Raw genomic sequence first — 66,463 nt, 5'->3', positions numbered from 1 at the left:
ATTGCCAAAGTCAGGAAGCACAGAAATACAGTCACACGGTAACATGTCACGTGACCCATGTGACCACATGTCCATCTGCAGTAAAAAAGAAAATACTGATAAAAGGTATAAAATGTTGAGTATGTGAACCACACCAGTCACAGCACTTTTTTGTGTTATTTGACAGTTTTATATAACAAATGTCTTTTTTAATAAGTTTCCTCACCCTATCATTGCTATTGAATAATATGAAATGTGGGCTTGGGGGCGTGAGAACATTTTTCATCTTCTGAATTGCAAAAGAAACTGTTTCAGAAACACTGAGTTAAACTGAATGGTGTGTAATTCATATGCCATTTCATGACAGCAGGCTCCACTGGTACGCATTACTGTAGGTTGCTTTTGCATGAGAGCTGGATGTAGAGTATGTGCAAGACAATAAAGTAGCATGTTGAGGCATGAGGCACTGGCCTCGAGGCAAGTCGGCATAACAGTATGGAGTAAGAAGCGGAATGGAGAAGAAGGAAAAGGACGAGAATGAAGAATCTCTGTCATAAATTAGAGGATTACGTTTACGCCTACGTTGCATCTAACCATTCTTCTTCTTTCTAAGCATGTTTTCCTTATTTGAAAGACTATGCAAAGCACACCTTTAAAACAACCTTTTAAATTCCTTTCATTATAGACTGTTAATTTATTATCCCAGTTAAAGATCTTTGAAGTGACAAGAAGTTAGCAACAAAAAACAATCACGCCGGAATCAAAGGTAAATAATTTCTATCAGTTGCCATGAAAACTCTGTCTGTATTGTGAGTTACTTAATGAAACTCCAGTCTCAGGTAGGTTGAGAGCATTAAGAGCTTCTCTGGCATCCCCAGACTGATCCTGGCATCGGGCTGCTTGTCAAACACAGGTTCTCTTTGTTGTGTCAGCCACACACTGAACCTTGCAGGGGCCTCACGTACACAGAGGAATGTTTGGATGGATCTGTTACACAGCCACACACGGCTTGTTTGCCTGTTTGACTCCACAACAGTAATCTGACATCTAAACTGGGTCGAGGAACTTCTTGTAGCTCCTAAAAGCTGGACAGCGTATAGAGAGAGAGAGCTGGGAGAAGAATTCTAGAGACAGAGACGCCGAGAGAGAGAAATCATTGTCAACAACAGTGAACGTCCCTGCCCTGGTGACACTGGTACAGACACACTGGAATATTGGTGTCTTGCTTAGTTGTCATGCATTTCAAGGGTAAGCAGACCCAGCGTAGATGTTGTTTTTCCTAAAGAAAAAAATATGAATGAATATATACGTCTTTTTCTGTTTGCTTCCACTTGATCGCTTTCCAAGTTGCCTCGAGGACACACGATTCCACACAATTTGCATATGCTGTCAACACACACTCCATTTCAACTCTCACACTGGCCTCCCGTTAACCCTACGTTTTTCTTCCTGCATGTTTGTGTCTGCAAAAGACCACTTTGTTGTGTCTGAGCAGCGAAGCATCGCAGTGAGGAATGACTTCCTGTGAAAAAGTGACTGCTATTTCAACTCGAGAACTGGTCTGTCTGCGGTTTGTCTGTCTGTCGGTCTGTGTGTCTGCCCTCAAGTTTCCCCTCGGCACTCAGAGGAAGAAGACATTTCCGCAGAGACAGAAGAGTGACAGGCAGCATTGCTAAAGCCATAGCTCCCTGTCAGCATTCTCATCTCCACTGGAACTGAAAACAGAGAGGATCTTGGGCTGCTTGACAACATTGTGGGGGGGGGGGGAGACACTTCACAACTCCTTCGGACTGAGTCTGTGGTTGCTCTGAGAAGTTCCATCTTTCTTCTAACCTCGTTCAGGTCCTCCTTTCATCTGGTGTGAGGCTTTTTGGGTGAAGATTACAAGAGTTAGAGAAGAGAAACCATACTCCACACTGAGGCTAGAGCCATTACCTCAGCCTCTACCAGCATGACAATGATATTTTCAGTCTTAGCATAAACCCTTTTATAAACTATAGCTGCAGAGACATGAAAGGCTTTCCATTTGGTTTTATTTTGTTGCGGTACAACACTTTTTTTTTTACTGCATGCTTTCCTTCAGAATTAACAGAAGGTCTCCTTTGTTTAGACCATCTTAGAACGTTTAGGACATCCAAGAGCAAAAGTCATTATGGGGATTCTTTTAGAGGCTGTTGCACTGTAACTGTGGAGTGGTAATATAGTGTTGTGGTGATGTGGACGATATAGGCATGACTCGAAAAATCTTCAGATCACACTGTAATTTGGAATTAGTTATTGAACAAAAGGGATTAAAGGGAGTAGACTGGAGATCACTATTATTATTAGAGCCACATCTACCGCGTCGCATTTTCCGGCCTCCGAATTCAATTGCGACATAATCAAAAGTGACTCTAAGAAAACAGAGACCAAAAAATGTTCTTCCATTCCCCATATGCTGAGTATTCAGAGCATTTTATTTTATCCTTCACAGAATTTATTTGTTTTTGGTCAAATCGGCCACCTCCGTATCTCCCTGAGCCAATATTACACCCCGGAGTGGTTGGTGTATGAGTGGATTAGAACTTTTCCATTGACCAGCGGTTTGCAGAGGTTATAATCTTGCACCCCAAAGACAGATTTCCCGTTAAGCCTAGGAAAGCTGTCTGACACTGCTTACTGGAATCTACCAGAATTTGTAGAAAATGCCTGCTGGCAGAGACACAGATGCACATAAAGCTCAGAGAAAGTGGCAGATAGCACATGTGAACAATGCAATTTCTCCTATTATATCAATGGTGCACGAGAGCAATAACTTTGTCTGTCTTTTATCTACATTTAGCTCGAACAGAATAATGGCTCCCAAGCGTACACAGTGCTGGCGCCTCATGCTGTCGGACAGATAAATCATTCATAACCAAGCGATTAAATATATTTAGGGATATATTGGTGGTTAATGGGTGGTTGGATCCTGGCACTCCTGTATAAAATTCAGATTTGACCGCTGTCATCAGGAACCCATTCGAATGATGATGTGTTTGGGAATCCATGCCCATCTGTGTGTGGTATAATAAATTAGAGCAATATGTCAAGAATCCGTCCAGGACATTATAATCTACATACATATGACGTAGAAAAAAAAAACTTTTGTTAAAATATTGATCTGTGGGGTGTTATCTGCAAGACTCTCTCTCTAACAGTCATGTTGAGTAACACATGACCCTTAAGAACACTGCAAAATAGTTCTCTATCTTCAGATGTTACCGAGATTATCTGTAAAGCTTTAGGCAATGCAAATTTGATTCTCTGCTTTCTACTTGTGGTCGAATATCTATGGTTTAATGATTTTGTGAACATTATAAGCCCCCATTAAAAAGACACGCAAAGCAAAGTGGCAACTGAGCCTTTCCAGTAGGTGGAGACAAAGTATGCAACACAAACTCCTGCCAGATAAGCTGTTATTTGAAAGTCAGTCTACTTTCTACTTTTGTTAATTTCCAGTTAACTATAAAGTACATGGACACAGAGAGAAAACAGGAAATTAAAGAGTTTTTTTCCATTGAGGAAAAGAGCAGCAGTGATGGTGCTGAAGTGATTTTTAAATCAGAACTATGAACACAAGCTGTTAGACAAAACAGAAAAGAGATGACACAGATTCCATAGAAAGAGAGCTGATCACAGAGCTTTACTTTTTATATGCATTAAATCTTTTAGGAGTAAAGTTAAAGAGAGCTTGTCTCAGCGCTAAGGTTTAGTGGACGCCCAGCAGAGGGAGATGTTGCACAAGCTTAGAGCTACAAGTGGGAAGGAGATTCTTAAGCAGTCCCCATAGCAGAGCAACTGGATCCAGCCCACACACTTCTTGCCCTTTCTCCATCTTAACTCCTGCCATCTCTTAAACTATGACTATGATAACAGACCACTGTAGCGCTGCTAATGAAGCTTTGTGACAACATGTAAATGCTATATTTGTATATCTGTTCGTCACTGGTCTGCAATTGTGTTTTTGTTCAAAGTAATCGGTAAAGTTAAATTAAATCTGTAAATAAAAAGGAGTATTGAAAAGTGTCAGCTGTGCAAAAAGCCATCTATGCAACTAAAGTTTATATCGGGACATTTGCTATTAGTCTGTGATCCAATGGCAGAAATGCTCCTGTGCCGATATGACTTTTTGAATTCTCTCTTGTCTTGATCACATTTTTTGTCTGCTTTTTACTTGACAAGGCTCAGAGAAAAGGCCTCTTTTACTCTTTTCTTCCCACTTTATTAATCACCATGAACTAAAGTTGAGACAGATTGACCAGCTGGCTAATGGAGACCCAGTCCCTGCTTGCACGCTATTGCACACATGAATATCATTAATAACTTCATTAGCACTTCCTGACTATGGCCGACACCACTGTGGAGTGGATTGCCAACTTGATTGTATATGTGTGTGTAAGTAACTGTAAGGGGTTGGCGGTGGGGGCTTGAATCTTGATTGCATACCACATTCTAGATTCAGAGGAACACATCTCCTCCAATTCCAGCCTCGCCGTGTGATTGAAACAATGTCTGGCTCGGACACACCACACTCCAAATCCCACCAGACATATCAATGTACAGTAACTGTACCCCTATTAAGACTCAAAAGGAGCTTGGTCAGAGATAAACATTGTGGCCATTGCTCTGAATCAAAGTGCATTTTAGCACCGGGTTCTGTTTTAGCATGGAGCACAAACCACTTAAAGATCAAACATATGTTAATACTCTGTTTAATAGATAAACCTCTGGTAGAGCTTGACTGTAATTAAGAGCTGAACCTGTCTCCTCTCATAGTGTGTGAACTGACATAAAAAGTCTGGAATATACATATATAGTGCTATACACAACTTTCACTAACTAAATAACAACCGCAAGTGCACTCAGTGACCTGGTTATTCCCCTGTGAGGAAATGTCACTCATGTCCATGAGTGCATGAAGTAAAGATTTTAAATATTGCAGAGCAGCATGGTTCTTATCAGCACCATGCATTTTAACTACAGCCTTTCTGTAACCACAATACTACTTAGGAACTTGCTTGCTTGCTTAAGAGCTCCTCAACCATTATAGACAAACTGTCCTCTGTGTATGTGTCTTAATAGAAAAGATTCTATATTAAATTAAATTTTTATCTACACTTATTCTTCACAATCTCATGAAGAAACTAAAATCAAAAAGTATTGGTTGAGTAGCCAAGATCAGACCTAAAGTTTTTCTGAAAGTCTCAAAGCAAAGTTCTAAATCTTAAATCAATTAAGCAACAATTTTACAACGAATGGCATGCTTCTGGGGTTCAATTCACTTCAGTTCATTTCAATTCACTTTTATTTATATAGCACCAAATAACAACAACAGTCGCCTCAAGGCACTTCTGCTTACGTTGGCTCTACTCCAGATACCAGATACTCCTGCTTTGCATACTCAATGGTGCATTGAAAATGGTGTATACTTTTTACCATTAATCATTTTAAAAGTAACATAGATTATAGGCACAAACCGACTTGGGAACCTCATCATTAGTAAAAAGCTGATAAAAGATTAGACCACTGAACCCAACACCCTCTACCCTTTGGCTGTCCCTAGAAATTCTACCCATAAAAATTCTGAACATAGTTGTGCCAAAGGGCAGCCCTGACCAACACCCACCAGGAGTAAATCTTACTTGGTGATATCAATGTGAACCAAGCTCTCACTACAGGCCTTAGAGGCCAGTCTCATGAAGAACCCCTTATGGGACCCCAAGATGGGGTCAAATGTTTTCTCCAATTTCACAAAACATATGTCAACTTGTTGGGCAAACTCTCATATCCTTGAATATCTTTAAGACCAGGGCTTTTTTTACTTCTTAATCCCAGACTCAATCATACCCTAGCATAGCCCTTCCCAGGGAGGGTAAAGAGCGTTATCCTTGTGATATCGTACATACCCTTTTCTGTAACCTTTCTTGACAAGAATGAGCGCCACCCAAGCTTGCCAATCCAGGGATATTGTTCCCAGCTTCTACACATTGTTGCAAAGACCTGTCAACCTTTATAGCCACACCAAAGCCTTGAGGAACTTGGGGCGCACTTTATCTGCCCAAGGAACCTAGCCAACAAATAGTTTTTAACTACTTTGGGGAACTCATCCACAATGATAGGCAAGTCGTTTCCCTTCTACCCAGTTGCTGCTTCCTTTATGTAAGGTGTGTCAGTAGGATTGAAGAAATCCTCAAAGTATTCCTTCCAACACTTGATTATAGCCTCATTTCAGGTCAGCAGGACTCCATCACTAGAACATAGAGTGTGAGCAGGAACCTTCTTTCTTTTCCTGAGTTCCCTGCCAGTTTCCCAGAAAAGCTTTGAGGATGACCGTTTTGTAGTTTGACATAACTTATCCCACTCCCAAATTTTGATTCCAGAACTGTGCCCTGCTTTAGCTGTTGGTACCTTTGTCCAGAATCCCATAAGACAAGGAAACTTGACGGATGTTTGATGTGTACTATTTGGTCTGGGGATTGTCACCACGACAAGACTAACCACTTTAGTTGTCCAAGTGCCTCAGCAATGGAGGTGCAGGATATGGTCCAGTTTTTGGACCATTTACTTTGAGTTTCTGGGTGGGATGCAAGAAGACAGGTCAGCAGGACCTGCAGTCTTCTGCCTGAGGAACTCGCAGAAGACTGGGCACAACAATCAGGACACACTTCCCAGCCCACAAGCACAGGTAAGCAACCCTTATGTTCACTGGGTTGTCCAATGTTCAAGCCACAGGGATATAAGTAAGGGCAACTTTACAATGATTTGAGCCCAGTTTTATCTAATATCTCTTGAACTCATGCACACACTTGGGCTCACAAGGGGCTCTCCTGGGGCTCTTTCAATCACCAAGGCCTGCGTTAACTACCACCAAAGTCAACAAAGTAATGGACACCTACGACTCCTCCAGGAACTACACCATAGCAGCTTGTTTCCCTTTCAAAACAGTAATATCAACTTTCATGGTTCATTCAATAGGTAAGATATTTTTAAATCACTCTTTATAATGACAACAACAAAAACACTTCCGGCTTGTCTTCCCACTGTAGATATTCATCACAGTTTATCAATCCATTTCACTTATTCTGTTTCGTGCATAATTATAATGATATTGAATCGGTAATAAATAAATAAAAATCCCAAAACTACAAAGGATAAACCCAAGCTTGTGAAAAATTGTAACCACCCTTTAACGTAGTAGGCAAATTAGTACATAACTGTCATATTTCCCACTCTTTTTTTAATCAAAAAACTTTCTCCCTATGCTTTTTCTGTATGTGTCAGCAGATATCCTGATGCAAGTGACAGGAAAATATACTGATACTAATTAGATTATGTTTTGTCCAAATGCTTCAAAGATTTCAAGAAGATAAAAATCAAGGTCCACTGACCCAGTAAATTATACTTTCTGAGTGTGCACCAAATTTTCTATCCATATACAATCAATCTTGCTGCGTCTAGACCCATTTGCACCTCTTAACAGAGCAGACCCCGGAGCTATAAACTGCTCGACTATGACACCCGCTGCATGTGTAAACTCCACTGCTCAAGTTCTTTTCTAATCATACGGGTCAGATAAAAGTTCAGTGAGTAATATTCATATGTGTGCCAATTTAAGCTGATCTCCTTCCTTTGCTGTTTAGTCACTGCGCAGGGTTAAAATGTACCCTTTGGCCATACTTTTCACCATGTCAAATGCTGCACTTTATGCAGCTGAAAGTGAATGCAGATGCTTTTTAAAGATTAAATTGAGAACAAGAGCCAAAATGTTACGTAAAGGCTCCATGGGCTACTTTTGATTCATTGTGACTTTTTCTCTTCAATTCTCAGTTAAGCAAAGGTTTTTCTTGTCGATCATTCTTTCACTTGTGCCACCATTCCCATTCCAAAGTCATTTCCGGTTCACCGTACCCCTTCTAGCTCTGTCACTGGGGGAGACAAGTTTCTGCCACTGATACATGGACAAAGTGCAAAGTTGCAAAGTGACACCAGGAGGCCCAGTGTGCTGATTCAGCCAGTGCAGAGGAGGGGTGAAGGGGAATAAAGACAGAGGTAGGGAGGAACAAAACCATCTCCATGCAGCAACTGAAATCTCGAGCTGAGCTCTGCGCCAGAGATGGCGCTCTGTATGAACAAGACTTTGGGCATTTAAATACAAAAATAAAATGGAGGTCCACAAAAAGGAAGCTCAATCTCCTCTGGTGATAAGGTGTTTACAGTAACATACACTGAAAACACTCCTATAAATAGCCTTCTTGTGAATGAGTCCCATTTTCCTTTCCACACATATGTGCATTTTTTTTAGTGCTTTACAGTCCTAAAAGATCCTTGACCTTGCCTGACCTGCGAGCATTCCATCACAAAGGAAGTGATTGTTTCAGCACAAGGACAATGTGTGTTTGTCATCTCTGGAAGGAATCTGTGTGTGTGTGTGTGTGTGTGTGTGTGTGTGTGTGTGTGTGTGTGTGTGTGTGTGTGTGTTTGTTTGGGGGGGGGGGGGTCTTTTTATGGCCCGGGAGGCGAGGGGAGTAAGAGTGCAAGAGATATACAGTATTGTATTGTGCAGTGCGCAGCGTTGATTGCTCCATGCTGTAAGTTCTTTGAGGTCACTTACTGTAAAGGAAAGCATGTTGTCCAGTGATAAATCCACAAGCCTGACTGAGTCTTTCCTGTTTTTTTTAGACCATTGGTATGCAATGAAGGATTTTGTATTTCATTGACTTTTTAAATATAACATCCTCCTACCTTCCTACCTTTGAGTTATGGTGATTCATGCCCACAAAACAGATTTTACAAGTGAGGTGCAGTAACCACTGGATGATACTAGTGTTTTGAAGTGTGAGGCCAACATGATCATTTCATAAACAGAAAGGCAGCATTTGTCAAGGCTCCTTCTGACAGTTCATTATAACATGTGATGAAAAACATATGCCGTGATGAATAACAGCTGCAGCAGGGTTGTGGGGATGGCCCAACAGACAATCTGCAACAGCAAAGAGGGATAAAAACCCCAAATAGAGACCCTCCCAGTGCACTGAAAGGGATTAGATGCGGTAATGCCCTGACAAACACTCAACAATAAATGAACTGTATGCCACATGCAAAAATATCTTCTGAGTGTGTGTGTCCACACAAATGTCATACAATAGAATATAGCATGCTACAAACATGCAACGTAAGAATGGATGCTAAACACACGTACACGTGTTTGAGCCTAAATGTTATTCCTGCTGCACATGATAGCATGAATATAACAAAGAAAACAAAATTTCCTGCTACATTTTGATATTTCAATGTCAAACCAACTGTTTTTCATTTGCACTGGCTGGGGTGAGTGAGTTCATGGAGTCTCATGACCGAAAATAGAAAGCTCAACTGAGTGTGTTATCAAGGCCTGCCCCACATCTTGTTAAGGCACGTCTGCCAGCCCATCTAAGCCTATCACTGCGCAACAAACAGGACCGACATACACACACCCACAAACGCACTTGGTAGCATAGGTGCTCATCCTTTCAGTCTTGTCCTTAAAAGCAGGTCACAGATGAACTGGGAATCCCATTGTCTGTTTGTGTCACGACATTTCTGGTGCTGTGTCTGTGTCAGGTTGACTTCTTGCAGGAAACAGCATATGGTGCAGCTTTTGTCAACAATAACAGGGTGAAGTGCAAGACCATGAAAGCCCATGTGATCACTTTACCTGAGATGACCTTTCCCCCACATACACATGACTCACACTGGACTTTGCTTCCTTTAGGATGTAACATGAACTTCTCCAGATTAAACGAAACTAACTGGTTTGCACCAGGACCATAAATGTCTATCAGTTGTGAGGTACTTTTAATAAGTCTTGACTAAATTTGTGTTCCCTTTTGTAAAACAAATATTTAAAACAAGTTTAGTTTAATGCCCTCTTACCTGCATTGCTATAGGAAATGTGTCTGGTATTTGGTTGTGCATGACAGTCAAATTAATCTTCTCAAGCTCAAGCTGATGAACAAGAGAGAGGAATAAGTGACAAGGTAGAGGTTTCATGATTGGATTAAATAACATTCACGGAGACAACATGGACTTGTGGATCCAGATCTTATTTTTTATGTACTGAAAGACCCCATTTCTAATTTGACAGCTTCTTGGCAGGCTGTTGGAAGTTAACTTCAGCACTGGAGCTATTAGCTTAAGTTATGTTAAAGCACAGAGACGTGGCTCAACAGAATATAGTGTTACTTTCCAAACACTGCTCTTAATTAAACTCAGACTCAGTTGCGCTTTAACATGTACGCCCTCCAAAAACTAGATGTGCTTGATGAAACATACATGATTAAAATGGTTTGTCTCCTGGATGGTTTCTACAGAATATTAAGGGTTTATCATATATCGACTAAGGCTAATAAGGGATAATACTTTAAGCAGGAATTTAAGTTAAGCCTATAATTTGACATTTACATCAGAAACACAATTACAGTTTTTTCCTAGTAAATACAAAGACAGTAGCTCAGATCCGTGCTGTATGCTATTAATAGGTGAGGTTTGTATTTAAACTATTGATGTTTTTGCTCTGCATTTGCACACGGATTTCATTATGTGAACTTTCTAACTGGTATTTAAGTCAAAGTAATTAACAGGTTTCCACTTATGTCATTTGAGAGCTACTGTCAACAATTAGAGCAGACTGCTGATGACTGTAAACCATGCATGCTATAAGGCTTTATCTTACAAACTGTCAGGTAATTATTGCAAAATAACTTGTAACTTGAGCTATATGCATTCAGACTGGTAGGGTTGCTGTGTTTTCCACATGCTATCTCTCTTTGTTAGTTTAGTTAGTTAGTTATAAACAGGTTTCTTTATTATGTCAATTTTTCGTGATTAGATGGGCATTTCTGGATTTCACATGATGACATTAGTGGATTAACTTAAATTTCTAGGTATAGTCATATTATTCTAACCTTTATTTAACCAGGGAGTGAAGCTCTTTTGTAGCTCTTATGCTTTTCATTGGTGCAAACATAGAGAGAACATGCAGTCTACATACAGAAGGGACCTACTCAAGTTTGAACCCAGGAACATCTTGCTGTGAGACAACAGTGCTAACCACTGAGCCACCATAGTGCCTATATAAATTATTATTCACTAGAACAACATACCAGTAAGAAAATAGTAATACCAATCTGAACTAAAGCATTGTTGAAAAGTCTTGAGTCGCCCCTCATGTCTTTACAATTTTACTGGGAAAAGAAGAAATAGGTTAAGTCCTTTTTAAAAATGTTTACCATCATACGTATTTGCCTTATACAAGGCAAATACAATCTTTGTATAATTCTAACAAGCTTGTTAGCTTGAAAGGCTAAAAAGCTTGACAGTTAATATTTGTTATGACCACATTTATTCTTCAACACAGAAGAGTTCTTCAGGCTTCTTGAATGACATCCAAAGCTCTACTTTGGATGTTGGCTGCCTTTTGTTCTGTTGTCTGTCAACAGAACAAAAGGCTTGCTTCAATAATAAATAACACTGCTTCAATAATGTTGAGGTCTGGGCTCTGGGGAGGGCAATCCATGACTGATAGTATTTTTCTATCCAGGTATTGATGGTGAGTTTAGGACCCTTGTCACTCTGAAAAATGAAGCTGTTGCAAATCAGCTACTTCATATTGTTGCGTGATGGGTTCAAATCTGACAATACATTTCTACGATCATAATTCCATCAGCTTTGGCAAGATTCCCAACATGACTGGCTGAAACCAGCAGCCTCAAACCACGACAGAGCCTCCACTCACCGTTTTACCTCTCCTTTGACCTTCTTCATACAAGGACAAGGACTTCAACCAACAAATTTCAAATTTGGATTCATCACTCCTGTTGCCACTGATTTTCAGTCCGGTTCTTGTGTAATTTGACATACCTCTGCCTTTTTCTCTATTTCCCTTCCTTAAGAATGGCTTTTGACAGCAACTCTTCCATTGAGACCATTTCTGATGAGACAGTAGATGGATCAACTTAGGTGCAGAAATACTGTTTTATGCATGTGAAGTTGTGTTAAGTTTGGTGTTTTCATAGCTTTAACTAACAAAATGGGAGCAAATTATGTATTTTTGCAACAGGCTACTAGTAACAAAGTGCCTAATGACAGAATTAAAATTTGTTATCTAGTTCATCCCTTGAGTTAGAGACCTTTATATACTTAAATGATTCATAGGGCAGAAAATGGTCAGGTAGAAGGACTTGACTGAAAATGGGTGAAAAAGCAACCAGTGTCCAAATATGAACTTTGAAAGATCTTTGGAAACCAATGAGAAGTACTGTAATTTTTCAAGTTCCATCTAGAACTCTGAAAATTACAAGAAGGCCTGTCTCCTTGGAAGGAAAATATAACGAAAGGAAAACTTACTCAAGACTTCTAGACAGTACTGTATAGTGTTAAAATTGTAAGTGTTTCAACACTTCTTAAAATCTGCATTTTCCACTTTTTAATTTAAAAAAAAATCCTGTCCATCAGCACTGTTTTGAAAAAAATCTCCATCCTCACGAAAACAAAAAACAATAATGTGATGTCTCCAAAAGTTGATTCTGTTCATCTGGACGTAGCATTTTTGTGGGAGAAACGTTACGTCAATCATCCAAGTGACTTCTTTTGCATTTACATAATGACTGAAACCAGCCCATTGAAGGACCAATGGGCTGGGAGGTCAGTTCCTTAATCTTAATTATGCAAATTCTCATGACCATTGATCAACAACCACTGACCAAAACCCACTGATCAAAGACCACTGATCAATGGCCATGAGTACCATTCACAGAGAGTTGGGGAATGGCTGCAATCACAGCATAATGTGATGTCAAATAATGTGATGTCAACATCTGAAAAAAACAAGTAGTGTCGTATGTTAATAGTCAGAAGCTTGGGGGGGGGATTATTAGGCAAACATAGATGGTGTATAAGGGAAGGAATGAGCATTTGGACAAACTGCAGCAGCAGGGCCTGAGCTGGGAAACTGTCTCTAAGTTGAATGTAGTACCAACATCTGGAGCTCACTCTAACACCTCCATCTTTTAAATGTCGGTACAGTAACTATGAGTATATGTGTAAGCTGGAAAAGTTGCTGATAGAAATATAAACAGTAGTAGCATTTTGTCTCTGCTACTGGACAAAACTGTCTCATGCAGATAATGTAGCACATTGATGTTGCAAGAAAAAAAGAAGGTTTTTTTTTTTAAAAAGCTCCAATTTTGATTATCTAAAATGTATGGATGTAATTATGTATGGACAAAAGACCAAGTAGAAAAAGCTACATTTTCCAAAAAAACACGTGCACGGGAAAGGGTCATAAAGTTGATCTGCTACTCAGCAGAATCCATCACAGCAAAACTCCAAGAAAACCTCCAAGGACATTTGTGCCACCAGCACGACTCTTGCCTTACATAGCTCCATTTCTATCAGCATGAAAGAGGCGGGCCCCTGTAAGCGAATGGAGTTCCATCCAGAACTGAGCTGCGAAAACAAAGGACCAGCATTCTGTAAACTCCCACAGGGTAGTCTGCTAAAGTCAGATGTAGTCCAATTTATTGTTTAGGGAGCAGATATTGGAAAGTAGGATGAATGGGAGAGCTGATCAGATAGGGTTTGTTTTTAGCCTAGCACCTTTTGGCTTAGCCATCTTGTACTTCTGCTTTTGGCAAACCATGCCTGTTACCTTCCTTTCCCCAGCCACTGGCTTATCTCCAGACTGGAAGCTTGGTCCCTACAACAAACTGAAGTTCATCATGCAGGTGGGTTTTGGATGATTTTCATGCTGTAGCACTTTCTGATGATGCTAGACCCAAACAGTAGTATTGATGTAAAATGCCTTTAGAATAGTGCTCTTTCAGTGCCGTTACTCTCATGCTAGACACACAAGAAACAAGATGCAAGCTAGTATTAAAAAAAGATACACGCTGCACTGTTAATTTTAGGTAAGTAAAAAAAAAATCTTATAATTACATTATGTATCAGATTAAAATAGATATTTTCCCATTACATGACATTTAATAGACAAGACTCAGTCCTTTTGGACGTTATTGTTTTTCAGCTGCTCTTTTCTAGGGGCTCTGTTGCTTTAAAATACTCCCAAGGTCTATTAAAGACACACAGTATGCTTAGCCAGGTCACAGTTTTCACTTTTTTCTTCTTTACAAAAGCTTTTGGGAGTCTGCTTTGGATCGGTATGGCACTGGAATATTTATATTCTGCCAAGCTTCGAGAGACTGGGAGTCATCTTTTCCACCAGCACTTTGATATATCCAAAAACATCCATGGTGCCTTCTATAAACACCCCAACACCTTTTGCACTTATGCAGCCAAATATCACACTGTGATACCATGTTGTTGTTGGGACTATACTCACTTTCACTTTGGTAGTCCTGGATAGATTCACACCAAAATATGCTGGATTCCAACTGAACCTTTTCTCGTTGAAAGAATATACTTTCAATGTTCACCTCATTATCCATAGAGGATGGCGTTGATTGATTATACCTTTTCCAAGTTTGAAACACACGTTTTTCAGAGCTAGAATTCATAAGTTAACCATACCCGCCCAAAAATACATACCTCAAAAGAATCCAACAAATATCAAATGAAATCAAATCGTCAGTTAGTTGAGTTATTTATATAAAAGTCAAGGTCATCTCTGACTGCCTGGCAAAGGCATAAAATGAGTTCTAACTTTGAATTTAGTTATAAGAGGTTGTTCAACAGCATGTTTAAAAGTAAGCTGTTTATTTTTAGAATTCTCAAGAGATCAATGAAATTTGTCAGATTTTGATTTTTGCCTAAATAGTCCAATACAGGCAAAGCTCCACAATCAAAGTAGTCGATATTTCAGTCTTATTAAGGTTAAGGTACTATTAGCATGAATACACGTGATTACTAACTGGAAGTAGAGCCTTGAGTTGCAGATTTGGTGAAATAAATAAAAGAAATTGAAGAAATAAAAAGTAAGAGAAAAGTACCTGTTATCCATCTGCCATCTGAGGTGATCATTCTGTGATTCAATATACTGCACGTAATTATCATAGGATATATAAATACTTTTTTTTTTTTAAAAACACATATCATGTAATATACCAGGTCTGAAAACTGTACGTTAAAAAGATGACATGTGATATGTAAAACATGTACCTTTTTTAATACGCTGCTGCTGTTTATGAAAAAGCCGTGGGAAAGGTAGTGTCAGGTCCACCCAACATATGACCGTGAACTGAACTAATTGAAGGTTATGGTGGGGAGTATGCCATGCCTCTGCCAGCAGATAATCCCTCATCAGCTGCTGTCTGGACTCAGAATGAGGAGTGCATTTCATGCAGGGACTCCCCCTGTGGAGCTGCAGAAACTGAGAGGCAGCCTGTTTAATTACTAACCCCACTACAAGCTGGTGTAGTACTGAGACTGGGATGGAACAGCGGACTAAGGTTCTGGGAGTCCTATGGTGTGGGGGGTGGGTAAGGGAATGCCTAACCCCCTGACTGTGGAAAACACGAACAATGAGATTTTGTTTAGACTGAAGGCTCTCCAGCTTTGCCTCAGTTGCCATTGTTCCCAGACTTTTTTGTTAAGCCCTCGCAGGTTACAAATCCAGACGCATATTGAGTCATTCATGAATCTGTCAATGACAGGGTGAAGCCCGTGTACGGAATCCTGCTGGGAATTTAATGAACATGTTTTCCTTCAGGGGTACCTCTAAAAGTTAACAGACTAGCACGAGGGAGAATGGGTGAAAGTTAATGACAGCCAAGAAATGTGAAATCTGACGCCAGTTTTGTTTTACAATCTTTTAGATTTCATGCAGCATTTTAGCGGATGTCTTGTTTGTAAGGTTGGTGGTCTGAGCACTGAAAAAAATGACTGAAGCTACCTTTAAGCCATTCAGAGGCAATTCCAGTTTAAGCATATTTTATATAAAAACATTAGTCCCATTTTCACAATCCTAACCAAATTAACAGCTCTGCTACAAATTTATAAATATATAAAGCAGAAATGGAGTCCAGACACCAGTGAGAGTTGTCTCTTTGTACAAAGCAGCCTTGTTCAACTTGAGCAACACACTCTGTGTACAAATAAGCATTTCTTAGTGAACTCAGAGCCTCCAGAGCCTCCAAGGTCAAGCATCTCAGCAGAACCCCATAGCGGGAATTCACATGCCCCTGGATGACGGTTAACACGGTTAACCCCCAAACAAAATATCTGTATTTGTTTTGTTTTGTATATGTAAGCCAGTTGTTGCTGGGACTCTCGATCAAGCAGCAGAGGATAAAAAAGGGCAATGATGTGCACTGACAAAACAAAGCTGAATTCAAAATATGGTAGTGCTCTCCTGATCCGGCGGCTATAACGTGCGATTTGTCACGTGGTAGAACAGAAGTCTCTCTTAAACAGTTTAACTTCGTTTGATTTGACAAGCAGAATCACAGTTGTGTCTTTGTCATTGCATTTGTTTCTGGAACAGCCTGACGAGCAACTGTTGAAGGCAAAACCAGAGACAGTCTGTGCAGACTCTGTGTAAGTGGTCTGAACATATCTTCTTTGTCAGCAAGTGCTCTGAAGACCAGCAAATGGTTCAGCTACCTTATGTAATTAATATTGTAACTATTTGATGTAATCGATGTTGTCTTGGTGACAACTAAAGACAAAAGTGTGATTTTAACCACATATTTTTTTGTTAGTTTGAAACAAAGCAGATATGAGGTCACACAGAAAACAGGTTTTTCCAAATTTAAAAAGTTAAGACAGATATAAGACCATTCTTAACATTTTTGGGTGCAGCAAAGGAAAAATACACACACTGAAACATAACTAGGGATTAACACAAAGGTGAACCATTTGCACCACTTTCTCTCTGGAAACGGTGAGAAATCCTGGACATTTCACATCATTTCCTTCCCCACATGCACTCACAGTAACTAACTCTTGCCCTGAGCGCACAGCTCTGTGAACCCGATCACCTCACCCAGTAATCCTTACTCCCTTAACTGCAGTTATATTGTCACATGAACTGCAGAGCTTGAAAAGCCGTGCATGCACAATCTGGAGAGGACACGTCACAAACAAAAGCCACACTCATGCAAAGCTAATCTCATTACCCTTGTCTCTATGCAGTATGGGGTCAACAGGGTTGCCTTGCTTGTGCCAGCGCACCGTGCCAGGATCAAGGTGATCATTAAAGCCACCTCAGTGTGAAAGGTGGTGTTTGTTTGCTATCGAGAGACCTAAGCGGCCTGGCTTGGGCGCAAAACATGTTGCTGGGCAAAAGTCATTTATGAGCGCCCCGGATGGAAAAGTGCAGAGCAGCCTGTGTTTACCGTCTGTCAAGTCTGGCATTTCAGAGCTATTCATGCAACAGGTGCAACTTAAGATTCTGTGAAAGCGAGCTATTCTGAGTGATAGCTCAAATCAGCATTCAAACGGCTGCAGAGTGAGTTACTGACTGCTCAAGTGCAAGCTACAAGAAGCATGCTAAGTGCTCCACTAATGACAAACGATAACCTGGTGCTGAAATCTCTAAAATGCAAAACATGACCCCCCCTCCCACCCCCCAGAAAAAACAACTTCCACCCAAAATCTCGGAGCAAACTGCCAAAGGGCACAGAAGCAAGAGTAAAAATGCTCTAACTGGAATCTAAATAAGTAAAATAGTAGTGAATCCCAGTGAAAATGAGCACATATAGAGAGAGAAATAAGCTAAAGTTGCTCAGTCTGAATATAAGAGTCCAAAACTATACTACTTCTGCTTACACAAACTTTACAGGTATTGCAGGTCGCTCACTGCATGCAACAAGGCATGCAAGTGCTCCAGCAGGAAATGCACTGCAGCTACATATACATCACCTAAAATATCAACAGAGCAATTAAAAAACAACAACAAAAATAATAAAAAAGCAAAAAAATATTTTTGACTTCCCATAAAACAACCAGCTGTAATAACTTGCTGAGCAGCACAGTAAACTAATTCAGGATGCATGCAGACTTGTGGGGATATTGGGGACAGCAGCAGCGGATGAAACAGATGAAAAGCTTTCTTTGGGATGTGTATAATCCTGTCCTCACCAAAGCCGTCAGACCACCACGTAGATTATAACCCGGCGGATCATCACTTCTTTCTCTCTCTCTCCCCCCCCTCCCCCGGGCTATCTGTATTTAACGAAGCGCAGCGGTGACATAGATATTTCTTAAGTTTCCCTCAGAAGCAAAAGCAGTACCAAGCAGCTGCAGCAGGCTGGACTAAACACCTTAAAAGAAAGGCTGTTTCTCGGTTCCCCTCCTCTCGCCTGTTGCGCTGTGGACAGTCGCAGCACATGGTGCGTTGTTGTGGTGAGTCGAAACTTTTCTTTGTTCTGCAGCACGATTGGAAATAGACCCAGAAATGATTTCACCTTTTATATCAACAGGAGCTAAAACGGAGGGCGAAAAAAGTGATATTGTAATATTTATAGCGTGGCTTGTATATTAGCGCCATGATTAAGGTGGCTTTTATGGTGTCAGCACTCCTGTGTAGCGCTGATAACTGGTTTGTGTTATATTTAGTGGCGTGTTTTATTTTTGCTGTGGGTTACGTGGGATTTATTTATTTATTTATTCATTAAACTGTTTTCAAGTTTGACACATATTTAAAACCAAGCTTTGAACGCTGCTGTGGTATAAAGTTTACTTCTGTTGTGGTTCTTTAAAAAAAAATTATTTCCTCTATTTGTACACAGGCGCCCATTGTTGCTAGGTGTCATGTGGTTTCAGGTTCACTGCCATGGGGAAGGGAGAAAAAACCACACACACACACACACACACACACACACACACACACACACACACACACACACACACAAGCTTTACTTGAACTCTGATGATGATGATAAGTGAAGTTCATGCAGCACAACAGTTGTCTGGTTTCTGTGTAACAATGATGATATTAATAATAATAATAATTCTCCATATGTAGGGTTATAGTTTTGTGATTTTTGGACAATATGGAGAGGGATACAGTACTGGCAAGGGACAATATTCTAAAATGCATTTCATATAAAAGAGACAGAGATTTATACAGGATAAAACATCATTTGCGGGAGTTTAAGGAGACTACTTGGTCATAAATCAGTAAATAAATTCATGCATATCAGAATACTGTAATAATCCCTAAGGAAATTATGTTCATAACGCAGTCACTCGAAATCTAAGTATGTCACGTATGTTCACAAGGACTCACGAGGTTTAAAAAAAACACGAGTCTTGGCTTCGTCATTGTAGCTTTATCTTCATCTTGGTTTGTTTCACATCAGGTTTAGCTAGATGTTACTTGTGACCTTTGTATGAAGCTAAAAAAAAAAACAAAAGTTGTGTGATTCACCAGCAGTGGAATTAATCTAATGTCTGAATAAGGACTTGCCACTAATGCCTGACTGCTGGATTTTTACAGAAACAGCTGAAAACTAACGAAAACTAACATAGTTTATATCTTAAATGGCAAGTGCTGCTTTCTTCCTTTATTTACATTTGCAGAATGGCAACATCTGGAGCAACAATTCGAAAGACTCTGGGCTGAAATAAATTCCTGCTTTGTGTCACACCCTTGTGTAGAGACCTCATCGCCATTTTTCTGCCACTGTGTCGCTCATAGATTTGTTACTATTTTAAATCTGCCATTCGACTGATCCTGAGTGAATTTGCCTTATTAACAGCCACTTTGTTACATATTTGCCCAAATTTTGCATGAGTCAGCAATAACACAGCCGGCTTATTCTCGTTTTCAACCTTCATACCGCTGTCCAAATATGTCACAGGCGAGATGTTTATGTTTGTCCCTTAATGCTGCTGCACTCTACATTCTGAGTATCAATTTTAAGCCTGACTTGGAAAGCCAAGGTCACAAAAAATGTCATTGCAGACATGATTTAGTCTCAAAGTAAAAAACAGTGTGATAACTTTAAATCATAACAATTAGATATTTCTATTCTGTTCTGTTCATTATTGATTATTGTTTGTTTTTTTAATATCTGCTGCATAACACTAATGATGTACAAAACAGATTCATAAGTATCCTTATGAGCAGCATAATGGATTTTTCATGTAACCCAATGCTTAGATGTTTCCTTACTGCATGGTCTAATTTTGATGCATATACAACAAGTTATCAGCATGCTCCCATCATGTCTTTTTGACTCTCTTTATTGAAAAGTAGCTAATTAGCACAGAAAAGTGTCACGCCTAGTAAGCAAATATTAACGAAAGAGTTTTAGGTTCTAATCCCTGTTGTGCTGCAGCAGACTATTAGCTGCCATCCTGCAGTGGAAAGAAGGAACAGGTGAACACTGCAGCCAGCTGAGCCAGACAGGCCAATAAACCAGCCTCAGGACACTGCTGACTGATACAAAACTTGCCTTTAGTTTTCTCTCATTTCTAAACTCTACTGCTACTACAGTCTAAAAAGTGCTGTTTGTCGTGCAGTCATGGTTCAAGCTGAATAAAATACAACAATATGCAGAAGTCATTTCCTCATTTCTTTGTGTTCTGTACAGCAGTTTATTGAAACATGCAAACATAGATGGAAGCAGAAAACACTGTTTGAACGTATAACCATATTTATTCTTTAACATAGTCTGAATTCTCTTAGGAAGCTTTCTTGGAATTTCTTTAAGTAGTCTAGGAGAATAGTTCTGCAGGCTTCTTGAAGGACACCCAAAGCTCTTCTTTGGATGTTGGCTGCCTTTTTGTTCCATTCTCTGTCAAGATGATCCCACACTACGTCAATATTGTCGAGATCCTGGCTCTGTGGAGTCCAGTCCATGACTGATTGGTGTGGGGGTTTTTTGTTCAGGTATGTGTGTACTGCAATGCCAACATTGTCATAGGGAAAAATTAAGTAATTTACCAACATAATTTAATCACTTTTGGACAGGATGTTTGAAATTCAGCCCCAAACCATGATACAGCCTCCACCATTTTTTACAGATTGCCGTAGGTACTCATTGTTGTACCTCTCTCCTGACCTTCATACCTATATAGGCACAATTTGTATTGAAAATTTCAGATTTGGATTCATTGTTGTAAATGCATGTCTGTGGTTTAGTTATGTTTGCCTTTTCTCTCTGTTTACCTTTTGTGGAGGGATCAGCTGTCAGATTTTTTGTTCTATTTTATTACATGACTTTCACATACTGTTCACCTGCTCTACATAGTTTTTTAGACCTGCCACTTGTTCTTTTGTCCTCCACTTTCCTCACTGTTTTTAAGGACACGCTGCACACCATGCTGAGATGTTCAGCTAATAGCTCTTTGGGATTCACCTTGTTGATGTAGACATGCTATTTTCTGCCCGTTTGCAGACGTAACTAATACATTACACCAAACAAATTAAATATTGTTTAAATCACTGTTTAATTTTTAAAATTAAACATATTATTTCTTTTGACAGGTTGCCAATAACAAAATATCTAAAGATGCAATTTAAAACTGGGTCTTTGGCGTCTGTTATGTGTTCATGCAATACGGGTTCATCCTTTTAGTTGGGTGCGTTTTTATGCTTGAATTTAGGGCTGCACGATTAATCGTTAGAAAATCGCGATCTCGATTCATACTTATGTGCGATCTCGTTTCCAAATGACAACGATTAAAAAAAATAAATAAATAAAAAAAAAGACGACGACGATTGTACCGCATTTTGATCCGGGACGTAATCTGCATGAAAACAAGCGCTCACTCTTCCTGCTCAACAAATGACAAGGGCGGAGCCTTATACCACGTGATACAGAAGCTGTGCCGTGTGATGCTAAAATTAGCAGGGAAAAAACAACTGAGAGCACGTCAGGGATGACGAGAAAGTGACAGGAGAAAATCCGTCCCTGTCAACCACCCAAACATCAATAACGGGAACCTTATACAGCGCTTCCCTATACACGTCGAACTATACACGGCACAAAGAAATTACGGAGGCTATCACTTATCACCTGACCAAAGATATGGCTCCCATCAACACTGTGCAAACGAGGGATTTAGGAAAATGATCAACACCCTAGACAAACGCTACACAGTGCCGTCCCGCAACTATTTTTCTATTGTTGCACTACCTGCTCTATACACGCAGTGTCGAGCAACGGTGGAGACGGAATTTCAAGCAGTACGATATTTTGTGGCAACGACAAAATGTGAGACATTTGTTGTTTTTATGTTTATTTATTGTTTTTATGTTCAGTCTCAACTGTTACGAAGTTGATGTGCAGTTAATAAGTGCAATAAATATTTATACTGGAAAAGAAAATCGTGAGAGAATCGTGATCTCAATTCTAAGCCAAAAAATCGTGATTCTCATTTTATGCAAAATCGTGCAGCCCTTGAATTAATCATAAGTCAGTATTCAGTGGCTCAGCAAACAGACAAAAAATGAAACATTTGTCTGAAAATGCTCTGGTGCAAAGACTGGACTGAAAGTGAGTGAAATAGCAGTCAATGTCCAAAGAAAAACTTTGAAAGACCTGCAGAAAGCCTGGAGAATTATTGTACAAGACAGTTTCTAAAATTGTGAGAAAGTCGAAATATAAAGAAATGAGGATGGACTCGATTTGGTTATGTAAAAAATATGTTTTTAAAGTAGCATATGTTTATATGCGTCTGCGTTTGAGACTTACATGTGTATTACCTAATTCCCCAGTGAGCAAAGAATCTGTAGTCATGGCTGTGCAGTCATATGTGTGTGTGCACACACGTGTGTTTGTGGGACCGAGTGTGAACACATCCGCCTCCCTCCCCCATCTCTTCCTTGTAAAGCCAACGGCAAGCACACTAAGTTCATCTAAGGACAGGGAAATGCTTTTCTTTCCAGTATGAATCATTTAGGGAAAATGAGCCTCTGGACTGAATTGCCCGAGCAATTTGGCATGTTTCTCCATTCTGCTTTATTGTCTATTTTGGCTGAACTTGCAGTCCTTCACTTCACTGCCAAAAAAACTTCATGTCCTATAGAACAGGCAAAGCCAGTTTCTGAGTAAACCACAGCCTGTAAGCAAATAAAATAAATCTCTGCAAATTACTGCCATAGTTTCCTGTTTAGCTTTGAATTCCAAGGAAAAACAGTCTGCTGTGTCCGTACTGTAAATCCAGTGTCCCCCTTACACCTTTGCGTCTTCAAAGTTGTATGGGCTAAATGTCACAAAGTTGTGTTTTATAGTGTTTTTATGTGTTTAGATTAGTACTTTTTCTCTTTTAAAAGACATTTTCTTAGCCAAATGTATCTGCTCTAATTCAGTTTGGCAAAAAGAAAAAAAAAACTGCAGTGCAGTGAAAAAGGAGTGGGAGTGGGACTGGGGTGAGCGGAGTAATTTTGCAGTAATCCAGCTACCCCTTATAATTGTGCTGCCCCCCCCCCCCTCCCCCCCAATGTAGGGAGCAGAGATGGAAGAGGGGAGTGGCTTGATTCGAGGCTTGGGTGAACCAGCGGTAGGCTATGGCAGCTAGGATCTCACTACCTATGTCCTCCAGCTCTAGCCTGAATTATGAAGGCCCGGGAATGGCAGCAAGCCTAATTACAATGACTGATTGCCCGTCTGTTGGCATTTCTCAGATGGTGATTGTTATGTATGTGTGTGTGTGTGTGTGTGTGTACGTGTGTGTGTGTGTGGTGTATGAGGGGAAGGAGGAGGGACATTTCTCATTGGCTTTCCTTTTCCTTTCTTTGCATGAGAACAGCTAGAGATTCAGATCTGATTGGTTGAAGAGAAAAGAGATGTTTCATGATTTGGCGAGTCAGAGCTGGTGGGAAGCCAGAGACAGGTGATGCTGCATTGTAGCCTGTTCAACCTTTGGCGCAAACTCAATAAAAAGCGGTGTGTTACACTATTTAGGACGTATAAAAATTATTGCCTGAAAACCTTTTTTAAAACAAAAAAAACCCCAAATCTTGATGTGAAAAATGTCTTATTTGGTTTCTAATGTAAGAAATGTTTGACCTGATAACTTTTCACATTGTACCTGTGCCATTTTCCTTCATCCATATCCCTGTTTTTAAATAAAACTAAAAAAAAGAGAGACAGAAGTCTTGAATTGGCCATTTGTATGTCAGCAGAGCACTCAGAGGTGTGATGTGTGTGTTAAGTGGGAGCTAGTTTGAGTTGGTCTGCCCTGCTTTGTCCAGTGCTTTGGCTTTTATTCCTCCAGTAATGAATTGTGGAAGCCTTGGCTTCATCTCGAGTGTCTCATAGCAACTGAAAAGAGAGAGGGAAAGCTGAAAAGGCCACAGGAGATCATGTGTTCCTTTCAAAAGGGCAAGACCATCATTTGGGCATTTTTTTTATGAAGAGGCAAAATTCAACTGGACAGTTTGTCTCATCCTCATGTGACATTATGTGTTTTCTTATATTTGCTTTATTTGATCTTTTTCATATGATAATTTTGTAAATATATATTTTTGGTATTTTATGACTTTTATGAGGCTGTACATGAACATAATGGAATAGTGAATTGAACTGTATTAATAAACAGAGATAATTAGACTTGGTGTAGTGACAAAGATCATCTTGTGAAAGATGTAGAGTTGTAATTTTGCATTAATGACAGTTATATTCACCAATTATCAATGTGAAAGTTATTTTCAATTTGCTGATTTATAATTTTGTTGAATAGAAGCATCTGTTTTCTAATGTTCTTGAAGTCCACTGCAAAGTCTTAAAATATTTTCTTCACAGAGGAACTACTTAGAGTTATGAACTTACAGTATATAATTTGTTATGTAATCTAATAATGATATGAGTTTTACTGATTGAAAGTTTGTCATACTTTGATAGCAAAACCCACTTCATACAGCAGACATGTACATTTTTATTAAAGGTGACTTTTTAAATGTCTTAGAACCAAATAAATGAATGTGTAAACGTGTTGCATCAGCCGGGGTTGAAGCCTGGCCATGTTTGCCCTGTGACCCAGACACTACCTGTCTGCTGCTATGGTTACAAGGACAGAGCAGGTTTAGTGGCCTGACTCCAGGGATTACTTTCCCTGGTCTTAACAATCAGGCCTGTGCCCCAGTGACTTTAAAAATGGACCAGACTGAACCCTAAAAGTTAAGGGAACTCTGCAGTGTGCCCTAGTGGCTTTTAAAAGTGTCCTAAGTGCTGTGCAAGGGATTAGACCCATGCAACCTAATTGTTTTGGTGTCAGTGATTGCCCCTTTGTGATCAGCTTTACTCGCAGTGATTGAGTTCACAACGCTCACTAGATATAGCTCATAAGTGCTTGAGTTAAACACACATTATAATGTTTTTTTGTTTTTTTTTTGTCTTTTAGAGCCATTAAGAAAAACCTTCCACGTATGTTGACATACTTTTTAAAACAGTTTACACATCAGAGCTTATCCGGAGATGGTGATGAAAGAAGCAGAAGCTCAGGAACAGTTGTATTTTTTTTTAATATACACAAGGTGAACACAATGACTTGAACATCAATAAAATAAAATAAAATGTTAATCTAAAAACTAGCATGAATTCTGGTTAGTCTGGCTGACCAGATTTGTGTTTCACTGACTGTTCATCGTTGTGTATGTTGCCTTTGATTTAGTGATAGGTAGAAAGCCCCACATGTCCGCAGAACTACCACTGAAGGTCAGCGTACATTCGCCCAGGAATTTTAGTGACTTAGCAAAATCAAAGAGGCTTCTGGGGTTTTTTTAATCTAGTGACTTGCAGTCTTACAGGTGTCCACCAGATGCTGCAGGCAGCCTGCACTGTCCCTCACATGTTATCCAGCGTAGCTGTAATATCCACTTTGGAGCAAAGATTGGAACTGTTTCCATGGTATTAGGAATAAATGTTATTTAGCTGTGCATCATAGAAAATGGGTCCCATTTTAAGCTATTAAGCATCTTTGATGATGCATCTGTTACAGAAAGTACACTGAGGCCAGTGTGATGATGTGTGAGAAGATGTGTCTTTAATTCCAGTAGTTTAATTCAAGTTTCTGGAGAGATGATGAAAGGAAATGTTTGATATAAAACATTATATGGCTATTATTAAGCGCTGTTTTGAAGTTTGATGATTTTTTTTTCTCAGCAGCCTGGCTTTTAAATTATAGCCACGCATGCTTCGAGAGCTTTAAAGGGTTTCTGCACGAGTTTTCAATATTGGTGCAGTTAAAGAATGAAAACTTCATTTTTCTGGCAGTATAGTATGCATCTTATGTAAACCCGCTTGAGTAAGAACGAAACAGGGTCGTATCACATGTTAAGCAGTGCAGCTTCACAGTTAACTTTAGGAACAAAGCCTGCCCTGCTACAAGGCATGCTGGGAAGTTTGGCTCCTGGTGAAAGTACCTGCCAGTGTCCAGAGAGTGGCTCCGAAAATCTTTGCAAGGGCTGAAAATGAAGTTTGAAAGTAGAAGTAAGAGAAGCAACAATGCAGAGTTTTCACAGCTGCAGACTCAGCCTTCTCTTAAAGGGACACGGACATGAAAGTTGGAAATGTTAAATGCACTGTGAAACGGGGCATTTTTGCAGATGGCTCATATGGTGTCGTGCCAGCATTCACAGTAACAGCAAATATCGCTTTAAATTGCTCTCCTGTAATTTGCTATGACCCTTTTTGCACTGAATTAGAAAGTAAAGTATTACAGCTTGGTTTTAGTATTAGGAAACTGAATTAATGAAGCGAAGGTTGTGTGTGTGATTGTATGTTCTTGTTATATTATATATTATACATTTTTGTTTTGCTTTATTTTATTAAAAAATGAGCTGTCAAAGACAAGCTCCAGAGCCTTAGTCAAGGACACTAAAATAAGTATCGCTTATGACTGAGTTAACAGACAAAGAGAGCTCAACCATTTTTAATTTAAAGATCCTTCTTTATGATTTTAAGGTTGTTGCTGTTTGTTAATTTATTTCAATAATGTAAACAATATTCAAAGTTCATTTAGCAAATAAAAGAGGAAAAGAAATCCTATACAAAATAAAGCTAATACATTTCAATATTGCTTCACCTGTTCTGATTCACATATCGAAAAGAAGAGGGAAGAAGTACACACTTATTTAATCCCACCCCTTTGCCATAAGTTGTCAGTCAATATTTAAGCAGTTTCCTTACTGATATAATCTGCAGTAATAGTAACAAACATATTTCTAATATAATTTATGCACCACGTCATATCATTATGTTTTTCATATTTAACTTTGCCTGCACACCAATACCTCCAGTTAATTGTCGAATAAGCACGAATACAATTTCCTAAACAAAGACATCGACTGAATTTCCACATGATCCCTTTCTTTATAACTCATGAAGATCATATCTTTGTAACTCTTTTTGAACTGCTTTATGTATGTTTATGTTTGTCATCTGTAATTCTTGTTTTGGAAATTTTGCATTTTCTTTTATTCTTAAAAGTAGAAGTTCCATCTCATACAATGTGATATTAAAATGTTGGATTTTCATGTACTTTTTTTTACCTATTTACCTCAAACATATGTACTATGAGCATGTAGTTAGGTAGATAGAATAAATTCATGTAGTATAAATATTAGAGGTGAATTGCCTGTCATTAATCGGGCATTCAATTATTAGTTTTAATTAAATTTTGCACTTGTTTGCTTTAAAATTTGCAGTTAAAGAGAAGCAGTAATGTTGATCTTTTTTTTCCCTTTTTCTTTAGTAAGTTTTGAAATTACAAAAATTGTTTGGTCATAAAAGGAGAGAGATTGTATTTGCTTCTTCTTTTTTTTTCATTGCTTCTGTAGTGACTGGAAGACAGTTCAAAAAAACCAAGGCTGGCTCTAGTACAATTTTGTGTTTTATGTACTGTAAGGTTTGTGAACAAGTGGGCACTCCATGTATATTTGCTCACTTTCCAGTAAAAGAGTAAAATACATATTCTTCTCTAAAAAGAGATCCCGTTGTAATCTTTCTTGCTGTTGGTATTCATGCTGGTTGTATTCGCTCACAGTTGTGTTCCGTTTTTTCATGATTGCTTTTTTTTTTTATTTCATTTTAACACAGGCCTACACAATAGCACTGGCTGTCACTGCTGAATGTATTGTCTCAATCCTGGTGAGCAGTGGTGGTCAGCTTTGTTATGACGAAGCACTCAAAGCTAAGCGGTGTGGAGGTTTTTGAGCCCTCATTTCATGCTCCCCATTTTGCTTTTGCGCATTGTGCTGTTCGGGGTCCAGGCCGCGTATCCCTCCTGTCCTGGACGCCCCACTATTGTGAGAGTGAGCTCACTTGAAAATCCTTCAATCCTTTCGAGTGCAAGAAAATCATCGTTATTTGTATTGTCTGTAAGATTTAACAGGTCAGCTGAGACAGCCACGTGTTGAACACGCTACAGTTTTTCTCTTCACCATCATCTTCATCACCCTCGTCTTTGTTTCATAGTCGGGATTTCTGATTATTTTCCCAGATTTCCTGCCTCTTCTTTCACTGAAGTTTAGTAAATTAGTCATTTTAATCTGCCTTTCTGTAAAAAAAAAAAAAAAAACAACCTCCGATCCGATGGATCCAGCAGATCATGTGCTGAGGGCAGTAAATACACTAAGAGGGCACACATTGTATTTTCCTGTTTATGAAACTCTCACATTTCATATTTCAGCTTATAATAACACACTGTTTGTTTAATCTATCATGCCTATATCCCCTTGGTTTTATCTGCTGCTGCCCATTTCCCTTTCAAACAGATAGTTATGCCTTTCTTGTGGGTGTCAGAGATAAAATGGCCAGAATATCACACAGAGGAACCGTTATGGCTGTTACAACTATACACATTTGACATTACATCAAAACAGAGTAAGGTACGGTATAAGTTAGCAACTTGGTATGTTAACACAAGGTACAATGCTTTCACATGATGATGTTAACATATCCCAAATTATCTTTTTGTTCCCACAATGTACCACGTATGTGCTACTGTATAAAATTGTTGGAGAAAGGACAGAAATAAAGGGATGACTTTCCTCGTATTTTAAAAACATAAGTGACATAACGTCAACTCATGAATTTAAGTATGAATAGAGAAGAAAGCTTGATAAACCAACGTAATGTATTGTAGTAGCTCTTGGGAATGCAGTTTTATCTTGAGAAAATGTTTCCTAGTGTTTACCTAAGTCCTTTCTGCTTTTATGTAAAAGAAAAGAAAAAAACAGGCATGCATTCATATCTCTCTACCACTCCATGTTGATTAGGGCCAGAAATACCTTTGTTGGCATCTAGGGTAGCAACAGGGGATCAGATAGAGGAGAGGGGGATAAGTGCCAGGCTTTCATTCCTGGCCTTCTGGCAGCCAGAGTGCAGGCAGACAGGCTGGGCAGTTAGGCCAAAGTTAAGACAGGACTCAGACAAAAACACCTGATCACTTTAATTAGCCTGAGCCAGTGGTTCTCACACTTTTTCTGGCATGCTCCTCTTATAAACCAGAAAAGTGTACACTGCACATCCAGTTTTTGTCATCATTACCAGTAAAAAGGGTACAGTTTGTAATTTAATGGCATAATGATCAGCACAACAGCATCAGCAACGTCTTGTTTGCTTTGTTTCCCCATTAATCATAATAATTCAGCTTCTTTTCACTCCAGATTTTTTCCCTGGTCCACTGATTTCAGTATGGCAGGTTGTCAAAGTCTTTCCTGGGGAGAAGCATAGACTGTATATAAAAATGGACTGTGATGCCACCCATTGGTTCAGTGAACAGCATTTTGCCTGTTGCTGTGTTAGTATTTTGAAACCAGACATGGGAAGTAAGAGAACTTTGACTCAGAATGATGTGTAAATCACAAGGAAGGCCTACCTGAAAGCATACCTTGTTCTACTGGGTCTGATTGGCTCTAATTTGGACCCCAAAACTATTTTAGTAAGAAAATAAGGTTTATTTATACAGCGCTGTTTAGGAAAAAAATGTAAAAATGGCTTTAAATATGAAATACAGAATAATACTCGTTTGTATCTTATACTCATTTTTACTCAGCAAGAATTTCAGTGTTTGGGAAACTTAACAAGCATACTATCATGGGATAATGAACCCAATAGGTAGCTAATATTAACTCATTAGCTATCAAGCATGTTAGTTAATAAATCCCTTGACAGAAATCTTTCTTTAGGAAATTGTGCATTTCCATCTTGCTCTTCTTTTATATTCAAACAGTAGCAGCTCTCAGCACATCCATCAGCAGCTTCAGCCCAATGTGAAGAGTTTTAAGGGTCTGCCGTTGTGTGGTATCTATCTGTCCACTGGAGAAAAGAGCCGTGGGCCTCCAGGAGGATAGGAAGCTGTCTGACTTGAGTGTTGTGATGTGCTGGTCAAGGGAAGGAGGTTACTTAAAGGATATGATGTCTTCTCAGCAGACTAGATGTCAGTAGGAGTCACCTCGACTCCCAGGGGAGAGCTGCCACCAGGATACACATTTAATGCTCTTATCCAGACACTGATAGATAACAGTCAGGATGGGTTCAAAGCAGCAACATTGAGATAATAGAGATTGAGACAGATGAAGAGGCATTTATTTGAGATAGAACTAGAACTTGAACTTGGCAGTCAGTTTCATTTGGGGCTCGATGGTTCACGTGAATGATTGACCCCTCGTTATTGGGTCAAAAGTGCAACTGTAGATATGTTTGAACATTTTACCTGTTAGGAACATGTGATAGTTGGCATTAAAAAAAACTAGGTTAAGCTTTTCTAAGCCTGTAATCCGTAGTTGGTATCAGATAAGTTTTGCATGCTGTACTGTACTTGTATTAGCTCTCTGGCACTATATGTGACAAACCGTGTTTTCCATAGCCAGCAAATAGAAGCAAAAATCAGAGATTATTTGTATGTAATACTTGACCCTGGGCCACTTGTTACTCACTTGATGGACTCTCTTCGATTCCACTATTGAGTTACAAGTCTCTGTATCCTCTTAGCGAGGCTCGTGGCCCCTCCTCGCTGTGTATGAACCTGGCAGGACCGGGACCGCTCGGTCCTTCTTTTCTGTGCCCCATCCCCCACCAGACATAGTGATGGCACTCAGTGCCAGAGACACCCCTCCCTCCCCTCTCTTCCCTTCACCACCACTCCTCTCTCCTCTCCGCCCTCCCTTCCCTCTCTGCCGCAGGCAGACCCAGGCATGGGATCTCCATCTGTGCACAAAGGAGCCTCCTCTATCTGCATACGCTGCACATAAAAGGGCCTTTTGTCATGAGCTCTGCACACATGACCGTCCGCCTTTCACCCCGCTGGAAAAAAAGATCACTCTCTCCAGCAATCCAACCCCACCCCCAACACCAGACTCAACCCTGTCCCCGACCCCCACCCAGTCAGGTTTTCATCTGCGGAGAGAGAGAGAGAAAGAGTGAGACAGATCTACTCCAAACTTTGTCGAATAGAGACAACCATTAGATGGAGCTGCCTCCATCACTTCTACAAAATCCCTTTTCCTCTTTTTCATTTCCCTTTTATCATGCCTGCCTTCTCTGTTTTGTTTATTTGGTTTTTTTTTTTTTTCAAACTTCTGGGGTCTTTGTTTGTCCTCATTGTGAGGCATGAACGTATTATAGCATCTGCCATGCTGAAATATGAATGTGCTCCCAGTTTTGCTGTCTCCCTTCCTTTCTGCAGTCTCTGACATTTAAGTGGCATTAGTGGTTGGTTGTGTGCCAGGTTATCAACCCCCCCCCCCCATTAGAGAAGCACAGGCTCAATTGACGACAGTCCGAGAGCTGAGGCTTTTCAGTGCCTCTCATCTCCGTGCCTCCTGCCTTTTAACCTCTCAGTCCCACGCTGCTCTGGAGAGCCCGAGGTATTTGTAATGTGTAGCGATAATGGCAAAAAATTGTCTGCACACGTGAGATCCAAATCAAGAGATACAAGGTAGTGTTCTCTACCTTTGGGAGACAAGTGGGCTGTACGCCATTTTGGCTACTAAAGATGACACATATTGGTGCTGAGGGATATTGAGTCAGGGTGGGGACGGAGCAAAGACATAGAGGCAGGCAAATACACAGTGTCAAGTGCACGAGTGCTGCCACAAAAAAGCGCTTTCCTCAGCGTTTCCTTTGAAACACACACGGCCCCGATGCCTTACTCCCGGCCAAACATGTGTGGATTTTGGAAAGCCCTCGAGCTCATCTTGCTGTCGCTGCACACAGGCCTGTGGCGGAACGGAAGGATAAGATTGACTTCTCCCTCCATAGCCATGTCCTCCACATGACCCTCTGCCTTACTAAGTTGGTGTGAGAGGTCAGAGGCTGTCACACCATCGAATACGTGGTGTCAACACCTTTAGCTTGATGATGATTATGCTGATGGGTGGACCAGAACATGTTACACCCCATCAGTGTCAGCACAGTTTACCATAAAGAGAGCACAGATTTTACACAGAGGGTCCCTGAATCACAGACTAGCATTGAAATAATTTTGCGCAAGTGTTTACCCTCCTAAGTGTCTGCGGTCATAATCACGAGGAACAGAGTTGCTTGTTCCCACAAAAGTATTATATAACGAGGCATAATGATTATAATGATGATAACGAGAGTAATAAAAATAAACATTGTTTTTATCACACGCTTGACATGAAATTGAAAAAACACACAATGCGTGACACTTGTAGTCAAAATAGACAAAATAAATGTAGTGTATACTTTAAATGCTCTCTGTGCTTTTGATACAAGCCTCTGCATGAAACTAATAAACCAACTAGTTGTCAGCACACAGGATTACAAGAAAAATCTATTTAAGGGAAAGTTATGAAGACAAACGTTTTACACACATGTGTACATGCAATCAAATGAGCAGACTGAAATGACTTTTCACAGTAGTAAGTGGACATTTACTTTTATTGCTGGCATGTGGTCTGGTTTGCCGGAACAGTGATTTATGTCTTTGCTCTATGTAAAAAATAAATATTAATAATATTTTGCACCAATCACTGAATTTGCATAAATAGCCCACAGAGTATAACATCTGTTTATGCAACTGTCCTATAAATCACTGCTTTTCTCCCACATAGATAAAAGCCATTCAATGCAGTTTTACTCATCAGTAACCCAAGTGTGATTTCTCTAATCAGTGATTTTTTTTTGTCCTTCTTTTTTTAATCCATGACATCAATATCAGCTGTTTCCCCTTTTTCAAGGTTGCCAAACAACAGATATCAAAGTGGTAAATATCTAGAATATTTCAAATATTTACTTTTTGTGCTCGAGTAACTCTGTTTTTGTCACTAAGCTTACTTTACTGTAGTAATCATAAGGAGGAAAGTGCTGCAAAGTGATTCGGAAGCTGAAAGGTGTGTGATGTCGTGTTGAAAAAGGAACCAGGAAAAAGAAAAGCACACGTGTTGTTAAATGTTATTAGTTACATGTTTTGCTGTTCTCAGTGGAGCAAGGATGCTAGACAGACTGTGTAAGACAACAAAACAGTGCGCACAAAGTGTTTGTTGAGGCAGCGAACCGCTGAGTGCATATGACTCTGCTGTGTTGGACTCCTTGCAGCCCTGCGGCACAGAAACAGCCGTTGTGACGTGGCCCCTGAAATGCCAGGGCTGTGCACTCTTGGCGTAGTGATTAGGGAGAACAAAACAAAATGGCCAAGGTTTTTTTGTTGTTGTTGTTTTAAATAGGAATTAATAACCTGCATGAGAAAACTGGAAGGAAGAGTAGAAGTATGCAGAGACCTGATAGTTAAGTGGACAGAAAAGGAGAATTTACTTTATGTGTCACTGATTATTGAAATTTGTCTCAGTACATTATTTAGTGCTACAGATCAGTATTTTTACATTGCTGCTTAACTAGATAATAAACATTTGGTGCATGTCTAAAAATGATTGGTTACTACATTGTGATCTGTGCTATAATGACAAAAATGACACAGGTATTATACTCAGTCAAAAATATTTTTTAATTGAATATTTATTACATTGTTACACTCATTCAAACCCTGCTTGTGCTCGTTTCCACCATAAGGCAGTTTTGTTGCATTCACACTTTAAATGCAGATCTTCAGACCTACACAGTACAAAGTAATGCAACACTGCATTTGTGTTGGATTTTGAGCTTTTAATATATCAGTACTAAAACAGTAGGTGAAATAATTAACTCACGCATTATATATTTAAAAAAAAAATTTTTTTAAAGTGCTGTGTTGACCCCTTAATGCTGCCCCACTTTAGTGTGGAAATCCTTCTTTTTTATAGCATGTATCACCTTAACATGCTACATTTGATAATTAACGTCTCATTGGGATCATAGTTTAAAATTCTGTATTTTTATTAGAGAAAAAAAGTATTAATTGATATTAATGAGGCTGAAGGTCGATGTTGATTTCTTGCCTAGGCTGCCCTTGCTCATTGCTGCCTTTTCGAAAACGGCCCTGATCCAGGACAATATGTCTGGTTGTTGAAGGGCTGCCAGAAGTAGTTGTTAGTTACAGTTAGGGCGCGTCCCTCTTAGGATAGGTTGTCCACTCTGAGGTCTGATATCGAATAGGTCCATAATTTCCAGCTTGTTCCCAGGAGAAGCTCTCCTTTGCTCTTTTCTCTCTGTTTCTCTCTTCCTCCTCTCCTTTCAGAATCCTGTGAGAAACAGCAAGGTGAGTTCATTCCTGCTCTTGAAAAAGTCTTTATTCCTGTTTTTTCTTCTTCTTCTTTTTTTTTCTCTTTTTTTTTGCTAAGACGAATCGTTTCTTTGTGCATGTGGCATATCTAGAAATTCTGTTTCTTCGCAATATGTCTCAGAAATATTTTGAAATTCAATATTTATTGCGGTGCTTTTGAATTGTTCTCATGAAAGCACCGGATCAAATGCCTGCTGAGCTATGTGGCAGATGAAGGGAGGGGGGGGGGGCGAATCACTGCTCTGTTTTTGTGCTTTCATATCAGCACAACATATCAGGTAAAGCTGATTAAACAGAAATCAAATACATTAAAATTAAATTAATATTTTTATTCATATAAAACTATTTATTAGGAATGAAGTGTTTAAGTGCACCATGTTTAACAATCTAATACTAGTGTAAAAAAATGATTTATACACACACAATGAAGTGTATTATTTAAACCCAAAACAGATTTCTAACAGTTTTTCTCTTACTTTTGAATTTAGTGACAGGTTCATGTTAAATAAATCAACTTGTGTGCGCCGTGACTGAATATCAGTTCTTTATTATTTGTATAACAAAAGGCTGGATGAGCTGCCTTTTGTAAAGCATATTTTTGCACAGTTCATATTAACATTTTAATGTGGATTTTTACTCAGTGAACAAAAAATGCATTTCTGGAAAAGTTTGTTTTTTCCCCTGAATAAATCGTGACAATAATTTACACCAAATTCATAAAGTTCAGGCATTATTAAACATTTCCTAAAATTAAATTAGTATCCCTGGCATTTTTTGGTTTTTAGGCAGTGTGTTCCTTTAACGAAGCTAATATATAAAATAGTCAACATTTATGATAAAATTATTAAGTTTAACTATTAATTAATCATTTATTTATTTATGTCTTTTTGGGTTTCTGTAATAAGCGGGCGGCATTTTAAGGAAACAAAAGTCCATTCTGTTTATATTCTATAATATTTTGCACACATGCTTTTATATATGCCACAGTGCATTTCAAATATTGATGGATAATGTGTTTTCAAATAAGTGCTCAGTCAAGAGTTTTGCATATGAAGATAACTTGTGGAAAAACTTGAACTTGATATTTTTGGGAACTCATTGCTGGAAAAATATCCCTAATCCGGATAAAATGATATTCCCAAGGTGCTTTATTCCATAAAATTCTCCAAAGGAGCTGATTGTTAGCAGACATTTCCAAAATGATATAGCTGAATTATGTTTCATTATAACTTATTATCGGCTCGCTTTTGCAGGAAATGCAGTGTTAGGTAAGCTCAGCTGTGCAGCATGCTTTCACCTCTGTACTAATATCAAAGTATACGTTGAAGGGAGTCACAGAAACAGATCCTGAACAAGCTGCTTTTTTCTTATTGGTTGCAATCACCAATATTACGATTCTTTTTTTCTTGTATTAGAAACATCATTACTGCGCATGTCTTCTGTCCACCATTTCATTGCACAAGCAACCATTTTATGAACTTCAACATAAAACAGTCTTTTAGGTCAGAGGCCTTGAAAACATACTTGAATTGACAATGTTTACTTAGGAAGGAGTACTTATTGGAAATACGGGTACACGGATGAAGCACAGCCTGCTAAAGTAAAGTTAAAAACTCTTTGGACCGGGGTGTGTTAACATTGCAAATCCTGTGCAGTGAGCATTCAGTCGTTTCTTCAGATTTTTCCACATAGAAATAATTCTGTTTGAGCTGTGCTGCACCTTGCAAGGTTAGCCTGCATTCCCTGTCTGTGCATGCATGCGTATAAATGTCAAACAGACGGAGAAAGTGGCGGTCACAGTCGGCTGCCTAAGGTGACTGGTGGGGGTCAAAGGTCAGGCTGTGTTAATACGACGTGATGTGCTGCCCCCGGGACCTCGGTCCCATGAGGGATAACCCCCTAATCAGCATTAGTTAATGTGTTAGTAATCTTTACCTTCTTAAAGCAAACAACAGTGGAGCATTCAATGAGCTCGCTTGGCCTCCCATGTAACGCTTTTGACCCAGGGGTCATGGCCTTTGTTCCCTCCTCGATGGGGAGTGCCCTCAAAGGTCCTGGGTGTAATAGAGAAGTTGTTTAGACACGTGCAGGGTTTAAGCTCGACCACCTTATGGACTCTTCTGCTGGAGAGTATACTCTCCCCTCATACAGAAGGGATACTTTGTGGTTAGCTTTTATCCCCTTCAATAAGTCCATTAGAATAACCTTGTTTTTATGTGCCGCATATCATATCTAAGTGTCGACGTTGTAGTGGTTGCTGACCAAGCACACAGCCATCCCTTACCCCCACCCCCCAACATACACACACACACACACACACACACACACACACAAACCCCTACTCCCACCTGCTAATGCCTCCTCGATGTTTCTAAGAGCAAATATTGTTTGTCTTTGTGGATTCCCTGCCCAGTGAAATTCCATATCGCTCTTGCTGTGCTCATTGTTTTATTGTTTCATGTAGCAGTAGGACGAACGTTCATCCAGTCCACCATTTAAATTCTATAATGCAATGTTTACCCTAACAAATGCCTGCAGACGTCTTTTAAAACACTTTAATGTGCCGTCTTCTGAATGCAATCAGTGCCCGTCAGCAGACAGTTTGTTTAAGCCACAAAAAAATGTGTCTTATTTATAACGGCGTTAGACGTATGCGCTGCATTTCTATTGCTATGCTATTTTTATATTTTAACCGCTTCAAAACAGTTTTTTTCTCTGTCGTAAAATTGTGTTCCCAACTCGATTCATTGCATCAAACCTCGATGAAACAGAGAAGCATAATCATACGTTAAAATTATTAGGAGTAAAATAATTGTCAGGCAGAGGCTATAACATGGCGCCGTCTGCCATTTTGTTTCTCATTGCAATATCAATTGGCCTGATCGACTGACTTTGTATCACACAGCTGCAGCAGCCTAGTACTCCAGAAGGAAAGCTGTGGCTTTTCCCTGCCTTTTCTCCCTCCCGGATGTCAGTTAAAGTGCGGCTGCATCGTGTGTTATTGTTAGTGCTTCATCTAATGTTAGTCGTTTTTGATCATTTAATCTGAAAAAAAAAAAAAAGCAAGATGTTGCCAGTAGTAAGAACTGCTTTGTGCGTTTTGTTTTTTTAAACGGAAACCGATTTTATACAGTCGGCCTTAAATAGTCTGCATTTGCTTCTAAAGTCCGACTAGTCATGACTCCACAATTAAGATGTGACAGGTAATTACGACACGCAACAGAGGCACAATGTAGCGGCAATGTAGACACGCAACACAGCGGCAAGAGCTGGCAGCAGTCCCAAAGCCAAAACTGTATCCTCAGATGAACTTTATGTCATGCAAAGTACAGTATGCACACTAAGCATAAATTCACAGAGCATGCTTCCCTAAAACTAATGACTAATACTCCTTGGAGTTCTAACATATGCTTTTTTTATTTATTTTTTTTTACAAGCTATTCCCCAAAAATCTTAACATATACCCAAGACATCTTTATACATTGAAGCCATAATGAAGTCATGAGTTTCTCAATTGGTTAAAACGCATGGCGAGATGTGACGTATAACTTGAACTCCTTCTAATAGGATTCTATAGCTCCTGCCAAAGTGCATGACTGAACTGAGCTAGTATCTCATTTAGGGAAAGGAAGAAAAAAGAAAGAAAGCGAACAAATACCTTGCAGTGCAAAGCGGCCTTTTCCTGCACTTTGTTAGTTTAAATAATATTGGCATTTTTCTCCTCTCTCTCTAATTGTCTTTGGCCGTATGTGTTTCTACTAAAAACCCGTCTAGCAAAGAGGAGTGCGCGGAGAGAGGAGAAGAGTTTTTTTTGTGCAATCCAGCCTGTGCTGCTGTGAGGAAGAGAGAGCCGGCGAGGAACGGGGTGGTGGCCGTGCAGTGAAAGCAGCCCTCACAAGCTGTGCAGCCTGAAGCAGTAGCAGCCATGTTAAACAAGTCTCCGTGAGCTCGAGCCCCGCTTATGTATTTGTGCTCTCCAAAGCCGACAGGAAGTTTTCACAGAGTAAAACGTAAGAAAAAGTTTAACCCCCACCTTATGTTTTTCCTCTCTGTCTCCCTCTTTCTCTCTTTCTCATTGTCTCTTGCTAGGAATGAAGTCCCCTCTTTAATTCTCAGCAGTTTATAAAGCAGAAATGAAATTTATTTTTAAAAAAGAGAGAGAAAAAAAAAAGCTCCTCAGTAATAAATACACTTTACATATCTCCTTCCTCCTTTTCTTCCCTTATAGAGCTCCTGGTTCAAGGCCGAGGGGGGAAAAAAGTTAAAGCCACGAGGTCTGCCTTTTGCAGTTTTTTAGAACCAGAGCCAAAAGAGGCAGGAAGTTGTTGTACAATAGCATTACAGTAATCTGCCTCAAATGGAAAAAGCCAAATGCTGATCGCGGAGTGGAGAAGGTGGCAGAACAGACAGAAAGAGGGAGGGAGGGACAGGCAGGGAGAGAAAGAGCTCTAGCGTGTGAGAAGCAAAGCATAATCAATGCAATCTAAGATGGTGGAAACAGCCCTGCTGTTTAGTAGGGACCCCCCCCCCCTTTCTCCTCTCCTCTCCTAGTTCCCTCTGAGGCTCACTTATGCTTCATGTAAATCTGTGCAAGAAATTGGTTCAAACTAAACGCGTGGACCATTATGTTATCTTTTTTTTTCCGTTCTCCATTTTAAACAAGACAAATCGGCATCTCTGGGGGGGTTTCGCTAAAATGTTCTCCGAACTGTTGAACATTGAATACCGGGGCATGTAGCAGCTGTTTTTCCTCGAGGAAAAAGCAGCAGAGTCTCACCCAAAAATGCTTATCAGCCTTTTTTGACTTTGTGCCAAAATAGCTGCGAAGGTTCGGCTACAGCCTTTGCTTTGTGACAGAGCCGGGGCAAGAAGGAGGCGTCCTGGCCATGCGTTCTTTGCCACATGTTACTGAAATTAACACTCTCCGTGCTTTTCTTTTTCACTTTGTGTGCTCGCGTCCTTGTGTGTGTGTGTGTGTGTGTGTGTGTCATGGTCTATTCTATCCATTCAGGCTGCTCAGGCATGCCAAAGAGTTAATGCGCTCTGAGTGTGTGTGTACGTGTGTTCCTTTCAGTGTGTACTTCCAGATCTGTAAAGCTCCACCACGGTAAGAGATGAGGTTAATAATTCAAGGAGATCTCAGAAGTGTTGCATATTTCAAGGATCCTTCAGCGGGGGCAGCTTATGCTGAATGACTCTGTATTCTCCCGTTTTCCTTGCTTTTCTTTGCACTTGCTGATATAGTTGCTGACGTACGTTATAGTGGATCCCAGTATGGCGTGTGAGTGCAGGCACTGAGCCTGCGCGCTGCCTGGGAGGAGTGGATTTCTGTGTCATTCTTCTTCCTCCACCCCTCCCACATTTAGTGCTTTCCACCCTCCCACTCTGCCTCGCTCTCTTCCCTTCTGTGTCTCCATCTCCCACCCATCTTATGCTCCCTCCCTCCCTCCCCAGGCCCCAGTGCAAATACAGTTCCTTGCCGTGTTGGACATGTGATGAAAAAGTGACTGGTTCGCGCGCTCTGCTACACCTCCTATTTCATCATCAGCCGAGCTTTTCTACCCCTTCACTGTATGCATGTCTGTCTCCTCCTCTCGGATTCTCTCTCTCCCTCTCTCTCTCTCCCCCTCTCCTCGTCTTCTCTCTCTGAATCGGTCGCTCCTCTCTTTCTGCTAGAGCCACACGCAAGGGGGAGACTTGAGCTCTGCGAGGGGAGAAAAAAAAAAAAGACAAAAAGTCTGCTGCTATTTCTACAGTCAGGGCCTCCCCGCAGCCCGCCCTGCCATAGATGGATCTTTTTTTTTTTTTACTCACTACTAGCTGGATTTTAACCCTCTGCCTCCAACTAGCTGCACAGCAGCTCTGCAAAACCTGGCAACAAGTGGCTTTTTTTAGGGGCCCTTTTCTTACTTTTGGCACATTGATTTTTGCACCGCTCTGGATTTTTGATCACTTATCTGCTTTTCTGTTGCTTATTTTCTAAAACTGTACCTCATTTTCCTCTTCTTTTTTTGTTTGTTTGTTTAGTTTTATTAGGTTTTTTTTTCCCCTTGCTGGTTTTTAGCCATGTTTATTTGGTTTCTCTCATTTTGGATCAAAATTTTCCAAGGTGGTGTTTCTCCATCTGATGGGCCTTGATCCACCTGGAATGCCAGGGGCGCCATTTTTGACGGGTAACCTTTTTGTGGTGGTGGGCTTGTGGCCGGGATGTCCATGGATGGCAGTCACAGAGTGACCAGTGTCTCAGTAGGGTATACGTGTGCGTTTTAAAGGAGATGTTTCGTAATCCGCGCCAGCGACTGGCGTGAAGTACCGCACCTTGTTTGTATTTACTCTGCTTCTCCTCCTGTTTCCTCTCCATGTCCTCTCTCCTTCGCTGTCTCCTTGTGTCTCTTTCTCACTCTTGTTCTCTCTCTTTCACGCCGACTCGCTCTCGAGGGCAAATGAGTGGTGCGCTGAGCCGGAGCTCTTACTGGGACAGGTGCCAATTGCAAACAAAATAAATTAACAGGCAATAAGCGAAAAAAAAAAAGGGGGGAAGCAAATTGTCGAATTGCAAGTTGTTGAGATGTCACCAGTAGCTGTGCACGTTACGTCGCCGCATGACCGGTTTGCATTATTGTTGCGTTACGTTATCAAGTATTAAAGTAAAACAGAGGTTTGAATACTTTGCTTCACTTATTCCAGTGAAGGCATTTCACTTGAGAAGAGGGAGGGAGTAATGTGAGAGAGAAGCATATAGACTTGTGAATTATTCATGTGCTCAGCCAAGGCTGAGTCTGGACTGGTTGTGCTATTTGCATGCATCAGACATGCTGTTTGTCTGTTTGCTAACATTCCTCATTCAAAGACTTGTTAACTAGCAGCCGGGCTTAGCTGGAGTCTCGCAGACAGCCTCATGGCCTCCTATTGTTTCAGGCCTCACCGGGCCTGGACCCAGCTGGTGGCAGGCAAGCCATGCAGCCCTGAGCTTTGGGTTGAGACTGTGGTTGAAGGAGGGATTTGTGCCTGGAGGTGAGACTGACGTGGGCACTGAGGCTGGAGCTGAGGCTGAGGCACGGCTGTGAACGGGACATTCTGAGGGAAATCACGGGGTTATGCAAGAAGCACCAAACTGGAGCTTATGGCTTTCTCCTCTTCTTGACAGAGATGTGGATCAAAGCGGGAAGAGCTTCCGAACCTCACCGGACATTTAGCGTCTTTGCTCTGGTAACTGGTGAGTAATTTTCATTTAAAATATGCCTATGGATGCATGGTTTCCGATGTACTTTATCAATGTGTTTGCATTTTGGACGTTCAGTTTTCGCAGGAATCCTGTACAAATAAACATCTCGATGAATTTGAGGTCTTTGCACAAAGTTTCTTTTCACCTGAGCGAGCATTTATGCATCTGAATTTAAAGCCCTGCACTTAGAACAGCAGATATCAGAGCGTTAACAGCTATTCTCATGATTTCAAGAACATTTCCCCACTAAAAATTTCTACAAACTCATTCATAGTTTAGCGATACGCACAAAAAAGGCAGAAAAGCACTCTGTTGACCGGATAATCCTACTTTAATGCAATCAGTGAGTAAGTGCAAGGCCACAGTTGTGGAGGTATTTCATATGAGTGATGCTGTCCGAGCTTAGAATGCACTGTATGAAGAGAAGCACGTGGTGCGCTGATCATTTCGATCAGTTTAATGTTTTCAGAAGCTTTTGGAGGACGTCTTAATTTTTACAACTATTTATTTTTAAATGGCAAATTTCTTTGAGTTCGTGCTTTTACAGTTTGTACTTGGTAAGCTTATATTTTATTCAAGAAAACGGAATAGAGAATAACTCACCATTTCTTCACCATTTGCTTTTGTATACATAATTTTTGTTAATCGGAGGATTCCTTCATATTTTTTCCCCACTTTTGGATCTATACCTTACATGTCTGAATACAGATTTTACAAGACTTGTGCTTTTGATAGAAGCGCTTTACATACAACTACAGATGCTTTTGTTATTATGTTGATACTAATCGCATTTCTCTTGATTTGATGGAAGAACAAACCTGAATGAGCAACAAACGCAGCAGTTTCACCAACAAGAGAATTTATAAAAAATGACTGTGGATATTGTGAATTTAATGATCAAGATCATGGGAAATCTGTACTGCTTGAATGTTTTTAAGACATTAAAATAGCAAAGTATATTCCCAAGTCTAATGAGAAAAATCTTCTTCGAGGTGTCGCTTGAAAGTATAATCAAATTTGCAGTAAAGCTGTTTTCCGATTGCGTTTTTTGAAAATTGCGGAAATTTTCTAGTTTAATCAACAAAAGTTTGCGTATTTGTCGAATATTCTGCTTTGGATTTCAGATGTGCTGTGTTATGTTGGGTGTCGGGTTTTACATAGAAGATGACTTTTTTTGAAGGACAAAGTCAAAATGATTACTCAAAGCTTTCAAGAGTGAGGCTTACTGTTGCATATGTAGCTTATTATGCTCATTCATATGAATGTAAGCTTTGCTGTACTAGCTGTGGACACATGGTTTTGGCTGGAGGAGTATCTCGCTACTCCACCCCAAGGCCTTTTTGGCACTGAATGGCAGGAGTGCAGTGGAAGGTTGCATGTCGAGAGGCAGATGGCGGGGTTTTCAGCATTTTCTCTCTGTGTGTAAAAGCATACCTACAACAACACAACAGCCTGGTACAACCCACAGTGGGTGCACTGAAGCAAACTAACAGTTTATTGCATCTACACAGCAGAGCTAGCAATGGGACACACACAGACACAGTCACACATACACACTAATACAAATTTACCGTCAAACGTGCGCGTAAATGTATTTGTGTAGTTAATAGTAGTTCATAATAATTGTACTTTTTTTTGTTGATGCTTTCTTGGTGTATGATGTGAGGTTTAGTCAAATAGTTGGTTAGAAGCATTTTTTCATGTAATTACCAACAGCAAAGTGGCTCAAATGGCTTCTTTTAATTTTTAATTTTTATTTTATGTAAATGGAAATATGTACTTAATATAATGCAGAAGCAAAGCAGACACCAAAACTGCATGCCACAGCTAAAACACCAAGTTCTCAAACTTGAACTTGACTGTCCTTGAACTTGAATGGGGGGGAAAAAATCAACAATTATTCTTAGTCTTAGTATGTTAGTTAAAACATATGGTGCTAACAAAAATCCAACTGAAAAAACGTGGGACATTTTTTAATAGATAAGCAAAAAGAAAGTGTGTGTGTGTGTGAGGGGGGTGCACTATGCAAAAGATTATTTGTCATGTTCAGTTATTTTTCTACAATATTCGCAGCAATTCTGTAAGTAATTTATTACTGTTTTTATTATATGTATCATACTGAGGTAACCCTGCTACTTTTAATTTATTACTCACTTTCAGTTTAATTTATATTTGAGTTTGTCCATGTGAAACTCAAAAATGTCATGACGCGTAGTAAAAAGAGAAGAAAATATAAAAACGGACGAATATGTGCACATGTGCACGTCCTCATTTTTTTCTGCCAAGTGTAATTGTTTAAAACAAATCAAAAGTTTGTCCCGTGAAGTTTTTTTGTAAGCACACGTCTTCATAGAGGAAACTAAACAGAAAGCGTAAAAGAAAAATGTGTATGCTAAAACACTGTTTTTAAAGTATTTACATTACTGTAGAGATAGATAGATAGATAGATAGATATATATATATATATATATATATATATATATATATATATATATATATATATATATATGATATATATATATATATATATATATATATATATATATATATATATATATATATATATATATATATATATATATATATATATATATATATATATATATATATATATGTATGTGTGTGTGTAAAATACATACACACACACACACACACACACACACACACACACACACACACACACACACACATATGTATATATATATTTGACCACAAAACCCTTTTATTATCCCATGGCTTTTCAAGTGTCACAAAAAAATGTATTTATAACTGCGACAATTCTCAGAATTAAATTATTATTAATAATAATAGTCGTTCATAATCATTTAGTTCTACCTTTCGAATAGTGTAAAAAAGGCAATTGTTGTATGAAGTATTCTCCAAATGATCATTTATATAGTAGCAGTAATACATAATTTCTTTTGTGTGTAAAATTGCAATAATCTCTTTATACACACTTGGACATTTTCACATTTCTGAATCGTACATAATTTAAAAAAATATGTGTTTCACATCAGCAAGAATACATGGAGTGTAATATTGTTGTCTTTTGTGTTGCTGTTTCATTTTGCACATTTTGATGCTCGTGTGTGTGTGTGTGTGTGTGTGTGTGTGTGTGTGTGTGTGTGTGTGTGTGTGTGTGTGTGTGTGTGTGTGTGTGTGTGTGTGTGTGTGGTGAGGCAGCCCTGTGCAGACTGCTGTCTGAGTGTTTGAGTTTGAAGTTTTGAGTATGTGGTTGAGGTCGTGTGTGAGTGCTCAGCGTATTCTTACTAGTGCAACTCAGTGAAAATGAGTCATTCATGAGTACAAAACAGCAATAAGCCACCGACACAGTGCTTCATTTGTTAAGTGGATAAATTGGTATTTTAGATTATGTGATTTTGTTTCATTTATGAGCTTGCTGTGATGTTGTGAATTTCATCCAATTTCCTCCTGGCTAATATGAAATCCAGATTGGAGTGATGAATGGGGGCCAAGTCACCACTCACTGTAAATATATTTTTGTGCCATAATAATGAAGCCGCTTTGAATTCTGCTGCTTAAAGCGGCTTCAGTGTGCTGTTAAAAATACAATAAAACTGAGAAAGCCAACATAATGGAAGTTATATTGTATGTCTGAGCTCTCTGGAGAGCTGTCAGGGTTTGGGATTGTGTTGTCCTACTCTGCTGTCTGGGCTTGCTCTACAAAAACGCATGTAGCACTCTTAAGTTGAATGTATTCACAGGTTCACTGTAAAAGTGTTTTCTATGTTTAAAGAATGGAAATTTTCTAGCACGTTTATCTCACTGTTTATTATGTGATCAGATATTTCTTAACTGCATGTCTGTTTCTATTAAACTTTTTACACTACTTTCCCACTTTTTAGTAAATGGTTGTGTATATTAAAGAAAATACATAAAAAAATTAAACCTGATGTGATTTTATGTCAATCTAAAATGAGTTCAAAGCTTCAATATATTGATCCATCCTATATTTAGGTGCAGGATTCTTACTGAAGCAGTAAGACTATGCAGCAGGTCTGCATAGTCTTACTGCAGCGCATCTAAAGGTCAAGGTGAATTCCACCAAAACCTGCAATAAAATGCTTTTCACTGTGCTCGTGTAGGCATCGTAGCGCCTTCAACATTACAGTTAGAAAACTTTTAAAGGGGGCCCTTTAGTGCAGTCATGCCGAGTCTCTGTATTAGAAGATGACCAGGCCCCCTGTTGCTCTCCTCAACGTGGAAGAATCCATGAGTGGATCTACAGTGGCCACTACAGGCTGTGGCACACATAGGAGTTACAGTACACGAGAAAGTAGGCCAGGCCTAAACAGAGAGGAGAGAATCTAGAGAAAAAGTCCTCAATGCACGCACACACACACAAAAAAACATATACAAGAATTTTCAGTGTTCTGGTCAACTATATAAGTGCTGAAATTATGTCATAAAAACTAAAAAAAAATTATAAAACGCTGGGGAAAAACCCAAACTATGTATAGATTAACACCTAAGCTGTGTATTGAGGTGTGTTTATCTGCAGCACCACTCCTACTTTATCCGTATTTTATTTTTATGTGGTTATGTTTGGATGTTTCTGCACCGGAACCTTTGTGCAGTCTGTGTCGGTGTGTAGTCCTCGGGCAGTGATTGCAGGCAGGGTGTGAGGGCGGGACTCTGTGATAACACAGCGACCACGAGAACATTCGGTATACTAAAACATACAGACCCATTCGTGTTACAGAGACAATGCGCAACCTCCACGGTTTTGATGCTTGTGTTTGCTTCAGTTTGCTACATTTTTGCGGGGTTGAATGTATCTCCAAGTCTGTGTTTCTGCTCGTGTGTCCTTTCCTGTTTGTGAAGCATGCGCTGCGTTCACGCGAAATCTGGCAGCGCGGCATCTTTTCAAAGGGTTGCGCAAGTTATTTTGCTCGTTCGCTTCTACTTTAACAACGTGAAGCTATCCAAAACTACTGTTTCATTTCTCTAATTCGCCGCTTTCTTCACTTTTTAGTTTGCTCGATCACTGCTGCTCTTTGTCTCTCTCTTTCTGTTCATTTACAAACAGTACCCAGCTACAACACAATGACAGGCACATATGCTGATGCTCTTACATTCATATTCCTGCACCAACAAAAAAAAAAATCCTGCTTTTTCTCACCCATCTCATCATACATGGAAGCCATTAGTCCATTACCCTGCAGACTACTGAGGACTGGACTTTTTTTTTGTTCCTTCCTGTGTTAATCAGGATGTCAGCTGGGAGTGTCACATGTAATTTATCCACAAAACCACAGCAATTCCACAGAGACGGTAAGTACAGTCATAATGACATAATATTGGACTGGGACAAAGTTTCAAGGCATGACAGAAAATTAGAATTTTCCTCCCCTGTACATATCCCTCTTTTTTTTTTTTTCCTCCAGACATTCTGTAAGTAAAAAAAATGCTTTACACCATGAGCAAAAGTTTGTGTTTCTTTTTTCCCCTCAATTGGACAACTCTCACATTTGAAAACTGTTTTCTCATGAGAGTTTGTTAGAAGTTTGACACATGTAATATCTGAGCATTGTAAATACTCATTGTTTTTCTCTTCCTGCCCTAATCAAACGCACTGAGGCTGTAATACACAGCATCACGTGCGAGTGTCTCTCGGCACACATCGTCGGGACAGATGCTTGTTTTATGTACCTGCCAGGCAAAGCGATATTCCAGATAATGCTCAGCTGCACCCACTCGGTTTTTTCTTTTCCAGCACTCATATATTTCTTCAGCTTTTGGCCTCTGCTGTCGCCAAGGCAATTTAGTCCGAGAAAAACTGCAGAATCAGCAACCTCGTTCCACTCGGAGGTAAAATTGGAAGTGTTGAAAAGCCTCGCCTGCAACCCTCCCCCCCCCGACTATCAAAATACTGTAAATCCCTTTCCTTCAGCTCACCTCCACTCCATCACTTTCTACTGCTCGTCACTGATGAGCTAAATTATGTTGGCTGCATTTACTGTTGGCAACGTTTAGTGAACTGGATTGGTTTGGGCTGGGTTTTTTTTTGTTTTTTTTGCTCATTTTGTTTGACTACAGTTTCTGCTGACTTCTGCCATGTAATACAGCAAATACAGCACTTGATGTTTATGTAATGTGCATATACTCAGGTTTCCTCGCTTGCAATCACCAAAAGGTTTTAGAATTTCGAGTGAAGTATGACAAAAGCCTCCATACCAACACAAAACCCACCGACATAATGTATGTGTAGTTTTCTTTCTATACTCACAGCCATTCATGTGGTATATTCTCATATCATGTTGACTGTCCCATCTGCACACACACAGCCAGGTTCATGAGTCATCAACATGTATATGCACACAAACAGCATACCCACACATGCACAGAGTGCAGTGGGTGCACAGCTCGGACATGAATCTCTCTCCGTGGAGGCTGGAGGAGTTGGGTTACTCATGAGCCCATAAACATGTGCTGGCAACACTCCGAGGTACTGCACTGTAATTACAAACGTTAGAAACAATATATAAAAGACCCTTTGCCCGACAAGGCCGTGCTCCGCGTTGCAATTAGCATCCGTGTCCAGAATTATCACCTTTCGGCAGCTGCCGCCGCACCGAGTGAAGGCCTTAAATCGGCAGTGTCCTCCTGGGCCCGCGAAATTGTCACATTTGCTCTTTATTCTCTTCTGCGCTTATTTTTTACTTGCGCAATCTGAGATTTGGCTAACAACGCCTACCTCTGTCGCCTCGCTTCCTGTTCCACCTCCACGTGATGGCGTCACATGTGCACGACGCACGATAACCCTCTTCTGCGAACCGAGCATACTGTGCTGCATGTGTAAAAGAAAAAAACGAAAAAAGACTTATTAGACTCACAAGTACGTGCAGATGCACCACTTCACCCACGCATATGACACTGTGGGCTTTCGGTAACACGGTGTGCCAAAGCGTGCACATGTATGCAGCGAGTGGGCGCTACCGGGCGAGGCCGAGGCCACAGAGGAGCTTGTGTGCGTGTGAAGTGTGCAGAGAGGGTGCGGTGTGTTACATGTTTCGCTAATGAGCTTTCTTGGCCAGGCAGAAGTGTAGGGTGAGCTTATTAGTAAACAGGCTACAGAGAAAAGACCCTACAGCCCTCTGCCGCTGCTACTGCTGCTGCTGGCTACTCAACCGATCAGGCTCTCTGTCTCCGCTCCTCTCGATTGTGTTTTTCACTTCCTCTCTGTTTACGTTGCTGTAAATTGTCTCTCACTCCATTCCCCCCCCCCCCCCCTCTCTGTCTTTCCTTCTCGTAGGCAGTGAGACAGTTTTGATCTCCAAGCGCAAACAGTTTTGGCCAGAGAGAGAAATTATGCAAACACACACTGCCGATTGTAAGTACCCCAACGTGTTAGAAATGTTTTGGGCTTTTTTTTGTACAGGATGATGTATTCTGATGCTGTTGGATTGTCTTGCATTTCAATTTCATTGAGATAGGGGCCTGTAATTAAACGCTGTGCAGATTACGTCTCCGCTTTGTCTACATGTATTTTCTTTCTCTTTGTGAGCCTGGAACAGATTAAAATCATAATGTGTTGGGCCTTTATCCCTTTTTTTAGAAAAGCCAAGGTCCCGATGGCTTTATTAGCGCAGCACATTAAGAAAGAAAAAACAAACAAAACAAAGATAATCTTTTCGCGCACATGCGCAGAAAACACTTATCCGAACTGCCTGCTAGACAACGACTTGACTCTCCCTCTCTCTCCCTATGCATGGTCCTGAAACTGTTGGAAAATGGCTTCCACTCTGTGCCTTCCAGCTCTCAGCTCCCTGCCGCCATTTTGTGCATCGCTGCCAAAGTAGTCAGGTAGCAGAAGAACAGAGTAAAGTGGGAAAGAACAAAGTGGGTGCAACTGGATGCTGGGTTCAGGGGGAAAAGGGGGGAATAAAGTCTAATAAACTGTGAAAAGGTGTGCAAATTGAGGAAGAGTAGCGCTCTAATATACAGTGACAGGACAATTAGCGTGCCTATTTCTTATGGGGAAATGTTTTAATTGTTGTTGGCTGATTAGATAAAAATCAAGCGGCCTCCACTCTGGATCACTTCCAGCTCCTCTTTTCAACAAGCTGACCTCGAGTGGACACCATAAACAGGGCCTTTTTTTTCATAGGGGCAAATGTGCGCTGGCAGTGGCCACAGTTGTGTCGCACCCTTGCGCGTTGCCTCCAAGCCCCGCCTGCTTTCTCTCAACATAACCTGCTGTCTTGTAGCTACTTAAAGCCAGTGAATGGATAAAATCTTTAACCTCTGCTTTTTAACCTGTCTCCACCCTAACCACAGTGCACCGAGCTGGAGCTTCAGCCCATAACTGCGGCTGTATTGTACGGACTTAGTAACCCCAGGCACCACCCTGCAATCTATAGCTATAGTGACTGGCTGCCTGCGGCTCTGGAATTCTGTGTGCGCTCCACGTTTGATTATAAGTGCAGATTTTATTAAAGCCCTTCTCTCATTTACAGCCCACAGACACTAAAGCAGGTGTTCAGTAGGTGTATAAAGCTCTCTTGATCCCCCACTACAAGTCTGAAATGACACACACCATTTCTTTTTTTTAATTTTTGTTTGCTTTGCTTCTGGGACTGTTTCAGGTTAACAGCCCAGTATTGCAACAGCGAGTTAAAGAAAAGAAGAAGAAAAAGTCTGGGGTTGGGAGAAAAAAAATCATACATAATATAATTATTGTAAAGTCATAAAAGCAGAAATTATGTTAGAAAAAGCAAAATTGACCTAAAAAGCAGAGGGAAAAAAGACTTGCTTGAAATTGCAAGGTTGGATGAACCTCATCGCACCAGCTCCAAGAACTTTGTTATACGTGTGTGTGTGTGTGTGTGTGTGTGTGTGTGTGTGTGTGTGTGTGTGTGTGTGTGTGTGTGTGTGTGTGTGTGTGTGTGTGTGTGTGTGTGTGTGTGTGTGTGTGTGTGTGTGTGAAGAAAGGGGCTAAAGTGTTCCACGGAAAAACAGCAAACATCAGCTATATTGTAAATGACCAGAAAATAAATGAGCAGATTGACACCATTCATCGGGTTGTACCTGTTAATAGCGTCAAGTGTTATAAAACCTCCCTCACTGTATCATTGTGCCTCACTGCTGCCATGTAACTGATTTAGACAGTAGGTGCAAAATATAGCAGAGGTCCCTCTGGCAGTAAAACCTGGCCTATTTAGGCCTGTCACATACACGTTCTCTATGAGACAGCCACTCAGTCAGCGGCAGCTCCGAATGCACTCTGTACCCTTTGACTGCTCACTCCTTAATCTGCCCATGTGCTTGCATATGGGACAGAGAGGCCTCCATGTTGTGTTTGTAGTATGAATTATGAATCCTGTTGCATAACCGCGGCCTGCTTCTAGGGCATATCACTACAACATCTACCCAGAGACCAAAGCTTGAATACATTTACCGGCCTAGACCTCTTGGAAATAATACTGTGAAGCTGTGCCTGCCTGCATTTGTTTATGGTTATATGGAGCAGATGGCCATGCAACAGGGTCATGTAGTCACACACTGGCTGCCTCACTTGTACTGTCACACGCACAAACCCCTATAGGCAGAAACGTAGCAATCTTCAAAGCATTGAAGGCGATTGAAGGCACAGCAGTTCATTCAGTCATTTTTCTTTTATACCTCACTGTTTAGGTGTGGGTAGGTGTGTGTGTGGGGGGGTATTAAAAGTTGTTATCAGGATATATAACTGTATATTCCCATTTATGCTGGCAGCTATCCTGGAACTGTAGGAACTGGTGCTAAAACCTTCTGCCAAATCAATGCTAACTATGGTTGACTGCGCTGTATTTACAGCGTTAGATTTCAGCGGTGAGCCTGACTAAACGCAGCTGTAGCCTGAGAGTTACAGGCTCTTGAAGGTTACAAACTGTGCAGATCCCCGTCTGCCTGCTCTGGCCTGCTGTCTGTCAGCTGAAGTTCATATTCAGGGAGAAAGGTATTTGTTCAACCCTCTAAATATAGCTGGTGACAGATGCCGCTCAAAGGGGCACTGCCCATTTGAAAGGGGCCCTGCGAGCAGGCCGGCGCTGAACACAGTGCATGTAGACGTGTCAGAGCTATAGCCTTCCTCTAATAGACAGAGGCCTTGCAGGTCACCAGCAGCCACATGGCAGTGCACATTTCACCAGAGCTCTTTAGAGTTTGCAATACGAAGATTAAGACTTTGACTTCGATGAGCAAAAAAAGGTTACTTTTTTTGTATTTTTATACATTTATTTAACTCGGTATCAACGTAACCCACTATGGGAAACTAACACAGTTCAAGTTTCTTAAGACCTGTATCTATAAAAATACCAGTGTCCTAAGAAGAAGAAGGTGAGGGAGCATACATAGAAATAACCCCACAAAGCATAACGTGAGGGTTAACATCATTTTAAAGTGAAATCATGCACTTCTGTACCACCTATGCAAAATAAAACCAACCATCCACCTTTGAATAAATAATAAATTCTCATTGTTAAGTGCCCTCTGATAACTGTAATTTTGAATGTCTTGAGCAATAATCTGTAGAGTCATTGAAAACATAGACAGGCACCATTACTCAGGGGGCCCAGATTTGCGACAGTGTGAGACACCTGCTTTCAAGCTTTTTTTCTGGGTAGACCTTTGTCTTCAATTCAATTCAGTTTTATTTATATAGCGCCAAATCACAACAAAAGTCGCCTCAAGGCGCTTCATAGATACAGAGAAAAACCCAACAATCATATGACCCCCTATGAGCAAGCACTTTGGCGACAGTGGGAAGGAAAAACTCCCTTTTAACAGGAAGAAACCTCCGGCAGAACCAGGCTCAGGGAGGGGTGACCATCTGCTGCGACCGGTTGGGGTGAGAGAAGGAAGACAGGATAAAGACATGCTGTGGAAGAGAGACAGAGATTAATAACAGATATGATTCAATGCAGAGAGGTCTATTAACACATAGTGAGTGCGAAAGGTGACTGGAAAGGAAAAACTCAATGCACCATGGGAATCCCCCGACAGCCTACATCTATTGCAGCATAACTAAGGGAGGATTCAGGGTCACCTGGTCCAGCCCTAACTATATGCTTTAGCAAAAAGGAAAGTTTTAAGCCTGATCTTGAAAGTAGAGATAGTGTCTGTCTCCCGAATCCAAACTGGAAGCTGGTTCCAGAGAAGAGGGGCCTGAAAACTGAAGGCTCTCCCTCCTATTCTACTTTTAAATACTCTAGGAACAACAAGTAGGCCTGCAGAGCGAGAGCAAAGTGCTCTAATAGGGTGATATGGTACTACAAGGTCATTAAGATAAGATAGGGCCTGATTATTTAAGACCTTGCATGTGAGGAGCAGGATTTTGAATTCAATTCTGGATTTAACAGGAAGCCAATGAAGGGAAGCCAAAACAGGAGAAATATTCTCTCTCTTTCTAGTCCCTGTCAGCACTCTTGCTGCAGCATTTTGGATTAGCTGAAGGCTTTTCAGTGAGTTTTTTGGACATCCTGATAATAATGAATTACAGTAGTCCAGCCTGGAAGTAATAAATGCATGAACTAGTTTTTCAGCGTCACTCTGAGACAGGATATTTCTACCTTTAGAGATGTTGTGCAAATGGATGAAAGCAGTCTTACATATTTGTTTAATATGTGCGTTGAAGGACATATCCTGGTCAAAAATAACTCCAAGGTTCCTCACAGCATTACTGGAGGCCAAGGTAATGCCATCCAGAGTAAGAATCTGGTTAGATACCATATTTCTAAGCTTTTCAGGGCCGAGTACAATAACCTCAGTTTTATCTGAATTAAGAAGCAGAAAGTTAGCGGTCATCCAGGTCTTTATGTCTTTAAGACATTCCTGCAGTTTAACTAATTGGTGTGTGTTATCTGGCTTCATGGACAGATAGAGCTGGGTGTCATCTGCATAGCAGTGAAAATTTATGCTATGTCTTCTAATGATGCTGCCTAAGGGGAAGCATGTATAGTGTAAACAGAATTGGTCCTAGCACTGAACCCTGTGGAACTCCATAATTAACCTCAGTGTGTGAAGAGGACTCTCTATTTACATGTACAAATTGGAGTCTATTAGATAGATATGATTCAAACCACTGCAGTGCAGTACCTGTAATACCTACAGCATGTTCTAATCGCTCTAATAGGATATTATGGTCAACAGTATCGAACGCTGCACTAAGGTCTAGCAGGACAAGCACAGAGATGAGTCCACTGTCAGAGGCCATAAGAAGATCATTTGTAACCTTCACTAAAGCTGTTTCTGTGCTGTGATGAGCTCTGAAACCTGACTGAAACTCTTCAAATAAACCATTCCTCTGCAGATGATCTGTTAGCTGTTTGACAACTACTCTTTCAAGGATTTTTGATATGAAAGGAAGGTTGGAGATTGGCCTATAATTAGCTAAGACTGCTGGGTCTGAGTAAAGGTTTAACTACAGCCACCTTGTAGGCCTGTGGTACATAGCCGATTATTAGAGATAGGTTGATCATATTTAAGATCGAAGAATTAATTAATGGCAGGACTTCTTTGAGCAGTTTTGTAGGAATGGGGTCTAAAAGACACGTTGATGGTTTGGAGGAAGTAATTATTGAAGTTAACTCAGAAAGATCAATTGGAGAAAAAGAGTCTAAATGAATATCAATGGTACTAAGAGTAGCTGTAGATAATATTACATCTATGGGATGATTATTGGTCATTTTTCCTCTAATGATAAGAATTTTATTTGTGAAGAAGTTCATGAAGTCATTACTAGTTAGCGTTGAAGGAATTGTTGGCTCAACAGTGCTCTGAGTTTTTGTCAGCCTGGCTACAGTGCTGAAGAGAAACCTGGGGTTGTTCTTATTTTCTTCAATCAGTGATGAATAGTAAGATGTTCTGGCTTTGTGGAGGGCTTTCTTATAAAGCAACAAACTATTTCTCCAGGCTAAATGATGATCCTCTAAATTTGTGACACACCATTTCCTCTTCAGCTTACGAGTAATCTGCTTTAGACTATGTGTTTGAGAATTATACCACGGAGTCAGGTACTTCTGATTTGAGACCTTAGTTTTCACTGGAGCTACAGTATCCAGAGTCATACGTAGTGAGGAGGTAGAATTATTAACAAGATAATCGACCTCTGTTGGAGTAGCGGTCAGGTAGCTGCTCTGCTCTATGTTGGTACAGGGCATTGAAGATGATAACAGTGGGTGGATTATATTCTTAAACTTAGTTACAGCGCTTTCAGAAAGACATCTACTGTGATAAAGTCTACTCTCCACCGCTGTGTAATCAATTATTGTAAATGTAAATGTTATCAGGAAAGGATCAGACAGGAGAGGGTTTTCAGGAAACACTGTTAAATGTTCAGTTTCTATGCCATATGTTAAAGGCCCCTTTCAAGTTAAGTGGTGGGTGGGTTCTTTTACATTTTGAGAGAAGCCAATTGAGTCTAATAACAGATTAAATGCCATGTTGAGGCTGTCATTTTTAGCATCTACATGGATGTTAAAATCACCCACAATAATTATTTTATCTGAGCTGAGAACTAAAATCAGATAAAAAGTCTGAGAAATCAGACAGAAACTCTGTGTGAGGCCCAGGTGGACGATATGTGATAACAAGTAAGACTAGTTTCTGAGTTTTACAGCTGGGGTGGGCAAGGCTAAGCATCAGGCTTTCAAATGAATTAAAAGTCCGTTTTCGTCTTGCTGTGCATCCTGCAGCCTGTGTGTATATGCATGCAAATGTGTGGATGTTTCTTTGTGTATGTGCAATTGTACACTGCGTGAGAGAGATGAGAAGCAGCTGGCAAGGTTGGGCTGAGTGGTGTGGGAAACCCCTGCTGTGTACATTGTCATTACAGTGATTGGGGTCTCATTTGTTTTTTACCCCTAGAGTTGGGGCCGCAGGGCCACACTGGAATGAGCTAAGTTTGCCTAATCCAGCCCTCCTCACCTGGCATGTTTATGGCTCTGCTGCGGGATGGAGGGGTTGGAGGGGTATAAGTCAGTGGGGCCAGTTCATCTCGCAGTCTTACAGGCAGACACACACTTTAACCACGTTGGCGTGAGTACATGCACACTTGCACATGTATGCATTTGCTCATCTGCATGCACAAACACCACAAGTGTCAAGTGCGTTCAGTGCACATGCGCTAATGTGTTCTTGCAGCATCACAAACACGCGCTATGCACACACTGTACATTCAAACTTATTGATGTGAACTTTGAACTCCCTGTTCTTTCATTCCTAACACACACTTGCACAAGGTTTGCAAGCTCAGTATCTGCCTCATGCAGAGGTGACGGGGAGGTCAGCCTGTCTGACTTTGAGCAGAATCCCCCTGTGGCTTGCCCCAGCCATTCCCCCTGGCATGTGTAACAGGACCTGCCCAAGCAGCCTCTCCTCTTCCCCCAGCTCCTGTCCTCCTCCTACTGCTGCCTGCCCCTTGGCCCTGGTATAAATAGATGGGTCATGACTGCTGTGCTATCTGTATCAAGGGTGGTGGGGGGTGAATAGTCCACCCTGTCTATCTACAAGATTCCTCGTGTCTGCACCACTTCTGCTGCAGCAGGACATAAAAAGAAAAACAGGTATTTCTGACCACATCATTTGTGACTAATGTCACCATGTTGAGTGTGTATGGGTGTACTTGCAAAGTTGAACTATAGTGTAGTGTGTGAGTGATCTTTTTACCCTGAATACAATGTTTTTTATAGATATTATTGTATTTTCTTTTTTCTTTTTTTTTACCCATCAGGATTTTTGCACACAAGGAAGACCCTCCAGTGGTGTAGTGGTTAACACATATGCTTGGGAAGTCAAAGGGCACTTGTTCAGTTCCAGCTGGAGACATACATCCCTTTAGGGCTTGTATCTAGCATCTAACTCTGACAAAGTATGCAGAGCCACCTGCTGTGGTGACCCCTTGTGGCAAGTAAGAAGCTTTTTGTTTTATTTTATTATTCTTGAAGGTTGGCCTGGTAGTTTTTGGTTATCAAACAAACGGTTAAATGAATGCTATAGAAAACCTGTGTCCACATTGACTTTCAGTACAGATGATGTAGTAATTGTCTGATTAGATATTAGCCAATAAGTAAGCATATGATTTCAAATTTACCGCTTGAAATTTCGTGCTACTTGCAGATCTCGTCGGTTTGACTAGGTCACTGGATATGCAACATAGTTGTACTTGTGCGTCGTAAACTTTATTACATCTTTGGCCAAAAGTCAACTATTTGCCTCTATACATAAGTATAGAAACAAAAAATGCAAATTGCATGACTTTAATGAACTTTGTAGATCCTTCTGAGTGCCAGAAATATCCCCTTGCAGTAAAAACTACATTGCTAGTGCTACTGCACTGTCACCTCTAGCTTTTATGGTGAAACATCAGAAGTCAGTCTTGACTGTGACCAAATAAAAGGCGAGAAGGTTTAAATATTGATTTTACTGTTGTAGTGGTTTGTATTATCATTTATTTATTTTAGGTAAATGAAGAGCATTTAATATATACTAACATTTCTTTCTGTAACCATCTTTTATGTCGGTGATACAATGTTGTTGAGGTTAATACTGCTGCCTCACAGCCAGAAGGTTCTGGTAATGAACGACAGTATATTCATGCTGGTATGTTCTATAAGTGCAGAATAGATGAGATACAGTAAAGCTTTGAGTGGTCAGTAAAACGACAAAACATGATGGAAATTTGTAATTTGCAGGAATGAATAATAAGAATCTGAGGTTGGATATTACATTAAAGTGGTCTTTAAAAAAAATCTACCCACTCGCTGACCTTAAACCACCAGAACCTCAAAGATCAGGTTGCAAGGTTATAGCTGAACTGATTGGCAATGTAGCACTTAGACTCAAGTGTGATTAAGTTAAAGTGAGTTTTTAAGCAGCGCCTAGCTTTGCTGTGAACACTGTGTGAAAATATGATTAGATAAATCAGCAAAATGTTTTACCTTACTTCCTTTTTCCAAGCTTATGTGCATGTGTTTCAAACTGTGACCTTCTGTATGAGATTTGGTTTCACGTGTGCATCCATATATGTGTTTTATGGGACATTGTGAGGCAAAGATGTGCAGAAAGCAGAACTTGAGCTGAGGGAAGTGTGAGGCTGAAGCAGTACTTTAGTTACAGAGCCAGCTTGTTGAGTTTGCACGACAACCAAAGAAGAGTTCCAGATTGTCCTCTATAACTGCGGTAAAAAAAAAACAAGTGTGCAACATGAGTATGGACCTGTGGGTGTGTGTATATATGCTTGCATTTCATGTTAGTTCTCTACAGTACATGTGCGTGGGTGTAAGCGTGAATATTTTCCTGTCACTGGAAGATAGCAACTGGCTCTGACTTCACTTGAAAATGATATTTTTCATTATTTATTGGTCGGGACCCCAGGGTCATATACTATATTAGATTAAAGTATGTTCAATCAGCAGATGTAGAGGACAATGTGTCTTGACCCTACATTATGAAGTCTGGGCCCCGCGCCACAGAGAGTTTTGCAGGACTGCAAAATAAAATGAGGTATATGCTTTAGCATACGGTTTTCTCTATGATTTAGGTCCTAAAATCATTGCAAGTTGAGCTCCGCAGTGGAGTTTGTTCTAAGTTCAGGCCTTCTGCAAAGCAGTGTTATTCTAGAGCATCTAAATATATGAATTTAAGTGTTGTCCATCATAAGTAAATTAAGTCCTTGTAAATTATGCAAGCTCCGTTTGTCATTACTAAATGTGTGTGCAAATGTATATGTGTGCTAACTGTAGGTTGCCATATTTCTTCTCTCAGGTTGTTTCTGTCTGCAAAGTATCTGTTTAGTCCTTTTGTGTCTGTTATACTGTACAGGTGTGTGCCTGCGCATATTTACAACCCACAGCTCTATGGTGTAAGTAAGGTGGTGTTGAATAATGCAGGGAACCTCAGACTCACCACTGAGCAGACGCAATGGGGCCTCTCAGCTCAAGACATACTGCTTTGTATTGTGCTGTGCTGTACACTTCTGTCTTCCCAGTACATTAGATTATATACAGTAATCAGCCGACTGTATGGCACGAAACACGCACAATGGTGTGGTTTTATCAAAGAACACATGAGCATGAACCGCACTGTAAATAAATATAACCCCCATATACAAACTGCAAGCAAAGCCAGACACGTCTTCACCCAAAGGTCCAAAATGCAGCGTTTGAACTGGCTGCAGTGTTTGCAATTGATCTCACATATGTCAAATCTAAAAGTCATCATGCAGGAGTATTTTTCTGTTTCCCCTTTTGTCTTTGTTGCAGAAGTAACAGATTTTCCCTCTTGGGTTTTTCCACATGGAGACTACCTGACATGCTGCTGAAACCATGATGGAGGGAGGAGGTTATAGGCCAGTGGGCCCTTCCAGCCCCTTTTCTCGATGCATGTTATATAGCAGGTGAGAAACATTAACGGAGGCAGCAGCAGCTGCAGACCTCTGCTCCACACATGTGGGCCAGGATATGAGCTAGCTTGAGCTCTCCCACTCTCAACTTTAGTGAGCAAGGTTATCGCTCAGAACCACAGGAAACAGTGCTGCCAAACTGGAAACAGCATAGCTCTGTTTAATATACGTTACTTTGAACACTGATCTTAATAGTATATAGGTTTGCCAGAACTTGATCTAAAATGATATTTGCTTATTTGTCATGTGACTGGCCACACCCACCCTAGCTTCTAAAAGCTATGTGATATTTGTGAATATAATAATGTTTCTGAGTGTTTTTGAGGTTAGCGTGTTTGCTATACAATGTTCATTATGAATATACCATTTAAGTTATTTACTGGTTGCATTTGAATATGGAAATGTCTTGGCTGCGCAATTTGCTTGAGACATGTGTGCCTTGTTGGGTCATTTGAATTACCCCCCTCAGCCCGGGCCATGAACCCGGAGACCCAGTTGTCACATTGTGTTTTGAGCGCACAGACTCTGGCCGTGGTGGTGAGGTGTCCCAGAGGAGAGTGGCATGTTTCTGTGAATCATAACCGCTGTTCTGTGTTCAGTGAGCCTTGTCAAAGCGGATTACCTGCATGAACGGGGACCTGAAAGGACTTTGTTTTTAAAGACTGTCCTTTGGGGTGAGGTAGTAGGTTGTATAGTTTTAGGGTCGTACCCTTCCTGTCAGATAACTATACAACTTACTGTCTTTCCTGAAGTGGCTGTAATGTCGTCAGATGCCTTTGGTGGAGTGCACGGATCCAGATCGACGCACTGCTTGCTAACGGCTCAGTAGCCCGAGTTTGATAGCAGAAAGTTATTAAGGACTGTAGCCGCTTTGTGGAAGTCGTTGATTGCCAATAAAGTACAACTGTGTTTTCATTGTAAGCGTTCATTCTTTTTGTGTAAAACACAACAACAGCAAAAATGTCCTCTTCATATCTCAGCAGACACTTTGCGCTGCATAATCGTTTCCAAAGGTTCCTCCTGTTTAGCCGCCAGTCTCTTTGTTCATTTTCTTTGCACTTGTAAAAATCTAAAAGAAATCATCACAATTTGGGGGGTTTTAGTAATTAAAACTCGACAAAAATCTCAGTGTTTGCTTTTCATGTAGGTATGGTTTTTGTCAAATTCTGTATATTCATTTACAGATTGTATATGTCATCATAACGCTTTTATCATTACCAAAGATTTTACCCAGCCTGTAGGGCCTTTACTGATGTTCGTACGGGGTGAGGTAGTAGGTTGTGTGGTTTCAGGGTAGTGATTTTGCCCAATCAGGAGATAACTATACAACCTACTGCCTTCCCTGAAGGGCAGCAATACTTCACCATTCACACACATCAGGAGGCATTTTGTTCATATCATTAAAAAAAACTCCATATTGACAAACTAAACCACATGAATCACCTGAGTCTAAGAAATTTTATACAAAGATGTCAAATCAGACGATAGCAGCGGAAGGAACCAGCAGGTAAAGTCTGTGCAGTAAGGAAAATGTCTTTGACTCAGATTTTTTATTTTATTTTTTTGCTTCAAAATTAATAATAAAAAATAAGGTGATTGATCATTGCTCCTTGGTGTTCTCTTCTTTGGTTTATTCTCTCATCGGATGTTTCAAACTTTTGAAGCTCCTTTGGTTTTCAAACTATCTTCCTGAGGTAAACTTTACATACAGTTTACATACAGTGCTGGTCTCTTATGAGAAAAGGCAGAACTTAAACGGCACTATGCAAAATCGTGGAACGCCATTGGTCTGTTCTGACCTCTTTATCTTTCGAGAAATATTGGAAACACAAGTGGCATCCTGGGATCAGCCGGGGACCTCGGTGTGTTCTAAAACTCCAGAGCACAAGATATGGAAAGAAGAACCTTGGCACTACAGGGGGCTGAAGCATATGGTAGTAGATGGTGTTCTCTTTCTGGCCAGCAGCACATATAAATACACAGACACACACACACACAGATGGATAACAAGGTGAGTGCCAGCCGCTATCCCAACGTGGACATCAGACATAGCTCACTGTCTGAGACTGCAGCCCGGTATCTCATATCAAGGTCAGGCTTGAGGTTGTCACTCACAGCGAGAGTTCTTGCACACCCTTGGATTTTTTTAGCCAGTTGTCACATAACAAGTGACAGCTTTGCGCAAGAAGCAACTATTTCTCATTTTTGACATAATCCAGTCCCTACAGGCACTAAAACTCCAGCGTGTTGCACTGCCACCTGTATATCATTTCCTATGTCAGAGTTTCACACATATCAGACGTTAGCAGCCATGCTGAGCTTCTTGTGCAGCCACCAGATGTCTCTGACACAAAGAGGGGAATGGCTTGACAGCACATCACTGGAGTAACACTGCTCAGAGCTGTAACATTGTAGCGTGGGAAGAAGTCTACCACAGCACTGCATTCTGTGTGTCTAGACCAGTGTTGGGTGTATTTGTATGTGGGCTGCACCCACTGGGTAGCTGTACCCCTGCCAGCCAACAGGCTGAATTGATTTGGTCCTCGGCCATGGTGATGGAGCAAAAGGGAGCTGAATACTAAGCCTGCTGAGACAATGACTCTGTGTGCATCCTGTCTCTTGGGTTGCATCTCTAAAGGCCATGCACCATCCTTCATCTCCTCCTGCTTTGCCACTTCACCCAAAACACTACAAAAAGCTCTGACATCCGCTTTGGGATACCCCCCACCCCCACCCATGTCAATGCAATAAGGAACTAATGAAATGCTTGCAAGGCTCAGGCTGACACATATGAGTCAGAATTCAATAATATACTGTTGCTTTTTCCAAAGTTGCCAGGAATTTGAAAAGAAGAATACTTGCAGCAGCGCTTTTATAAGAGCTTGCATGATGTCATTCCTGTATAAATGGAATGGTGTTATTGATTGAGTGTAAGTGGATAGGATTGAAAGCTCTGTGTGGGCAGGTCCTGCAAATAAACCACTGAGCAGTTTACATTTGCTGAAATGAAGCAAAGCTAAGCGTGGTTTCAAAATAGCTTCCGCCACCACATTAAATATGCGATGATAAAATGAGTTTGAAATATAGAACCAAGGAAATGAAATTATTTTGTTTGCGTATTTATATTTTCTGCACACAGTCATTTCTAATTAATCACATTTAACACTGATCCCTCCAGTCACTAGACCTCGCTCACTCTTTAAAGACATGGCAAAGGCGCCACCTAGTGGACGCTCTACACTTTTCTTTGTGCCATATTTGCTGAATATTTTATTTCTATATGAACCATTTTGGCCACATTGAATTATTTGACCGTTTGCAAATTCATATTCTTTCCATATATTGATGAGTGAATCGAGTAATTATTGCAGTAACACCAGTTAGGCCTCCAATAAGTTGACCACAAAGGGGTGATTGTGACTGGATGACTGGATGCAGGCAGCCTGGGAAAGCGGCTGTTGAGTTCTCGTGAGTGGGCAGACAACAGTGATGCACCTACATCATAAATACAAGAAATGAATGCTGCGGGCGTCAGTGTTCTGTCAGTGTGAATGTTTGTGCTAAGGAAAACAAAGACAGACATTGTTGTTGCTGATAGTGGAGATTACTTTTTGGGCAGTTTAGCCTGATGTGATCTTTGGCACCATAGTACAAAACTGGTTGATTAAAATAAAATGTGTTTTCTACAAAGTATTTGTTAAAGTCTGCAGTTTTTCTAGAAGATGCTTAAAAAACATGTCATGTCCTTGCAAGTTCTTCAGCTGCTGTTTCTTACCAGCAGGTGGCAGTAGAGGTCGTGTAAAACTACCATAAGGACTCGAAAAAACATCCCCAGCCTGCTGTCGAAAGTCCCATCCAGGGCCTAAAACTTAACTTGTGTAACTGTTGATATCGAGGCCAACAATTCTAGCATCAACTAGCACGTTTTCTTTCAGTCGTTTTACCTCCAACATTGGGTCACATGTCATAGAATCATACTGTCATACTGTTAACACACCAACACAATGTAGTTGTAATTACGGACTCATTTTTGATCATGTTCTTCCTGATTTCCAGTTGGGGAAGAAAACACAGTATTAAGCAGACAAATCCATGATGTTCACTGTGGAGCGCTGAGTCTTCGAAAGAGCTGTAATTCTAAGGATGGGTTCTCTTTCGTAACCACAAAGTACTTCATCACACAGTTGCTTGTTCAGAGTTTGTTTTATTACAGCTAGGTTCACTTCATGGACAGACATGTTGTAAGCAGCTGTCATTAAATTATCTAGATGTGGAAAGTCTCCCCTTAATTAGGAAACCAGCTGTGATCCAGACAGAAAGTCTTGACCGGAGCCCATTACTGTGGACTCTGTCTGCTCTACTGAGCTGTGTTGCAACGAGCCGTATCTTCTCGGTCTAATGTTTCTCAATGTCCTCCTCACACAGTGAAGTCGCCAGCAGTTGTGGAGAAGCCTGGTAAACTGGAGCTGGTATCAATGTGGATGTCCATAGGAGCAAAAAGTCATTCCCATGTAATAACTTGACTTTTTTTTCTTAAAAGCTTAAAAGTTTCTTAAAAGCTTCTCGTGATTAAAGATTAAAATATACTTACCATATTTGGCTTTTCTGAAGCCTTAACTGTTCCCAGAAGTGAGTAACCTGGGAATAACTGGACTAACAATGCACAGTGCTCTTAATAATTTGGGCTGTTAGGTAAGGTAAGCCAAGCCTGAGTCACTAAAACGGCACCACAGTTATACTGATACACAGGAGACTGAGAGTGGAGGGTATGATTTAGCTGTGGGTGCTAAAAAAAAAAGAAAAAAGAAATATCAAGGGTCGTGGAAGACGGCAATGGGGTGACAAGAATAAGACACAGACGCACACATAGGTAAAACAAACGTTATAGTGTTTACAGGTGTAGCAGTTCATGGGATAGGTTAGGTCAAGGCTGACACACCCACTGAAACTATGTCATAAATTAAATCGCTGTGTTAAACAAAAGATCCAACAAGATTTTGGTCAGTTATCAAAAAATGACTGATTAAAATGTTGAACATGCTCCAAGCAAACAGATAATGTAGTGAGTGAGCCTTCGGGTTATGTTGTTTTTTAGGCATTTATTGAGACCAAGCATGAACATATACAGTAGCTGTTGCTACAAATTAAGAACCAGTATAATACCATATTACACAACAGAAGCCATGAGCTGTTTTTTTAATGGATATGTTTGTTTGTGTTGTTTTCTGAGCACTGAGTAGTTTTGCGTTTGATAATTGCAATATTCTTTGGTATCTTCATGCAACTTCACTGGTTATAAAGAATTGAATAGGTTTACTGAAAACCTAGATGAAAACAGATTATGCACGAGCTTGTTCACACATATACACAAACATGCAAATGTGGCCTTGTTAGAGATCTGGTGTTTCAAACATAGGGCTCAGGGGTCAGAATCAGCCTGGTGAAGACCTTTTTTGTCATTTTTTTTTTCTAATATTAACGTATTTTAGGGATTGAATGTGTAGTTAAACTCCTTTAAGCTGACAGAAAGGAGCACACTTAAGCTTAAAGTGGGCTCCTCGATATAAAATACATTAACAACCCTGTTATAGATTAGGACTGTAGAATAAATGCCTGATTACCATCAGCTAGCAACTTACAGTCTTAAAAATGAACGGGGTTAGATTATTTTGTTGAATAATATGAACACCAGCCATCACTGAACTTATGCTGTACATGCTGAGTGTGCATGGAGGTTGTGAAAGTCCACTGTAGTCCCAAGACACATGCAGAGCAGCCAGCGCCTGGTTCCAGACCTCGAGTCCAGAGAGTGACGCCCACGTTGCAAAGACGTGTAATGGCGAGCTGGGACAGGGAATGGGGGTGAAGAAACAGTAGAGCAGAGAGATGCAACTGACAGCCAGGGTCACACACTCAGCATCTGGCATGAGCTGGGAAAACAGAGCAGCTACAGTAATGGGCAGTTTATTGCAACAGTTTAGCTGGAAATCCTGATTACTTGGCCTGAGGTCAGTGTGAAAGACTAGGATTTCTCCAGCTGCTTTTCTCGTCCTAAAATGTGCACAATTAGCACAACCTTGAAAAGCTAAATATCCCACAAAAAAGATACAATGCTGCCAAGCCATCTGGAAATGCAAAGATATTGTCCTTTTTCTCACAAATAGGGGGATCATGTAAGATTTCCACTCCTGTCATTTTCATGCGGGACTGGGAAACATTTAGTTTCTCCATGCTGAAAGTTTCCCTGTGCTCAACTATGAGTTTAATGTAAGAGCATACAAGCATGAGTTTCTTACTTGACTATTTTTATCATGATCCAGAATGCAATTTTAATAACTGTGATGAGGAAAGTTGAAGTCCAAGCACATATACACTGCTCAAAAAAACTTAAAGAAAACAGATCTGGACCAGGGCATCATTGAGGTCTTGGACATTCTGAGGTGCAACCTGGTGGTGTCAGATGGAGCCAAACACAATGTCCCAGATATCTTCTGTTGGATTTAGGTAAGGCGAGCGTGGAGACCAGTCAATAGTATCAATTCCTACATCCTCCAGTAACTGACACGCACACAAACGCTACCAAAAACAACACTTCTTTGGTGGTAGTAATAATCACTAATGTCAGTACCATGTAAATTCAAACCATCTTCTTCAGCTAGGCTAACAGCTAGTCCTAGCTAGGCTAAATTTAGCTTTACTTAAAGTACATAAACACAACTGGAACAAAATTCTTTACTATTTATATCTGTCTGTAATTGGAAATAATTTAATTATTATCATATTAACTATTATGAACTAATGTATTGTTATACAGCCTACATAGAGTTGTTGTTTGGTACTTTTACAGACAATTAGTTATTCATCAAAAATGTTAGGTAAAGTTACAGATTTTACAGTTCTGGTCCGTATTTCTTAGAGCCCCTCACATAACTCACATGACAGAAACCAGGAAACACCTCGTTATTCTTCGTCAATAAAGACACACACAAAGACAATTCGATTAAATTACCAGTTTCCACTGAGTGAGCCCAGATGCAGGAGAGAAAAGTGGAAGACAACAACATGTTGCATACACTAAAAGTAAGTTTGACTGAAAAATATTATTCAGAAGAAGTTTAAGTCAGCAGGAGCGAGAATAACCAGGACTGACTGTACTTTCAGTTTTCAGCTTCACTCAGAAACTCGATGGCTTCAAGATCAGATGAGGATCTTCACTGTCCGGTGTGTCAGAGCATCTTCACAGATCCTGTTCTTCTGTCACG

General features: G+C 40.3%; 1 long non-coding RNA gene across 4 annotated transcripts; it reads left to right on the top strand.

Moving 5' to 3' along the window:
- Nucleotides 1-18,052: 18,052 nt before the first annotated feature.
- Nucleotides 18,053-59,833, top strand: LOC146628192 (uncharacterized). 4 transcript variants are annotated; one of them, XR_014906395.1, is made up of 6 exons: nt 18,053-18,339; nt 41,720-41,788; nt 49,074-49,151; nt 55,667-56,364; nt 56,532-56,708; nt 59,062-59,833. It is a non-coding gene; the product is annotated as an uncharacterized LOC146628192 (long non-coding RNA). The 4 variants fall into 4 exon arrangements; XR_014906396.1 differs by lacking the exon at nt 59,062-59,833 and having other exon boundaries at nt 56,189-56,364; nt 56,532-59,046; XR_014906394.1 differs by lacking the exon at nt 59,062-59,833 and having other exon boundaries at nt 56,532-59,046.
- The last annotated feature ends 6,630 nt before the right edge of the window (nt 59,834-66,463 follow it).

Source organism: Diplotaxodon limnothrissa, linkage group LG7 (assembly GCF_057381915.1).
Source record: "Diplotaxodon limnothrissa isolate DT_005_m linkage group LG7, D_limnothrissa_male_GT1.1, whole genome shotgun sequence".
In the NCBI taxonomy this organism is placed as follows: Eukaryota; Metazoa; Chordata; class Actinopteri; order Cichliformes; family Cichlidae; genus Diplotaxodon; species Diplotaxodon limnothrissa.
Note: the sequence above shows the minus strand (reverse complement) of the source record. Positions and strands in the feature narration are given on the sequence as shown.